The 71,909-nt window shown below is 43.8% G+C and overlaps 1 long non-coding RNA gene, 6 other non-coding genes and 3 pseudogenes across 7 annotated transcripts; 5 read left to right on the top strand and 5 right to left on the bottom strand.

Moving 5' to 3' along the window:
* The first annotated feature begins 191 nt into the window (after window positions 1–191).
* Window positions 192–264, top strand: trnak-uuu (transfer RNA lysine (anticodon UUU)). The gene has a single exon. It is a non-coding gene; the product is annotated as a tRNA-Lys (tRNA).
* A 3,975-nt stretch (window positions 265–4,239) lies between these two features.
* On the bottom strand, window positions 4,240–7,647 carry LOC148671498 (uncharacterized). The gene is made up of 6 exons (XR_015936656.1): window positions 7,603–7,647; window positions 7,355–7,481; window positions 7,140–7,260; window positions 6,549–6,607; window positions 6,327–6,441; window positions 4,240–5,761 (listed from the first exon to the last, which is right to left on the bottom strand). It is a non-coding gene; the product is annotated as an uncharacterized LOC148671498 (long non-coding RNA).
* A 26,665-nt stretch (window positions 7,648–34,312) lies between these two features.
* Window positions 34,313–34,421, bottom strand: LOC148671497 (5S ribosomal RNA; annotated as a pseudogene).
* A 3,439-nt stretch (window positions 34,422–37,860) lies between these two features.
* Window positions 37,861–38,025, top strand: LOC148671496 (U1 spliceosomal RNA). Its single transcript, XR_015937275.1, has one exon. It is a non-coding gene; the product is annotated as a U1 spliceosomal RNA (small nuclear RNA).
* Window positions 38,026–38,646: 621 nt separating this feature from the next.
* LOC148671495 (5S ribosomal RNA) lies at window positions 38,647–38,765 on the bottom strand (annotated as a pseudogene).
* Window positions 38,766–43,800: 5,035 nt separating this feature from the next.
* On the bottom strand, window positions 43,801–43,873 carry trnav-gac (transfer RNA valine (anticodon GAC)). Its single transcript has one exon. It is a non-coding gene; the product is annotated as a tRNA-Val (tRNA).
* A 2,415-nt stretch (window positions 43,874–46,288) lies between these two features.
* trnae-uuc (transfer RNA glutamic acid (anticodon UUC)) lies at window positions 46,289–46,360 on the bottom strand. The gene has a single exon. It is a non-coding gene; the product is annotated as a tRNA-Glu (tRNA).
* Window positions 46,361–46,561: 201 nt separating this feature from the next.
* trnar-gcg (transfer RNA arginine (anticodon GCG)) lies at window positions 46,562–46,633 on the top strand. Its single transcript has one exon. It is a non-coding gene; the product is annotated as a tRNA-Arg (tRNA).
* Window positions 46,634–48,714: 2,081 nt separating this feature from the next.
* Window positions 48,715–48,787, top strand: trnam-cau (transfer RNA methionine (anticodon CAU)). Its single transcript has one exon. It is a non-coding gene; the product is annotated as a tRNA-Met (tRNA).
* Window positions 48,788–71,039: 22,252 nt separating this feature from the next.
* On the top strand, window positions 71,040–71,158 carry LOC148671490 (5S ribosomal RNA; annotated as a pseudogene).
* Window positions 71,159–71,909: the final 751 nt, after the last annotated feature.

Here is a 71,909-nt window from a genome sequence, read left to right as displayed (position 1 = left end):
ATTCACATACTCTACCGTAAATAAACGTTAGTGTCTTCCGGTGTGTGAGCCACTTTCTTCAAAAAATATTTGTTAGTCTGTCGGGAGGCTGTGCAAGGTGTTAAGAAAAATAATTTCTAAAAGACAGGCTCCCTAAGCTTAATATCAAGGCAGAATCCCGAGGATCCCGACAGGGTCGACTTTGTTTTGGAGCCCGGATAGCTCAGTCGGTAGAGCATTAGACTTTTAATCTGAGGGCCCAGGGTTCAAGTCCCTGTTCGGGCGGTTGTGCTGTTCTTAAGTCTGTTATGAATGTCATTATAAATAGTCTTTTATCTTTCACTCTTCTAGCTGTACTGTGGTTATTTTAAATGTCCATTACTTGTATTTACAGTAGTGTATTTAGTGTTTCATTTCACAAACCGAAAATGTTCAAGTAGATCTTGTCACTCTACTCCACGTAATCATCTAAATTAAATCAAAGTAGAGTACAGAACACGCAGTGAGGAGCTCACACAGTGAGTACTCCTGAATACGACAAGAGGAAAGGCACACTGCACATCTGCAGAACATCACGTCCGAGTTTACAGTGACAGCAGAGGTTGGAAGTGAAGTAGTTTTTTATTACTCGCTCGCTGAACGATCTCTCAAGAAACCTCGGTTGAGATTTAACGGGTGTCTAATAATCACGTTCAAAAAGGTGACGATTAGTTTTTTTTAACTAGGTAGCCTTAATGGCAACACGGTGAGAGTAGATCTTAAAGCAGCTCCAGACAGAGTACCCGTAATGGCAACACAGTGCTTTCAGTTCGGCTTTTCTTATTTCTTCTGCAGAACCAGTGGTATCGGAATATACTGACCCGCATAAGAAGCGCTTTCGGTTTCTGATCATTTTTATTGAGCGCTGCTCTAAACTTTACATTTGCTCGGGCTAGTTTTCCCCATGAAAAAAAGACATATCCCTAATTACATAATTTCACTTTTTTTCTTATCAGCGAGTAGAAAGAAATAAAATATATACTTCATTATAAGTACCACAGGCAAGATGGCTGGTGGTCTAAGGCGTTGCGTTCAGGTCGCAGTTAACCCTGGAGATGTTTGTTAAAATCTCACTTCTAATAAAGAGGTCTTTCTCGTTAGAGTAGAAACGATAGAAGCCTTAAGCGGGAAAAAATTACAACATCTCGCATTTCACGTGTTTAATGTTAACTGTCTCAGTAGTTGCCTCAGTGATTGATGGCTCTTCTCCCTCGCAGGGTGACCGCAAACTTCTTCAGAGAGGGAGTCTCCCACGCACGGCTTTTCTTTATCAAGAGCTGAGACAACAGAAACAGACTTCAAACTGACATGAATTACTTGTTGAGCTTTTATGACCGTCTTTAAAAGCAGAGAGCAGGTGAAAAAGTCTTTGGAAATGAGGAAATGACTGCTGACGCTCAGCTGCAGACAAGCACTCCTCGTTAGTATAGTGCTGAGTACCCCCGCTTGTTGCGCGGGAGACTGGGGTACGTTTCTGTGACAGGGCGCTGGTTTAATTTTTTAACAACCTGATTTAACTTAAAAAAGTGTGTACTGTGTACTACGTTTCGGACTAGTTACTGCGGTAGAATATGGAGATCATCTCCAGCTTTGAGCTCAACTGCAACAAGAAGTCATGCTGAATGTAGTATAGTGAGTAGACATCGCGAGACAACAGAACGAGAGAGTAGAAGGCAGGAATATAAGGTGTAAGGGCATGATCTGTGTAGTTAATAAACTAGTTAAAATAATATAAAAACGTCTCTTTATTAAGATACACAACATTTATGGCGATAAATGATCAAGATGAGTGCTTGACTGACTCAAAGCGAGCAGAACACTGCAGATTTTAGTTCTCTTGCTGGTAGAAACGAACTTCTGAATTTTCGGACTTTTCGTTTAGCTTGCGCCATGAAGCTTTGCTTATGTCCAGCTTTTTCCACCGCTTCTACTGAACCTCGGAGCTCCAGATTTGTATACGGAATACAAGATATGGATGGAGTCGTACAGATTTTTTTAAATAGCCAGTGGGTCTACAGAAGCTCAGGATGCGGTGAGACACCGGGGTAAAGTTAGCTCGAAGTTCGAAAACGATTTTGGCACGCCTGTAGCGCTTTCACGAAACCTCTTAGAATTGCGAGAATGCTTGTTTTGTGTATAAAATACATTGTGGATGCTTTCTCAGCCTTTACTTTTTCGTTTTTATGACATTTTTTTGACCAAGCACGAATATTCTTTTGTCCATATCTTCGCAATGGAAGCACAGAACGCCGTCAAACCAAATGCATTTTAAAGACCACGACTTGTGGATATTTCCACACCCTTTATATCAAACTATCAGTGAGCTAATTATCTTTTTTTAAACCTCCGGTTTTTCATCGATGCGTAATTACGCACGAACTGGAACCCGGGGGACCGCTGTGTGCACACGTTCACAACGCGAGAAATACTGTTCAAATCGCTTCGTGCGAAAAACCCGTATATGACCATAGGAAGCAGAACAGCGCAGTCTCCCATTACCCAGACTGTAAGCACGGGAATAAAGCTTTGTTTGACTTCTGAAACCCTTCCTTTACGTCCTGTTTTCATTCAGGTAAGGGTCAACTATATTGAAAATACTACTGACAGCAGGAAGATTAAAATATTCTTTACTCAGCATCTTATTAAAAACAGCTCCCATGATGTTCAAACCGATTTTTTACACAGAACACTGACACAGCTTTGCATTCTGAATCTCTTTTTCTCTTGCTTTTATTTAATATGGCACAATGCACTGGGATAGGGGTATTCTGTTCACAAACCAATAGCATTTAAACCACAGCACCCACAATGCTGCAAGTGTTTTGCACACTAAGCGGGTCCTCTGACTTTTCCCAGCTTTATTTTGGGTTGTGGAACCTTTCTTTATATTTTTTAGGATTTTCTGAAGATAACACTACAGGTGGGATGGGTGGGTTGTCTTCATGGCTCAATAGCATTTCAAATACAGCACCCACACTGCTGAAACCAAGTGTTTTACACACCAGACAGGCCCCCGAACCTCATACAACCTTACTGTGGCTGTGGCCCCTGTCTTTATTTTGTAATGAGTTTCTGAAGATAACACTACAGGTAATACACTGGGACAGGTGGGTCGTCTTCATGGCTCAATAGCATTTCAAATACAGCACCCACTCTGCTGAAACCAAGTGTTTTACACACCAGACAGGCCCCCAAACCTCATACAACCTTACTGTAGCTGTGGCCCCTTTCTTTAATTTTTTATGATTTTCTGAAGATTACACTACAGGTAATACACTGGGACGGGTGGGTCGTCTTCATGGCTCAATAGCATTTCAAATACAGCACCCACTCTGCTGAAACCAAGTGTTTTACACACCAGACAGGCCCCCAAACCTCATACAACCTTACTGTAGCTGTGGCCCCTTTCTTTAATTTTTTATGATTTTCTGAAGATTACACTACAGGTAATACACTGGGACGGGTGGGTCGTCTTCATGGCTCAATAGCATTTCAAATACAGCACCCACTCTGCTGAAACCAAGTGTTTTACACACCAGACAGGCCCCCAAACCTCATACAACCTTACTGTAGCTGTGGCCCCTTTCTTTAATTTTTTATGATTTTCTGAAGATTACACTACAGGTAATACACTGGGACGGGTGGGTCGTCTTCATGGCTCAATAGCATTTCAAATACAGCACCCACTCTGCTGAAACCAAGTGTTTTACACACCAGACAGGCCCCCAAACCTCATACAACCTTACTGTAGCTGTGGTCCCTTTCTTTAATTTTTTATGATTTTCTGAAGATTACACTACAGGTAATACACTGGGACGGGTGGGTCGTCTTCATGGCTCAATAGCATTTCAAATACAGCACCCACTCTGCTGAAACCAAGTGTTTTACACACCAGACAGGCCCCCAAACCTCATACAACCTTACTGTAGCTGTGGCCCCTTTCTTTAATTTTTTATGATTTTCTGAAGATTACACTACAGGTAATACACTGGGACGGGTGGGTCGTCTTCATGGCTCAATAGCATTTCAAATACAGCACCCACTCTGCTGAAACCAAGTGTTTTACACACCAGACAGGCCCCCGAACCTCATACAACCTTACTGTGGCTGTGGCCCCTGTCTTTATTTTGTAATGAGTTTCTGAAGATAACACTACAGGTAATACACTGGGATAGGGGGGTGCTATTCATGAGTCAAAAGCTTCATCACAACATCTGAAAATTTTAGATTTTACATTCTTTTTATTTCCCATGTTTCGTTTAGTTTTTTCCTAATTTCACATTTTAAATAAGCTATATCTGTAATCACAATGAAGGTGTGGTATGCAGTCTTGATGATGTGACTGTGTAACCATCAGGCACGAAGGAGAGAAAAACAAAAAACCCCAAAGGAGAAAAAAAATCTCTGGGGGTCCAAGGCCTGATGGTTGACCTCCCCTCCAGGTCCTGGTTGTGTATGACAAATAGTTACTAGAAACAGTTCACATGCACAACCATGCAGATTGACACGGTGAATTCTATTTCATATATTATGTGAGACTAGATGTTAATGTTGAGTGTGTCCCATCCACTGGGTTGAGCAGTACAGGATCTTGAGTTTTGTAGGCTGGGTTCCTTGCTTCAGAAATCCAGGAGGATCCCTTGTCATGGGGGACGGAGCTCAATATCAACCAAAGGCACCGAAGAGAGAACAGTGGCAGGCATGGTGTGGAGAAAAAAAAAGGGTTAGACACAGAAAAAACAATTGCAACGTGGTTGTCTACTTACCCACTTGATATCTATGTTTCTGCACCTCCTAAAGAATTAGATCACTTGGGATAAAGAAGACTACAGAGACGATGTAGAAGACTACAGCATTGTTAAATATGCTTGTAGGTATGGGGCATCCTTAAAAAGGTCTGACATATATTTCCACAATTTAGGGGCTGTGTGCCTAAATGCTCTGCTACGTGCTTGCTATTGTTAACATAATCTGTTCATTGATCTAGACAGCATCCTACAACTACCTTAACCTTACTGTAAGAAAAGTATCACTTTGGTGTCTAGGCTGTTCTTTTTCATGAGTCTCCACTCCTGGAGATGTACATGGTACGATATTGAAAGCCAGTGGGGTTCGGACTTCGATGATGCAATTGTGTTTTATTGTTCCGGTTAGAATCCTTTTAGCACTGTGCCCTGTCTGAAGGTAGATAGAGTACTGTTTTGGAAACCTAATAAAAAGGAATCACCCTAGATACACTTCTATTTGATAGAAGCCATTTTTCTTTGATCTTTCTCACAACGGAGTGGAATTTCTTGATTAATCTATCTTACTAGGATGGATACAATTTTATCTGGAAATCTTTCACATAAATCATGTCATGGTGACATACTGTCGTTTTACATTTCTTTGCACTACTACAGTGATGTTAACAGTGTGTAGTGATCATATTTAAAAGGGACTGTGTTGTGTCATGATTAACTTTTTTACTGTTTTCATACAGACTTTGTTTGGTTTCTGGCAATAGATAACAAATGGTTTCTAGTGATTTTGTGTTCTAGTGTTTTTCATTATTGTTTGGCAAAGTGTACGAAAGTTTACTCTTACCCAAGATAAAATTTTTGGGGGGATATTGAAACTTGTACTTACGTGTCTTTTGGAGGTGAATTCTGCTGAGAACACGTTGACAGTCTTCTTGAGTTTCCAGCATGTCTTTTATGTAATGCTCGGGAGTAGGGGGTGGATGCTCACTCATCAACAGTGCCTGAAATATAAAACCGTAAGAAGGGTTACGAACTGCAAAGGATCCAAGGAGTATAAATGGGTCACAAATCAAGATCTAGGTATTTGCACAATTTGCCAGATCTCTCTTAATCAAACTCCTTTTTTCTTACTTTGTGTTTTTACAGCAAGACGTTATATTGTTTCTGTGCTAAATGGCAAGCTCTTTTAGGTGTTCATGGTTGTGTCTTTGTTTCTATACTATTGGAAAGAAACCTAGTAAGTGATTTGATGCATCCATGTCTAATCATTAATCTGACACAGTAATTCTATCTTTGAGATGCCTGTGTCATGTAATAAATTGCACAGATTATCAGTAATCTTTTATGTGTGCCTTCTTTGGTGTGTTTTTTGAAAAGTTATCTCTAATTTATAGAACCATTAATGCCAGAAGACAAGCCTGCAATCCAAACTTCTTAACAATAACAAACAATTATAACGTCCACTGAAATATGTCATCCTACTGTATGTTTCTGCTGAATCTAAAACTACATGTCCTGCTTAAAAAACCCTTTCATAGTGATAGTTTGCATGCAGAGCATACTCACCAAACTGGGGTTGGCAAAATGTACATATCCATGTTACTTCATTCTTTGCGCTTTCATACTCTTCTTTTGAGATGCACAATTCATGGAACCAGTTTTCACAACTGTCACACTGAATCTACACGGACAGTAAACCTTATATCAGTTCAGCTATCACCTTTCACTGGCATGTTTTGTTATTATGTGCTTACATTACACATACAGATAGAGATGATGTTCACTTACCCAGTTTGTCTGCCGCACTGGTGTTTCTCCACACATCAGGCACATGTCCTGGAGAGGAGCTATAATAAACATGCCAAATAGACTGATTTTTCCAATGTTATCTACAGATCATTGTTGCATAATTGAAGACAGTTTGATAGAGACCTTTTCATATGCACTTTCCTGATTAGGTGTTCTACTGCTTCTTAAACCGCACATTGTCATGTCTCAGAATACTCCTGTCAACACCTGTTACCCTTTTTTGCGTCAGCGTGTGTTGCTATGATTTTAAGGGGGCACATGATAACACAGCTATCATGTTTCAGTTTGCTTTGCTTCACTATGGGCAATTTAGACCCACACTTTTCCCAGACAATGGTTGTGTCAACCACGACGAAGGCCAAAGTGTCATTGAATTTTAACTGTGTGAAATGTGATTTAATTAACTTTTCATCACTGTGTTATATAGTACAAAAAGAATACCCAAATGAGTTCTGCATATAAATAAATTGAGAATCTTTTTCATCCAGACTTGTTACAGAGAGAGAACATGCTTCAGGAAAATAATATACACCAAGAAACGTAGGCAATGAGGATCAAATGGTACAAAACCTGAAGCCTCAAGAATTCTGATTGACAGGTCTTCCCGCAACTTTCTCATTTCTTTGGCACTGCTGTTTATTTCGATATATGTTGGAATATCCGGGAAATTGTTAATGATGTCTGCGCCCATCTAACAGACAAAAGTTTGTTTCAATTATTTCCCTAAAAATCTCTCATACAATAGTTTTAAGTCCAAAATTTCGGCGTGGAAAGGTTATGCTGACCTGCATCACAAAGACCCCACAGCTTGAGGCATCTGCTTGCCTGGTGTGACCAATCACGCTTGGGTGCCAGTTGATATTCAACCAGTCTTCTTTTCCTAGGACATTCCTTCGCATCTTAAAAAAGTCCCTGTGAATCAAAACAATAGGTTATTGATAAATGAGGAAATATTTGTCATGCTGAACTTGAACCTGAAATGTATGTGTGCCCCTGCAGAATTTCACCACGAAACTAATGCTTGATTTCTTACCTGAACCTTTTTGCCGCTGCAGTGGAGTCTCCCATCTCATCACTCAACAAAGGGCCCATCATCAGACATGAAGTTGCATTTAATGTGGGGCCAGACACACAGGCAGTTTCAGGAGTTTTATGTTGTTTAAACAAAGGTTTTTAATATTTGAATATTTTATATATATAATATTTATATTTATATATTATTTAACATTTAATATTTTGCAAACCTCGGCAAAGACAGTCAGGAAATGACCTAACAGTACTTTTTTTCCTACATGACACTTTGACTTGTTTGGTTGTCTGTTCATTACACAGCAGTATTCACAATAATAATTTAGGAAAAGTGCACTGTCACCATTGCCTTGGACACTCACTATCAATGTCCACCTTTTTTAACAGGAGAGGAACACATACATTGTGACTTTGTAATTTTTTTAGATGCAACAAGGATAATCACTTGAACTGTAATGGTTCCAGGTGTAATTATAAACCTACGCTGTTTTGGATTACCTGCACCACACTTACCAACAATTTCCAGTGGACACCAGTGTTAAAAAAGCTAATAATGGCTTCAGAGTTTTCAAAGTTGACCTGTAATGAAAAGAATGACAAGATTAGTACAACAGGCTGCCTCACAGGGATGGTGTGCTACCTTTGAATTTTCATTTCTGACTATAAAGGTAGTTTCTTTAGGCAGCACCATGGGCACAGTTGTGACCTGTTTTGATTGCTTGTAGCTCTCCTTGTTTCTCTATTGATAAAACAATCATCAGTTAGTGAAAAACCATGTTTGCCCCCTCACTAATGTAATCCATCAACATTTGTGTTTGATGTCCTTACCTTGGACAAACGTTGTCTAGCCATGCGCTCTCTATTCCCACTCATGATTACACCAGTTGTGTAGTGGTTCATTAGGAAAACCTTCTTCCCCAAGTCCATGGATTCTTTCGCTACTTGAAAGTAACACTCAATGGTCTTATGGAAAAAGCAAACACAATTGAAGAAGATGTGATTTCACGCACTCACACACATTTGATTACACAAAAGCTCAGAAACCTTAACAAATGCATGCAATCAAACACTTTCATCTTACCTCGCCTATGAGCCACTCATCTGGTTTCAGAGACACAAACTCCGAGTGTCTGAGAATATATGTGTCTGCACTGTGCATGGATGGCAAAACTGCAACCACTAATTCACTCGGATTGATGTTCCAAAGGGCGTGTACCTAAAAAAGATTTACCAAGCCAAAAGCATACACAAGAGATCACTGGACCTAACATAATGAAAATTGAGATTACACACCACAAGTATAACACAAGTATGTCAACAAGTATAACAAGTTAGAGAGAAACGACAAAGAACACCTACAGTAGTAGAAGATGACATTCATAAGCTCTGAAAAAGAAGTGAATGTCCACACAGAGAAATATTTGAAATACAAATCCTACCTTCTTTCTGAAATCTGTTTTCTCCCTTATAAGTTTTGAGATGGGGCGTGCATCACAGTGTGGTGTGATCACTTCAGCCATGCCCACGGCAGCTTGCTTGGGTGACACTTTCCTTTCTTCTTTGTGCTGCCATTCTTTATATTCTGTGGTTCCTGCTTTCCCCTGCTGTACTTGCAGGCCGTTGCTGTCATCTGGCGATTTTTCATTTGTTTCAATATTTCTATTGCTAACTTTTTTTTCCTGTGTTCTCATTTTTTTGGGGATTGGAATTTTCTGTGGTGCGCTGTAGAATTTATTTTTTGTTTCTTTGCCTACACCTGGTGCTCTCTTTGCCCATTGTTCCTGTGCATGTTCATGACGTGTCTTAGTGGTGATCAATGGAGCCGTCAAAACCTTTTTGGGGAGAGCATTTTGGATTATATGTTCTCTGTACCGGCCTTGGAGGGATTGTCTCATTATCGTAATAAACTCTGCTGGCCTCAGTTTCCTCCTGTGCTGAAGTATTGAATGCTTGACAATGCCAAACCAGGTCTCAACATGACAATTAGTGGCTCTTGTTTGTGCTACCTCTGACATTGATATGTCTTTTTTGCTGTCTGAAGCATATCTTGCCAGGTCACCCAACAAAATTCCACTCCACAGTGGAAATAGTGCCATGTATCTTTGCAACAGAAATCTTATTATGTCTTCACAGAAATAGGGGTTCACATTGTGTTGTGTCCCATAGTCATCATGTCCTTGAGCTGATATGCTGTCTTCATAAATACCTTTGAACTCCACAGCGAAAGGAGAGCGGCCCAGGCTGCCTCTCATTTTTGGGTACAGTACCTCATCTGTGTCTTTGACTTCTGCTTCCTTTTCCATCTGGTCTGGTGTGGTTGTTTGAGAAATGTAAGCGTTAAGGAGGCAGACACTAGATTGGACTTCATTTGTGAACCTCCTGCTTGAGAGTACAATACACATGTGTTTGAAAACATTTCTGGCGACACTCAAAGTTGTGCTGTTTTGCAGGATGGCAAAGGAAAATGTTGCAAAGTCTCGCAGTCCTTTGTCTGTTGTTTTTTTACTAATTGCTTGAGAGACAGCCTTTATGACATGGGCAGAGCAAAGGTGCAGAACAGTGAACATCTGAAGTTCTGTGTACTTAAGTTTGCCTTGGCAGACTTTCATTGCACGATTTAAGTATGCATGGATGGTGTCCCCATTGAAGGCAAAAAGAACACTGTGAATCAGGGCCCAGCTGTAGTCAGTTTCTACATGCTGCACTCTCTTGGTAGTACATGTTGAGATGTCAAACATGAATTTCCGTAGCCAACGTTCTATACTGACAATGGTGTGGTCAGTTGTCAACATTTCAGACACTGGTAATGGAGGCTTTCTTTTTCCACCTCCAGGTAACGTAAGACTGTAGTACAAAATTCTTTTGTTCTCCGATGGAATTTTTCTGACTACCCCTCCTGTTGCATCCAGGTAAAGGCTGACTTTCTCCTTCATCTTTAGATGGGCAATAAGAATTCGCATACTCTGTTCTGTGTAAAGATAGGCAGCAAATGTGTCTAACTGCAAAATCTGTATATATCCTGGGAAATGGACAATGTCGAAGTCGCATGCTTTCATATATTTTTGTGCCATATGTAATTCAAACACTGGATCATAGTGAATGCGTTTACTGTTCCTGAACTCTGATGAAATGACTTTCAGGACATTCTGTGTTAGTGGTTTAGATAAATTGCCTGCTGCAATTTCAGCAAGCGGTGTTCTGCTCAGGTTCCTGTAGTACACATTGCTGATTCCTTTTGTGAGGGCACGGGCAATCTTTCGACGATAAGGCTGACGTGCTTGTCGAAATTTTGTTTCCCTTTTACTGTGCTGTATTTGCCCTGCTCGTACAACATCAATTGTGATGTCATCATTGCCCATTGGTTTGTGTCTTGTTGTCATAATGTATTTTACATTGCAGGACCTGAAGGTACAGACTGCTTTTATCATCAGAAAGTTTTTTTTTTTTCTGCTGTTCTCTTTCCTGATGTATTGGTATTTGAAGGCTATTGGGCAACAAGGATTTATCTTCCTGAACTCGTTATATAAGATCTGGGTCCATGGTCGTCTTAGTTTAGATGTACCTTTTAGAGGTGCTATTTTTCTCCATTGTTCAGCCTTTAAACATACTTGGAAAGTTTTAGGCACAGACATAATCTTTCTTAATCCCCTTTTATCCTGAGGTGATGTCCCAGATGAGCTTGCCCCCTGGGAATATTCACTGTGCTCTTCAGGCTTTTTTTCTGATTCTACACAGATTTTTTCTCCCTCTAACATGTCACCACTGTCTGTGCTGCCGTGTGCTGCCCATGCATCTTCTGTATCTTCTGATGAACTTCTGAGCTCTGTGTTGCCTTCCAAACTATGTCCCTCACTTTGACTTGAAATATTGACTATAGATTGTGTACTGTCATCTGGTTTGGAATCCCTACCAATACTCTCCTCTTTCTGCGCCCTAAGCACTTTGGTTCTTAGTTGTTTTCTATCTTCATGCCAAATCACTGATAACCATTTCTTGTTGCTGGGGCATTCCTCTCCAAGGAGTCTGTTTGACAGTGTTGACCACATACTGTCATTCCACCTAATTTTTTTTTCGAGTTTAGAAAACTTCAGAAATTCGTTGATCACATTCCCTACTCCACCAGCCCTTGACCACAGGTCTGGCCTTCTACTCCTCTGTCCTCCTTTAACATGTGACATTGCCAGCAATCTGAAAAATAGAGAACATATCTGAATGGACTGGAAACATAATTGAAATTCAATGCCCAATGGATGTTAATAGTGTAGGAGCGCAACAGATGTACAAGTCCATTAAATGGTTTTAGTTCTGTGTTTAATTTTACGGGCCCTATATTTTGATATAGCATCAATCACAAAACAGCATTCTGTCACTGTCACAACCACCAGCTAGCGGAGAATAACTCACAAAAGAACTAACCACTACCAGCAGCGGGTTAATTATAACAAGCACCGCCGCACGTGTTAATCCATCAGCACACACTCTACTGTGCGGCAAGCAGCACAATTTTAACCATCCAAACCCTCGGTATTGAGTCTTCTCTTTGAGAGCTCTACCTCGCGTTTACTCTAAATCTCGCTTACTGGTTACTGATCTCCCTTTTGCCTCTCGACCTTGGGCCTTGCCTTCTGTTTCGGATTGTTTGCTTCTCTCTGTACTTCCTGGATTTTGATCTACCTTTCGCCGATCGACTATGATCTTGCCTGACGTTTCGGATTGTTCTCTTGTCTCAATAACTACTTGCTCCTGCGTCTGCACAGGATCTGCATACCTTTTCACTGAGGATTCCTGGCAGCCACCACATAAAAAAAAACTAGAAAAGAAGTATGTGTTTCTTTTAAAAAAATGTTTTTAAAGAAGTCAACATATCTGGGTTGTGTTTGCAAGATTTTTAAAAATTGCAAAGTTTTTGTGGGTATGATTGTAAAAAATCAAATCATAACTGAAGAAGGCTCCATGGTCAAAACATTGTGTTTTCTTTCTTCTCTTTTCAGCATGGAATAAATCTGATTACTGTATTGACCATATACATTTTCTTGCATTAGGACTTCATATTCTGCATACCTCAGCTTGCTCTCCATGAGACACACAGACAGGGAGAAAAGCTGGGAGTCAGAGCACAGGGTCTGCCATTGTACAGCACCCCTGGAGCAGCTGGGATTAAAGGCCTTACTCAGGGGCTCAACAGAGTAGGATTCCTCTGTCAACCATGGGATGTGAACCAGCAACCTTCCAGCCACCGGTGCAGATCCTGAGCCACAGAGCCACCACTCCGCCTATTGTGCCAATTCTTTAAAATTTGTCCAAAAAGATGCAATTTTGAAAAAAAAAAACTGTTGTAAATAACATCAGTGGCTATTGAAAAGTACATAGAAAAAAAGAGACAAGTTAATAAACTTGGAATGACTACTTACAGCTCTGGAAAGATCGAAGATAGTGTTTCAGGTTGTTGTCCTTTAATTGATCCTCAACCAAAACAGAAATCCTCAACAGTCGAACAAGTCCATGTGATGAAAACCCTTATGCTCTTTAAATGGTTTTTAATGGATTGTGCATCTGTACTTAATTTTTTTCCACTCATAAGCTTTTGGATGAGAGATTCTGACCACTGTATAAGATCAGAAGCAACAGAAAAAACAGGCCTCTTTTCTGCTTATTTAACACACTCCTAATGCAAACAACACATTATGAATACAATGGAAAGGTTGCACCCAATGGGATCAAGCAGCTTAAAACATATGTTCTGGGGACAGGAAAGTTGTTATAGAGATAAATGGTATTCATGAAACAAATTATGTAGCAAAAAACTTTGCCAAAAGTCACAACCCATTTAACATATGTCTGACAGGTTAAATGAGTTTGATATCTCTTAGGTTTGAAATGCACTCCAACGGCTGTATGATGCAAGCTCAAGAGTCAAAAGAACAGTAGTGAACTACAGTTCTTACAATTATAACAAGCAGCCGTGTGCTCTTGTGAATTATCTACATCATACACCCTTACAGACTTGGAAGTTTGCACAGTTTGTAGTCTTTCTAATTCAAAATTGGTTAAGTGTGAAATAGACGGAATGGTTTAAATAACCAGACAAAACAAATAGTAACAAACATTCCTTACCTTGGTCTTACTCTTACTCTCTTCGTCATTCCTTACCTTGGTCTTACATGGCACAGTTTGTTTATTTCAGGCTTTACTTTTTACTTTTAAATCCCTTCTAAACTAAACATGTCCCATAACTCCCTATGTACAGGGTGAGGCCTATTTATAATTTAACTTAATCTTTAAGTTGTTAATTCCTTACAGGAGCAAGCAGCTTGGAGCATGCGTTCTCAGCACTCCACGTGCCACATAGAGAAAGGAAAACTTTTTAATGGTGTTCATGTACATTACAGCTACATGAGTTAAGCTTTTGAAGGCTGATTTGTAGAGAGGTAAAAACAAATTAAACTGGTTCATGGCAGTTCAAGAGAAAATTTTTATATTAAACTCTCTCTCAGATATCAGAGTATGCCAGTTTGACTGCTGTAAAAGTATTAAAAAAATAACAATACCTCTTGGTTATATTATATTGCGAAACCCAAGTGTAACTAATATTTAACAAGTAATAGTTTAATTCCATGCTGAAAAGAGAAGAAAGAAAACAAAGTTTCGGCCATGGAGCCTTCTTCAACTGTAACCCTTGAAGAAGGCTCCACAGCCAAAATGTTGTGTTTTCTTTCTTCTCTTTTCAGCATGGAATTAAACTATTACTTGATCCTTTGCAGCCTACACCTGCTGACACAGCTAGCCATCTGAACTAATATTCAACAGGTTCCACTCACATAGAGATTCAAAAATGCTTTATTATCATGACTGTTAAATCACAGAGTTGCCAAGGCCAATACAACATCCAAAAACATCCACAAAGAAAATACAACATAAGCAGATATTCTGCTACAGATTATTGTCTATGTGGCATTCTAGTTTGTGTTATGTTTGTGTACTCCTGTGGTTTTATAAGTGATTTTTCTAGTTTTTTTCTGTGCTGTGGTAGATTTAGAAGTGTGTTATTTTTGTTGTGCTATACTTCCTCCTCTGTATGCAATTGCATTTGACCTCAAGTACAGGCAGCAAAGCTATTATCAAACTTTGGTTTTGATCTTAACATCATCAGAGGGGTTACTGATTTCTGAACAGACTTAGAGTGTGAAAGTCAACAATGTATTATCCAACAACAGGTATTGTTTTACTGGTTCCCCCAAGGATGCATATTGTCTCCGTTACTCTTTGTCCTGTAAGCAAACACCCTCAAGAGCTCTCACCACTCCAGACACTTAATAAAATTTGCAGACGACTCTGTCATTGTTTGTCTGCTGCAAGTAAATGAGTGTAGCTATGGACATGTCAGATGAGTATGATAGGAGGTGTGAAGAAAACTTCCTGAAGACAAATGTGTCCAACATCAAAGAAATGATAACAGGTTTCTGGAAAAAACCCATACCCCCACCCAAACCTAAAGGGGGAGAGAATTAGCTGAGGTGGTAGGAAAAAAAATTAGTAGTTGTGAAATGTTCTGAACCCTAAGTGAAATTTCAAAACAACTTAAAAAAACAGGTCCAATGTGGACATGATCCTCACAAAAGGACAAAATTGTCTTTATTATAAAGGCAACTTAAGCATTGTAATGTTAATGATTCATTGTTGATCTTCTCCTATCGGTCCTTCCTCAATTTGTTTTAATTTTCACTCTGATGTGTGGTTTGGAAATTTCAAGAACCAACTGGGTTGTCTTGTGAAATTATGTCCGTCTATTGTTCACTTGTTCTGCGTACAGCAAAATACATCTGTAACGAATCTTCACACCCCTTGTCTAACTAGTTCCAAGTTCCAACCAACTACAAAACCAATAGATTAAAATTCTGATTCATAGCTGCAGCCATTTCCTTACTTCATACTTGATTTCTGGGCTATTTTTTATATGCATGTTATTGGTAATTTATGTATGTTATTGTTATTGTAGACAGTAGTTAGTACATCACATTCAAACACTTTAAAAAACAACCTTAGGCCTTCAAGGCTTGAAAATATAGAGCTCTAAAATATTGGAATTATTTGAAGACAATATCAGGAGTGCAAGTGGCAGGAAAGAGATGAGCACAACATGTATTCTTATATTATTTAGTATGTTGTTTAAGAATAAAATAAACTGTGGGAAGACTGCAATAACAGCAATAGTACAATAAAAGATGAGAATAACAGTGGAAAAAAAATTACAGGATTACTAAAAAATAAGGAACTTAAAATGCAATCCAACATCAGACAATACTGATAACAGGGAAGAAAGTGCAAGAGACTCAACAGCTGAGGAGAAGGGGAAAATATCACATTGAGATAAATAAGGAAAAATGGGTCACAGGAAAAAATTAAATCAAAGAGCAAAAGGGAAAAACATGGAAAAGCCAGCAGAAATTCTAGCACCAGCACAAAAATAAGGGGACAAAACAGAAAGAATACAAAACAACTGAACAAAGGAACAAGACATGGAAGAAAAGAAAGCCCATGCATTCATGAACCTACACCAAAGAAAAGATAAAAATAGCTTATCTCCACAAAGAGTTAAAACCCATCGTAACCATAAATACTGTAGGGAAAAAAAGTCCCTAGAAAAGCTGTGTCCTGTTTTCTCTGGTTATCTCACCTTTTGGAAAGGGTGATTGTATGCAAAACATTAATGCTAAAACCTGTTTACATATACTGTATCTACCTTCCTGCCTGGGCAGATGGCAGATCCACCACATTCACTTCTGTCAGACCTACCCTTGTAATCCATTACCATGAAAAACTCAAATCAGCCCAGGTCTGGAAACAATGCAAAAGGAGACATACTGTATGGAGAGAGGACCCAGAATCCCCCCTGTAGTAGACTGCTACTGGGCAAGGGGTAAAAAAAATAGAAAACCAACCTATTCCTTTTTTAAAAAAACCCTAGAAGCAGGCACACAGGCGAGCTCAATTTCTAACAACACATAAGCAAAAGAGGCATCTATAAGGGCAGGTGACTGGAGATCTCAATAAGAGTCAACACAAACACAAATGATACAAAAACCAACACAGTCTTCCTAAAATAATTTATGTAAGTATTTTCAAACCGCTTATACTTTCTGAGTACGCTAAAAAAATCAGTTGTGGACTGTACCTCTTACCCCACATTGAAAGTTTGTATATTTGTTATTTGTTCAAAATAGAGCCTATTGCTTTTTAGAAATCAAAGACACAGGTCACTATTTTTCTGTTCATTTAAAGTGTGTGTTGAGTGCGTATGTGGTCAGATATGTGCCAGCTTCATATGAAGTCGATCTGACTTCTATTCAGGACACTGTATTTGGCAAGCTGCCAGTAATAGGGTATTGAAGATACTGGTGAATAGCTAGCCCAGGTTACTGTTCACACAAATGCTCCGGCAGTTGTTAGGGTCAGGTGATCAGTCCTGGATTCCAGGCCAAAGGAAAACATCCGTACTTCAGGATGGGGTTGAGTATTTTAAACTAGGCTCATCACTAGGCTCATGCAGTTATGTCACATGATGTGGCTGTTACCCTGTCTACGCCACAGGCCTTTTGTAGTTTGAGGCTATGGAGTTAGTATACTTGCTCCAGCTTTGTGTTTGGGAAATCCAAGGGATATTGGTTGTTTTTTATAGACAATTCAACAATGTTCTGTTTTTAAGACTTTGTACCATACACCGATCCGCCCCGGAGACCCAAGTGATTCTGGTTTAGGTAAGCCAAGGGACAATGATCTTCACGTTACCAGGGGGACAGTGGGTGGACAAGTCTCCCCTAAACAATGTATCTTGTCAGATTATGATGTCAGTCCGTTTAATAATGTTGTTGAACTCCCTTCAGCCAAAATACAGAGGAGCCCAGGCCCAGAATGTTACACATACTGACAGAAAGTGATCTCATTATGTGTGTCATGATGGTGCTGTCTGGCTGTCCTGCTGGTCTGGATGAGGGGTGCGTAGTGTGGTGCAGGTACTTGTCCCATCCTGCTCTTGGTCCAGGTTGGAGGGTTGCACCGATTCTGAGTCTTGTTAGCTGGTATGGATTGGTTTGGGGGTGTTGATACCAGAGTGGTCCAAGAGGGGGGTGCAGATGTCTCGGGGGCATTCTTGTTTTTCTATGACTTCACGTTGATTCTGTTGGTTCTGAGTGTCTTGGTTACATACGCTTGTGTGTATAGATGAAAAAGCTATTGAAGAGCACCTCATTCATCTCGGTGGAAGTTCCCATGTTCAAAAAATCCTAAAAAGAGAATTAAAGTTTCACACAACAAAGCATGACTGTGAAAGGTCAGGAGGCCTGACACTTGCACAAATGCACAACACTTGATTACAGTCAAAAAATCATGAAGCCATGAAGACGACCCACCTGTCCCAGTGTATTACCTGTAGTGTAATCTTCAGAAAATCATAAAAAATTAAAGAAAGGGGCCACAGCTACAGTAAGGTTGTATGAGGTTTGGGGGCCTGTCTGGTGTGTAAAACACTTGGTTTCAGCAGAGTGGGTGCTGTATTTGAAATGCTATTGAGCCATGAAGACGACCCACCCGTCCCAGTGTATTACCTGTAGTGTAATCTTCAGAAAATCATAAAAAATTAAAGAAAGGGGCCACAGCTACAGTAAGGTTGTATGAGGTTTGGGGGCCTGTCTGGTGTGTAAAACACTTGGTTTCAGCAGAGTGGGTGCTGTATTTGAAATGCTATTGAGCCATGAAGACGACCCACCTGTCCCAGTGTATTACCTGTAGTGTTATCTTCAGAAACTCATTACAAAATAAAGACAGGGGCCACAGCTACAGTAAGGTTGTATGAGGTTCGGGGGCCTGTCTGGTGTGTAAAACACTTGGTTTCAGCAGAGTGGGTGCTGTATTTGAAATGCTATTGAGCCATGAAGACAACCCACCCATCCCACCTGTAGTGTTATCTTCAGAAAATCATTACAAAATAAAGACAGGGGCCACAGCTACAGTAAGGTTGTATGAGGTTCGGGGGCCTGTCTGGTGTGTAAAACACTTGGTTTCAGCAGAGTGGGTGCTGTATTTGAAATGCTATTGAGCCATGAAGACGACCCACCTGTCCCAGTGTATTACCTGTAGTGTAATCTTCAGAAAATCATAAAATATTAAAGAAAGGGGCCACAGCTACAGTAAGGTTGTATGAGGTTTGGGGGCCTGTCTGGTGTGTAAAACACTTGGTTTCAGCAGAGTGGGTGCTGTATTTGAAATGCTATTGAGCCATGAAGACGACCCACCTGTCCCAGTGTATTACCTGTAGTGTAATCTTCAGAAAATCATAAAAAATTAAAGAAAGGGACCACAGCTACAGTAAGGTTGTATGAGGTTTGGGGGCCTGTCTGGTGTGTAAAACACTTGGTTTCAGCAGAGTGGGTGCTGTATTTGAAATGCTATTGAGCCATGAAGACAACCCACCCATCCCACCTGTAGTGTTATCTTCAGAAAATCATTACAAAATAAAGACAGGGGCCACAGCTACAGTAAGGTTGTATGAGGTTCGGGGGCCTGTCTGGTGTGTAAAACACTTGGTTTCAGCAGAGTGGGTGCTGTATTTGAAATGCTATTGAGCCATGAAGACGACCCACCTGTCCCAGTGTATTACCTGTAGTGTAATCTTCAGAAAATCATAAAAAATTAAAGAAAGGGGCCACAGCTACAGTAAGGTTGTATGAGGTTTGGGGGCCTGTCTGGTGTGTAAAACACTTGGTTTCAGCAGAGTGGGTGCTGTATTTGAAATGCTATTGAGCCATGAAGACGACCCACCCGTCCCAGTGTATTACCTGTAGTGTAATCTTCAGAAAATCATAAAAAATTAAAGAAAGGGGCCACAGCTACAGTAAGGTTGTATGAGGTTTGGGGGCCTGTCTGGTGTGTAAAACACTTGGTTTCAGCAGAGTGGGTGCTGTATTTGAAATGCTATTGAGCCATGAAGACGACCCACCTGTCCCAGTGTATTACCTGTAGTGTTATCTTCAGAAACTCATTACAAAATAAAGACAGGGGCCACAGCTACAGTAAGGTTGTATGAGGTTCGGGGGCCTGTCTGGTGTGTAAAACACTTGGTTTCAGCAGAGTGGGTGCTGTATTTGAAATGCTATTGAGCCATGAAGACGACCCACCTGTCCCAGTGTATTACCTGTAGTGTAATCTTCAGAAAATCATAAAAAATTAAAGAAAGGGGCCACAGCTACAGTAAGGTTGTATGAGGTTTGGGGGCCTGTCTGGTGTGTAAAACACTTGGTTTCAGCAGAGTGGGTGCTGTATTTGAAATGCTATTGAGCCATGAAGACGACCCACCCGTCCCAGTGTATTACCTGTAGTGTAATCTTCAGAAAATCATAAAAAATTAAAGAAAGGGGCCACAGCTACAGTAAGGTTGTATGAGGTTTGGGGGCCTGTCTGGTGTGTAAAACACTTGGTTTCAGCAGAGTGGGTGCTGTATTTGAAATGCTATTGAGCCATGAAGACGACCCACCTGTCCCAGTGTATTACCTGTAGTGTTATCTTCAGAAACTCATTACAAAATAAAGACAGGGGCCACAGCTACAGTAAGGTTGTATGAGGTTCGGGGGCCTGTCTGGTGTGTAAAACACTTGGTTTCAGCAGAGTGGGTGCTGTATTTGAAATGCTATTGAGCCATGAAGACGACCCACCTGTCCCAGTGTATTACCTGTAGTGTTATCTTCAGAAACTCATTACAAAATAAAGACAGGGGCCACAGCCACAGTAAGGTTGTATGAGGTTTGGGGGCCTGTCTGGTGTGTAAAACACTTGGTTTCAGCAGTGTGGGTGCTGTATTTGAAATGCTATTGAGCCATGAAGACGACCCACCTGTCCCAGTGTATTACCTGTAGTGTTATCTTCAGAAACTCATTACAAAATAAAGACAGGGGCCACAGCTACAGTAAGGTTGTATGAGGTTCGGGGGCCTGTCTGGTGTGTAAAACACTTGGTTTCAGCAGAGTGGGTGCTGTATTTGAAATGCTATTGAGCCATGAAGACAACCCACCCATCCCACCTGTAGTGTTATCTTCAGAAAATCATTACAAAATAAAGACAGGGGCCACAGCTACAGTAAGGTTGTATGAGGTTCGGGGGCCTGTCTGGTGTGTAAAACACTTGGTTTCAGCAGAGTGGGTGCTGTATTTGAAATGCTATTGAGCCATGAAGACGACCCACCTGTCCCAGTGTATTACCTGTAGTGTAATCTTCAGAAAATCATAAAAAATTAAAGAAAGGGGCCACAGCTACAGTAAGGTTGTATGAGGTTTGGGGGCCTGTCTGGTGTGTAAAACACTTGGTTTCAGCAGAGTGGGTGCTGTATTTGAAATGCTATTGAGCCATGAAGACGACCCACCTGTCCCAGTGTATTACCTGTAGTGTTATCTTCAGAAACTCATTACAAAATAAAGACAGGGGCCACAGCTACAGTAAGGTTGTATGAGGTTCGGGGGCCTGTCTGGTGTGTAAAACACTTGGTTTCAGCAGAGTGGGTGCTGTATTTGAAATGCTATTGAGCCATGAAGACGACCCACCTGTCCCAGTGTATTACCTGTAGTGTAATCTTCAGAAAATCATAAAAAATTAAAGAAAGGGGCCACAGCTACAGTAAGGTTGTATGAGGTTTGGGGGCCTGTCTGGTGTGTAAAACACTTGGTTTCAGCAGAGTGGGTGCTGTATTTGAAATGCTATTGAGCCATGAAGACGACCCACCCGTCCCAGTGTATTACCTGTAGTGTAATCTTCAGAAAATCATAAAAAATTAAAGAAAGGGGCCACAGCTACAGTAAGGTTGTATGAGGTTTGGGGGCCTGTCTGGTGTGTAAAACACTTGGTTTCAGCAGAGTGGGTGCTGTATTTGAAATGCTATTGAGCCATGAAGACGACCCACCTGTCCCAGTGTATTACCTGTAGTGTTATCTTCAGAAACTCATTACAAAATAAAGACAGGGGCCACAGCTACAGTAAGGTTGTATGAGGTTCGGGGGCCTGTCTGGTGTGTAAAACACTTGGTTTCAGCAGAGTGGGTGCTGTATTTGAAATGCTATTGAGCCATGAAGACGACCCACCTGTCCCAGTGTATTACCTGTAGTGTTATCTTCAGAAACTCATTACAAAATAAAGACAGGGGCCACAGCCACAGTAAGGTTGTATGAGGTTTGGGGGCCTGTCTGGTGTGTAAAACACTTGGTTTCAGCAGTGTGGGTGCTGTATTTGAAATGCTATTGAGCCATGAAGACGACCCACCTGTCCCAGTGTATTACCTGTAGTGTTATCTTCAGAAACTCATTACAAAATAAAGACAGGGGCCACAGCTACAGTAAGGTTGTATGAGGTTCGGGGGCCTGTCTGGTGTGTAAAACACTTGGTTTCAGCAGAGTGGGTGCTGTATTTGAAATGCTATTGAGCCATGAAGACAACCCACCCATCCCACCTGTAGTGTTATCTTCAGAAAATCATTACAAAATAAAGACAGGGGCCACAGCTACAGTAAGGTTGTATGAGGTTCGGGGGCCTGTCTGGTGTGTAAAACACTTGGTTTCAGCAGAGTGGGTGCTGTATTTGAAATGCTATTGAGCCATGAAGACGACCCACCTGTCCCAGTGTATTACCTGTAGTGTAATCTTCAGAAAATCATAAAAAATTAAAGAAAGGGGCCACAGCTACAGTAAGGTTGTATGAGGTTTGGGGGCCTGTCTGGTGTGTAAAACACTTGGTTTCAGCAGAGTGGGTGCTGTATTTGAAATGCTATTGAGCCATGAAGACGACCCACCTGTCCCAGTGTATTACCTGTAGTGTAATCTTCAGAAAATCATAAAAAATTAAAGAAAGGGACCACAGCTACAGTAAGGTTGTATGAGGTTTGGGGGCCTGTCTGGTGTGTAAAACACTTGGTTTCAGCAGAGTGGGTGCTGTATTTGAAATGCTATTGAGCCATGAAGACAACCCACCCATCCCACCTGTAGTGTTATCTTCAGAAAATCATTACAAAATAAAGACAGGGGCCACAGCTACAGTAAGGTTGTATGAGGTTCGGGGGCCTGTCTGGTGTGTAAAACACTTGGTTTCAGCAGAGTGGGTGCTGTATTTGAAATGCTATTGAGCCATGAAGACGACCCACCTGTCCCAGTGTATTACCTGTAGTGTAATCTTCAGAAAATCATAAAAAATTAGAAAGGGGCCACAGCTACAGTAAGGTTGTATGAGGTTTGGGGGCCTGTCTGGTGTGTAAAACACTTGGTTTCAGCAGAGTGGGTGCTGTATTTGAAATGCTATTGAGCCATGAAGACGACCCACCTGTCCCAGTGTATTACCTGTAGTGTAATCTTCAGAAAATCATAAAAAATTAAAGAAAGGGACCACAGCTACAGTAAGGTTGTATGAGGTTTGGGGGCCTGTCTGGTGTGTAAAACACTTGGTTTCAGCAGAGTGGGTGCTGTATTTGAAATGCTATTGAGCCATGAAGACAACCCACCCATCCCACCTGTAGTGTTATCTTCAGAAAATCATTACAAAATAAAGACAGGGGCCACAGCTACAGTAAGGTTGTATGAGGTTCGGGGGCCTGTCTGGTGTGTAAAACACTTGGTTTCAGCAGAGTGGGTGCTGTATTTGAAATGCTATTGAGCCATGAAGACGACCCACCTGTCCCAGTGTATTACCTGTAGTGTAATCTTCAGAAAATCATAAAAAATTAAAGAAAGGGACCACAGCTACAGTAAGGTTGTATGAGGTTTGGGGGCCTGTCTGGTGTGTAAAACACTTGGTTTCAGCAGAGTGGGTGCTGTATTTGAAATGCTATTGAGCCATGAAGACAACCCACCCATCCCACCTGTAGTGTTATCTTCAGAAAATCATTACAAAATAAAGACAGGGGCCACAGCTACAGTAAGGTTGTATGAGGTTCGGGGGCCTGTCTGGTGTGTAAAACACTTGGTTTCAGCAGAGTGGGTGCTGTATTTGAAATGCTATTGAGCCATGAAGACGACCCACCTGTCCCAGTGTATTACCTGTAGTGTAATCTTCAGAAAATCATAAAAAATTAGAAAGGGGCCACAGCTACAGTAAGGTTGTATGAGGTTTGGGGGCCTGTCTGGTGTGTAAAACACTTGGTTTCAGCAGAGTGGGTGCTGTATTTGAAATGCTATTGAGCCATGAAGACGACCCACCTGTCCCAGTGTATTACCTGTAGTGTAATCTTCAGAAAATCATAAAAAATTAAAGAAAGGGACCACAGCTACAGTAAGGTTGTATGAGGTTTGGGGGCCTGTCTGGTGTGTAAAACACTTGGTTTCAGCAGAGTGGGTGCTGTATTTGAAATGCTATTGAGCCATGAAGACAACCCACCCATCCCACCTGTAGTGTTATCTTCAGAAAATCATTACAAAATAAAGACAGGGGCCACAGCTACAGTAAGGTTGTATGAGGTTCGGGGGCCTGTCTGGTGTGTAAAACACTTGGTTTCAGCAGAGTGGGTGCTGTATTTGAAATGCTATTGAGCCATGAAGACGACCCACCTGTCCCAGTGTATTACCTGTAGTGTAATCTTCAGAAAATCATAAAAAATTAAAGAAAGGGACCACAGCTACAGTAAGGTTGTATGAGGTTTGGGGGCCTGTCTGGTGTGTAAAACACTTGGTTTCAGCAGAGTGGGTGCTGTATTTGAAATGCTATTGAGCCATGAAGACAACCCACCCATCCCACCTGTAGTGTTATCTTCAGAAAATCATTACAAAATAAAGACAGGGGCCACAGCTACAGTAAGGTTGTATGAGGTTCGGGGGCCTGTCTGGTGTGTAAAACACTTGGTTTCAGCAGAGTGGGTGCTGTATTTGAAATGCTATTGAGCCATGAAGACGACCCACCTGTCCCAGTGTATTACCTGTAGTGTAATCTTCAGAAAATCATAAAAAATTAGAAAGGGGCCACAGCTACAGTAAGGTTGTATGAGGTTTGGGGGCCTGTCTGGTGTGTAAAACACTTGGTTTCAGCAGAGTGGGTGCTGTATTTGAAATGCTATTGAGCCATGAAGACGACCCACCTGTCCCAGTGTATTACCTGTAGTGTAATCTTCAGAAAATCATAAAAAATTAAAGAAAGGGACCACAGCTACAGTAAGGTTGTATGAGGTTTGGGGGCCTGTCTGGTGTGTAAAACACTTGGTTTCAGCAGAGTGGGTGCTGTATTTGAAATGCTATTGAGCCATGAAGACAACCCACCCATCCCACCTGTAGTGTTATCTTCAGAAAATCATTACAAAATAAAGACAGGGGCCACAGCTACAGTAAGGTTGTATGAGGTTCGGGGGCCTGTCTGGTGTGTAAAACACTTGGTTTCAGCAGAGTGGGTGCTGTATTTGAAATGCTATTGAGCCATGAAGACGACCCACCTGTCCCAGTGTATTACCTGTAGTGTAATCTTCAGAAAATCATAAAAAATTAAAGAAAGGGGCCACAGCTACAGTAAGGTTGTATGAGGTTTGGGGGCCTGTCTGGTGTGTAAAACACTTGGTTTCAGCAGAGTGGGTGCTGTATTTGAAATGCTATTGAGCCATGAAGACGACCCACCTGTCCCAGTGTATTACCTGTAGTGTAATCTTCAGAAAATCATAAAAAATTAAAGAAAGGGACCACAGCTACAGTAAGGTTGTATGAGGTTTGGGGGCCTGTCTGGTGTGTAAAACACTTGGTTTCAGCAGAGTGGGTGCTGTATTTGAAATGCTATTGAGCCATGAAGACAACCCACCCATCCCACCTGTAGTGTTATCTTCAGAAAATCATAAAAAAATAAAGGTTCCATAACCCAAAACAAAGCTGGGAATAGTCAGATGACCTGCTTAGTGTGCAAAACACTTACCTGCAGCATTGTGGGTGCTGTGGTTTAAATGCTATTGGTTTGTGAACAGAATACCCCTATCCCAGTGCATTGTGCCACATTAAATAAAAGCAAGAGAAAAAGAGATTCAGAACACAAAGCTGTGTCAGTGTTCTGTGTAAAAAGTCGGTATGAACATCATGGGAGCTGTTTTTAATAAGCTGCTGAGTAAAGAATATTTTTATCTTCCTGCTGTCAGTAGTATTGTGAATATAGTTGACCCTTACCTGAATGAAAACAGGACGTAAAGGAAGGGTTTCAGAAATCAAACAAAGCTTTATTCCCGTGCTTACAGTCTGGGTAATTGGAGACTGCGCTGTTCTGCTTCCTATGGTCATATACCGGTTTTTCGCACGAAGCCGTATTGAACAGTATTTCTCGCGTTGTGAACGTGTGCACACAGCGGTCCCCCGGGTTCCAGTTCGTGCGTAATTACGCATCGATGAAAAACCGGAGGTTTTAAAAAAGATAATTAGCTCACTGATAGTTTGATATAAAGGGTGTGGAAATATCCACAAGTCGTGGTCTTTAAAATGCATTTGGTTTGACAGCATTCTGTGCTTCCATCGCGAAGATATGGACAAAAGAATATGCGTGCTTGGTCAAAAAAATGTCATAAAAACGACAAAGTAAAGGCTGAGAAAGCATCCACAATGTATTTTATACACAAAACAAGCATTCTCGCAACTCTAAGAGGTTTCGTGAAAGCGCTACAGGCGTGCCAAAATCGTTTTCGAACTTCGAGCTAACTTTACCCCGGTCCGTGAGACGTGCTACATTACTGCACTGTATCGGGGCTCCCGTGCAGCGGATTTTCGCTAACCTCCCTGGAGAAAAAGGTACATATGAACAGACCGTAGCTGCCTTAGACGCTTACTTTACACCGCGGAGAAATGTGGTTTTGGGACGGTATAAATTTAGGCAGAGAACAAAGTCTCAGGACGAATCTGTTGATGCTTTTGTGACTGCACTAAGAGATCTGGCTAAATCTTGTGACTTTGGAGTATTGGAAACTGACATGTTAAGAGATCAACTTGTGGAAAAATGTGCACATAAGAGACTATAAATTGCTGCACGAGGAAGGGCTGACTTTAGAAAGAGCTCTTACAGTCGCTAGAATTCATGAAGCAGCTCAGGCAGAATCAAGAATGCTTTCTGACCACAGTGACAAAGTGTCACTGAACGGGGCGCTCGCTCAAACTTCACAAACAAAAGCTGAGCAGCAGGATGCAGTCATGCTAGAGATATAGAAGAACAGGGGACGGCTGACATTACATGTTAAAGGTGTGGACTAACAACGCACAAAGCAGATGAATGCGGATCGTGAACAGCAAAATGTCTACACTGTAAGAAAACAGGACATTATGCACACGTCTGCAGAACATCACGTCCGAGTTTAAGGACAGCAACATCAAAGATTGGAAGGTAGGGAGTTTCAGGTCTGTGTTTTTATTATAGGTTCAAGAAAGTCTGAATACCTTTGCAAGAAGTATTTCAGAATCCCAGTCAAATCCAGTACGAATGCCGCATAGATCTGCATTGTACAATTAGTATACTATTTGTCCGTTGAATCAAACACGCCTTATGAAGCATTTCTAAAACAGGAGAGATCGTTAGGGAATGCGTCTTCCTGTAAAAAATAAAATGACTTCAAGGGCACTATAAGCAGAGGTGTGAAAGCCTGCTCTACAGAAGAACTAAAGCCAGAGATGCCAAAGAGGTCGAGATTTCACCACGTGAGAGAAAGCATCTGAGAAAACGAAGTTGCGGTCGTTTCCACGCGTTATAAAACCGCTGTTGAGAGTAACGCGGCCGAGCGCTCTAAGGAGCTGGCTTAAACCTCAAGTCTCTTAAGGAGCATCTGTTGGAGTCGCACTGCTACAGCGTATCTCCTTGTTTCCAATAAGAACGTTGAAAACTTTGAATATCATCTCTTTATATATTGTGCTGCTTTTTTCTCGGAGTAAAACTATTGAATTGAAGGAATGCTTACTGCAGGGTTAAAATGTATCGTTATTTGGAGAAATCAATGAACTCGTGATTTTATATGCTTTAAAAGACGGCCATACAAACAGGAAGAACGACAGTGCTGATTATTTTCCCGAGACAGAGCACTGATGACCTATCCGAGCCAATTGATAAAGCCCACCCAGTGGATACTCTAGCAGAACGTCAAAGAACGTTCAGATTTGTAACCAAGGCAACCAGAGGAACAACATCAAAACGCGCAATCAATTCCCCAGTTAAATCTTTCGTGTAAGGTGTGCTTTGTGAAAGCATAAAGTGAATCCCCTGATCACTTTTGAACATGGACAAAGTATTTTTGAATGAGCGCTATGCGCAAAGATTTAGCTTTACCCCTGCCGATGATTCGGCGTGAAGAAGTAAAAGTTTCACAGATAAAAGAGCTCGCAATCACAGCCAATATTAAATGTACTTGCCAGAACACTACCGTGTGCCCTGGCTCATAGTGATCTCGGTAGACGCTGTTCCCTATGTAAAACTGAAAGTGCCAAAAAGCATTTCTGTTGAGAAAACAAAACATATTTTCTGCCTTGATAGCTGACAGCCTCTCTTTTAGAAAGTCTATCTCTAAACTCCTTGCGCATCCTCTCGAGAGACTAACAAAAAACGCTTTTACTGATCATATTACAAATCAGAGGAAAAAACGTCTTAAAACCGGGATATACGGGAGTACTGGGATTTAAACCCAAGACTCCGGAGTGGAGCTTAAAAAAAATTCAGCTACTTACAATGCTCAGCCACACTACCGTTGACCTTAACACGCTTCTTCACATTTCTGCCTTGGACAATGCTGGGGGGGGGGTCAAACTGTCTTCAGTTTGAGTGGTATCATGACGCGTGGAAGTGCGTTGTAATTTTAAAATATTTCAACTGAGGGTGCAACGGGAGTAAAAATGTTTTCTCCCGCCAGCCATTCAAAGACCAAATTCAATGGATAAACATGATTTTCTCGGACATACCATTTATGTACAATAGCTAAAAACACAAAACCATCCTCTTCTGGTGAAAAGTAGCTGTTACAGGAGGCTTTTTATGACTTTTAGCTCATAAATTCATCTTACATTTCTACTCCATCAATATTACCAATGTTATCTTTACCTAGCACTATATGTAGCTCTAAATAAATGCAAATTGTAAAATACATTTAAAAATAAATGCTATTCCATGTATTGTAACTTTGTGGTATTTAGAATTTTTATCTTAGGATGCAGGGGAAAGTATTATACAACTGTGAAAGTTGTATAATACTTTACTTTAGGCTCGAATTTTAATACAATTTAGATCAAAAGAAAACCCAAATCCATATGATTTTACTGTCAATATCCCTCGATATTGATGTTCAGTTGAAAGATTTGAAGAAACTCTCAAAGAAGCAACTGCAGTAGTGGAGAGATTATTTTCTCAGTTATTTCAGTTATTCTTCTGTTTGTTGCGTGTTAGTATGGTGAAGAGTTCCAGTCCCTGTAGGATATGGCTAGTTAGGAGAGGGGAACAAAGCTCCTTCTCCCAGATTTTATCCGAGAGGGGACCATCTGGGACAAGGAGAGCACTCTCCTTCCAATGACTAAAACCCTCCCGGTTTTTCTGATGTTCAGGTCTTGTGTAAAGATAGTATTAAGTCTTTTGATCCACTCCCTTTCCTTTTTCTTTCTTTCTATCTCTGTCCAGTTGGGGTTGCTTTCCAGTCCCGTGGTTCCTGATGTACCTGTGTTATGTCAGCTGGGTTCGGATGGAGTTACCTGTTCCCCCCACATAGGTCACCCCGCACTTTTTGCACTGGATGCTGTAGATGGCGTTATTGATGTTTTCTGAGAGTGCCCTTTGCAACTGGAAGATTTCTTTAGTTTTGTTGTTTTGGATCGTTGTTTTCTGTTATGAAATGTTTGGCTCTTGGTGTATATGATCTGTTGTGTACAGGTTTTAGCTTGCTTTGGACTAATTAATGCTGAAGGTTTTTGTTTTTTTCTGTGTGCAGATATGATTTTGTGCTCCCTCAGTATGTTTGTGTTCTCTAATATCATGGTTTTTGGTTGGTTTTTATGGTGAGTTGAGAATATGATGTGTTGAGGGATATTTTCTGTCATCTGGAGTTTTTCTATTTAGAAATGTTTGTGCCATATTTTTGAGGAAACTTTGTGTGTATCTTCTCTGGCATAAAGCTTGGAAGAGTGTGTATTTGGCTTCCTCAAAGTCTTGTTGTTGTGTACAGATTTTGTGGAAGTGTAGGAGTTGTGATTTTACCAGTCCTTTTAAATTATGTTTTGGGTGGAAGCTATCCTTGTGCAGTAAGCCGTGTGAATGTGTCTTTGAAAAATACCTTGATGTCCAGTTTGTCTGTGTTGTTGAAGGAAGAAACCTTGTATGTGGTGGTGTTTAGGAGGTCTATCAGGCTACCATGCTTGGTGTATTTGAGTTTAATGGACCTGTGGTGTGTGTTGAGGGTGTAAATGATTTCTTGTAAGGCTTGATATGTGCTGCCTATATGTTTATTTTTTATATCTTTTCCCTGGGATGGACTGGTGTCCTTTCCAGGGTGTAGCCTGCCATGTGTCTATTTCTTGCCACGTTTTAAAGTGGAGTTACAATCTTACTATTTTTACAGTTTTAAGTTGACATTTACAAATGTATATTGAAGCAGCTACCCACCTGAACTAAACTATGTCAGCATGTGTAGTCTGCAAAGAAACAAGTAATAGGTTTATTCCATATTGAAAAGAGAAGAGAGAAAACTCAATGTTTTGGCTGTGAAGCCTTCTTCAAGTGTGAGAAAGACAGGGCAGATTACAAAGATTAAATAGCACAGAAGAACAAAAGCTGGGAGAGGGGAGGAGGCAGGAGCAGCAGAGAGGCCACTCAGGAAGTGCAAAATGGAGAGAGGTGAAGAAAGGTGTGAAGTCAAAACCTGCAAGAGAATAGAGAAGATTACATTAAAATAAGTCAGTCATTGAGAGATCCTGGCTATTTGAGGTGAAAAGAAAAACTATGGGCTTGGAGAAATCTTTAACCTTCCCAGCCCTAATATGTTCTCTGAAGCATTCTCCCTAGTCTCCTTTCGGTTTCCCAAATGTAGATAGCTGGGCATTTTTTGCAAGAGATACAGTAAATGAGATACAGGATGTTGTCAGGGTTATCCGGAATTGTCCTGTGATGCCCTGAATGTCGTTAGATATGTATTTGGAAGTGATGCAGCGAGTGCTATTGCAGGGGAAGGTGCTGAGTGCGAGGGAGCTGTGAACAAGAAGCTTATGTGGTGGTCAGCGATAAGAGATGATTGGGCGGTCGGAAAAAAGAGTACCAATGGAGGGATCGTCCTGTAAAATGTAGTCATTGTTAATGATGGTCCTGGGGATAGAAATTGGGTTAGGGTGGTAGGGAAGCACCGAGGGAGTAGAATTAAGCAACACCTTTCATCAAACTTTTTGACAGGTACCACGCCCCCTTTTTAAGCCAATGGGAGGCCGCCATGGGCAGATGTCCCGCCCCCTCCAGAGCCAATGGTGTGTCATAATGAGTGTTGTTGTCCCGCCTTCCACCCCGAGCAGCCCCAGGCCTCAGGGTCCAAATACCCACCACCGCATCCCCTTCGATTTATAAATAAGTGTGTGAAAGCGTGTATTAGCGACGAGGGATGGAAGGTGATCATGTCTGCTGCAGGATTGAATGCAATCTATTATAACCCTAGGGAATCGGCGGTGTGGGAAGTCTGGTGAGGGCCGCGAGTTTCTGGGATGTGAGCACACACACACACACACACACACACACACACACACACTGACTGACTAAAGTGTCACAGAAAGACACTTTAGGACAAATAGCATGTGAAATGTGAACCACTTTATTTCATCAGTAGGTTTTAAATTACAGAAACATCCCAGTATACACTTTTAAACTTTTCACACACATTACAGACTACTACTTGCAATCGCCAATTAAATGTTGGTGCAGAAAATTAGTTGTCGCTATCACCCCAACATTGTTCAGAAACTCAGCAGAATCTGAAAAAGCATTCATAACGCCCTTTCTCTCGCCATTTCTATAGCCGTGAACACCGAACTGGGCGACCCTAACAGAGCAAAAAAATTAGCCTGAGTGATCAGAGGGAAGGTGTTACCACAGGTTCTATGTAAAATCCGTTGTATTTTGGAATACACACCGCTGAATCCGCCAGGCTTCAGTTTCTGATCTGAAAACATCAGAATCGCAGCAATTTCACTCATGTTCTTTACATGCACATCTATCTCTTTAACAAATTCAAGGACATTAGCATTCAGTTAATTGATTTTCATTTCAAGCTTTGCAGAAAGAAGAGTGTAAAGCACTTTTTGTAAGAATTCTTACGTATACATTCGAAATTTTTCATTCTTCTCACGATGGCACACCTGTGTCTGTAAAACAGAGTGAAAGCTCTATTCACATTGCGAGTATTTCACAGCCCTGGTTTTATATAGATCTTTTTTCTTTTCTGTAAAAATAAATATAAATAAGTATAAAATAAGTTTTGCAACGCACCAAAAGTCACGTGTAGTATTTTTCCATCTACCTTTACAAGTAAGGAGCGTACATACTCATATGGCGAGCGGTCGTCAATTATTTTTCTCAGCAAGTGCTTTATACTCCGCTCAGTATCATCTGTAAAAGTATAGGCACCCAGGCCACTGGCGATGTACAGAACAGCCGATAAAATTCGGGCTAAACTGAGACACTTATAAATTTCTAATGCGGCAAACAACACATCTTTGTACTGTAACATGACCAGGGGAAGGGTCATTCATAACAGGTATTTTCGGAATGACCTACTTAAAATACTAGATATGGACCTTAGCAAAATGGCTGCCAAAAAGAATCAGCTGACCGGTAAATGGAAAGGGTCTACCCTGAGAAACAATGAGACACAGCTGAGCCGCATCAGGAACCGAAATATAAGTGCCCCAGAGGCAGTGAACAGGGCGGAAGCCGATAAGGTGAATGCGGTTTGGAGGAAAAGAGAGGAAAGAGGTGTATGTTAAAGATCGGGCTAAGGAATAACGGACTACTGAAAGGAGAAAAGGTTTATGGTTTTTGGATTATGGACACTGGATAAGGATACATCGCGGATTGGCTTTATTACGGACTTTTGGAACTCGGATCGGATCAGGATTAAGGGAACGGATTACGGACTGTATTTGGAAGATAGTTGGAGGAAGAAACGCCACGAAACTCAGGAAAGAAAAGTGTGGTGTGAGTACTACTTTCATTTACATAAACTTTCCCCCGGAGACACCACAGTACCCATCCGCGCACCCGACAACTAGGCATGTGTGACCCCGTTGACTTGGATGATTAATCAAACAGGCTGCGCATTCATCAACCACAACCCCCTTTAAACAATGGTTGAAGGTGCAACATACCACCGACTTTACAATCTGATCCATAGCATCAGGCTCATAGAGCCATCGTTAGCTAAACTAGGTTGAACATCATCATTAATCACATTTTGGCGAGCACACATGAACAGACACGAAACATTCAAGCTTGATGGTAGTTTGAAGATTGATGCGTCGACCTCTTCGTTATTCTATTAAAGGAAAAAAGAAAAGGAAGGTTTAACAAAATAAATAGGCATGCTTTTTACCTAAAATATTTACAATTGTAATGTCTCTTTTGTGTTAGAGTTTTTCGTTTGCTTCGAACTTGCTGTGGTTTAATATTTACCATTTGTAGCAACTCTTCATCAGTCGTTGACGGACCCCCAACACCTGAATCACTGTCAGAGTTCACATGACAGCCACTGTCACACACCACTGAGTGCTGGGTCAGCTTTTGCTAAAAAGAAGACAAAGTGTTGAAAACGAAATATGCTAAACGCAGATTGAAACAACAATTCCACTATCAGAAAAAATATTTTAGCAACCTACTTCTTCAGTTTGCATAGCAGAGGAATCCGATGATTCAGTACTCAAAGAAGCCATCTTCGCAGCAGTCAATATCGGGGCCTGACAGCTCAGGTGTCACACTTCAAAACCGGCAAGTCGGCTAATTTAAGCATAAACTCCAAATTTGTAACCATGCCTACATAGCTCAAGACAGTTTTCAAATGGTTGTGATGTTTTAGAACGCCCCACCATATCCCCCCGCCCCAAAATCACACGTGTTTTATCGAGAGTGAAAAGTAATAACGTTGAATTAAAATATGTCAGCTTATTTCAATGACAAATTCTCAACAACTTTTCAAAAGTTTGAAATGATTTTCCACGTAACGTGAACGTAAAGTCTTTAAACCTTAAAAATATTAACATGCAACCCAAGCCTCAAATGATGTGTGTTTCTCTAGAAAAGAAATTACATTGAATCAAAAAATGTAAAACTTATTTTATCTTTTGAGAAGAGCATTGTAGGGCGGGTCTTTATATTTTAGTGGATAGGTCATAAAAGTGTTAAAATAATTGAATAAGACACATTTAGCAGCGATAACTTATAAGCACGAGCAAAAATTGATATTTATAATGCTTATAGATTTTAACAATATAACAGACTTTACTAAAATGTTTACTTTAAAAATAAATATTACATCACAACATGTCCACACCCAGGCACCTGCCGTTAAAGGTTATGGGATGTGGAGATACAGTATATAAGGTTCATGATAAGAATAAAAAACGCTCATGCTAATACACAAGCACCTGTGTCTCACCAAAGCTGACAAATAAAAAGCCAAAAAGCCGCACTGCACGTGTGAACAGGGGAATGAGCGAGCGAGCGGGGATAGGGCGCCTCCTGCGCTTAAAAGCTTACAGCACCTCGTATTCCCAGGCGGTCTCCCATCCAAGTACTAACCAGGCCCGTCCCTGCTTAGCTTCCGAGATCAGGCGTGCTCAAGGGGGTGTGGCCGTAAGCAAAAGCAGGGCTCACTGGCACCCTTCTTATAGAGAGGACAGCTCCGTCACCTCTTTTACGACGCTGCTTTTTTTCCCTTGCGTTTTTCTCTTCTTCCCACGTTCTCTCTCTTCACTGCCTTCGTCACCGCTCTATTTCACTTCAGCCTTTCACTCTTGCTTCCTTCCAATGAGGACGGAGCTGCGGGAGAAAGGGCGCTATAGAGGATCGCTGTGGAGAGCTGCTGCTGTGCTTTGACATCTGAGCTCTGTGGAAAACGATCTCAATACAATTCTGAAAAACGCGACTCCCAGAACGCCAGCCGAACAAGTCTTGAAGTGGAAATCTAATAAGTAAATTGATTCTTAAAATGTAGAGAGCTTTGCAAAAAAATATATTGGGGGTTTTAGATAATATATTTCAAGGGATGTAATTGCTGTGCTACAGTACGTGCAGAATTTTAGAAAACAGTGCGTCAACAAAGTACACTGTTTAGGTTACTTTAGAAGACAATGTACCAAAACAATATATGCTGTCTGGGTCGTTAGAATTAGCTGAAAGTAACTGATAAGCTTTGAATAACATATCTAGTACTTCTTCTCTCGCTTTTTGATGTAATCTGTTTTCTCTTAGGGAAAGGGGAAGTTTTAGAAGGGACAAAGCGCTGAGCTTTTTTACAGCGCAACGTCTTATAAAAACCCTGTACTGCTTGTAACAAATTGAGTCTCTGGTTGCACTTTGCGAAGTGGCAGCAGGGCTCGCAATTTTGAAATAAAGACCTTACTCAAGTGAGAAATCTCTCTTGTGGCTTCCTTGATAGTTATATTTCCATGACACCGGTTTTAATGTCTGTAGATTGTATCTTATTTTTATTTTTTGTTTTGTTTCATGTTCATATTATGTGTTTTCACCCAGTTGACTCCAGTTAATAACAGTTCACCCAGTTAATAGCCACTTTTTATGCGCGAAAAACGGGTGATCTTTCTATCTCGTGATCAGCTTAGTATCTTTCTGTAAGTTTTTTTCTTCTTAATTAAACGTTTAAAATACATGAATTTCATAAAGACAACACACGTTTCGAACAGAAAAAAATCATATTCTGTTCTCTTCCTGGTATGTATAACAGATCAGCAGGTCTTATTTTCCCAATTGCTTTTTTCCACTGTATTTATCATATTGGCTAGCCAATGTCCGCTCTTAGCTAGGTAATGTTACTTGTGGATGTGCTTCTGCGTTGCGTAGAAGCACATGTATCCATAGAAAGTGTATTATACTACTATTTGAGCTACAGCACATAAAAATAATTATATCGTTATTAATTTCTTTAGGTACGTGATTCCATATTATATTCCCTATTAATCAAATTCTAAAAGTATGCTTTTGTTTACTCCGATAACGAGCACATTCACAGAAAATGTTAATATATTATGACTTTTCACAAAGTATATAAACTTAAGATGGTCAGAAGGAGCATGTAAAAACGTTTCTGAAACGTGGTAAAATCTTACCACATGTAAGACTTTGATGCTTAAAATGTTTAGGAAGAAAGTGGAATACTGGTGTGTATTTTTTGTTTAAACTACCAATACCAGCCATATACAGTTTACACTATATGTTTATGTTCCTAAATTAATATTGTTTATGGTGGTGTATCGTGGTTGTAGAGGTTTGATGGGTTTACTGAGACAATTATTAATTGTAGCAGTAATCACGAGGTTGTTCGTTTGGGCTTTTAGAAAATCAATCGTCAGAACAACTAACAACGCACACACACGGGTTCAATACACGAGATACATTTATTAATATAAATTGTGCACCAAACATATACTAGTCTGCCTGGATACGAGCGGCAGACCTTACTGTGAGGGTTATCAATATACAAGGTATATAATCTCGAAGAGATGCAAACACAAAGAGATACACAACAGAGAATATATGTCAATATATATCGTTCGGTTACCAAATCGCTAATCAGTGTTATTACCCACTGTTACTTTAAACTCGGAAGTAAATACATTACTCATGAATTAAATTGATAACAACTTGTGTTGAGGTACAATTGAATTCTCGAGACGCAATGTAGAACATGGGGTTTACTTATCCACTGTGTATGGATTTGGAATTTCCCGGCACGATCACCAAGCCAGCTGACAGGCTCTGTCGCAGCCTCTGTTCCAGCGGTTGTCCAATGGGCGTTGTCCCGGCGTCCTCTGGCTACTGGCCAACCAGTCAAGGTGCAGCTCGGAGTAGGACGGGCGGAGGAATCTGACTGCGGCGCGCAGGGCAGTCGTTGCTCCGAGGGGATCTACCAGCAGTCTGGCTGGCTAGTAGAAAGTCTCTATGCACAAAGTGTGACCGCGAGTCCTCACAAGTCACTCTTTTGCCTGGGAAAAAGCTGGTTCGTTCCCGGTCCAGCGCTGCTTCTGAATAAGCTATTCAGGTTGTCGACGAGGGTCCAACTGTAGGCTGCCGTTGATCAAGCGGAGCATTCACGTTGGTAGAATTCTGAGTACGTATGGGATCCTCGGCCTCACGCTTAGAACAAAGTCCAAGTCCCTTTGCAGACAACAGCAGTTGTCACGTGATTGTCTCTGAGAATGCGCGAAAATGGCCAAGGAGAGCCCCGATCTGAGCTTGCGCTCCCTTTTTGACCAAGACATAGATGTGTGCTGATTGGTTGAGAATTTGGTGGGCATTAGAGACCCACGTGGTATTACCATGCCCTGCCAGTCCCTGATTGGTTGGTCAAGGTGAGATATGAGTCACTTACTCTTGACACTTAGGAATGCAGTCCAGATGTCCATTCGGCACTCCCTAGACAGATAGACGCCAGTGGATGACCATTGATCATGATAGCCAGGCTTAGCTAAGTGCATCCCCATCTGGGAGCTGTCCATTATCAAAAGAAAACATCTTAAATCAACCTGCATGAATACTTTCTCTGTGGCTGCACCACAGAGATGGAGGGTGAGATGGGGCCTGATTTAGGACAGCATACCACCGCTTAATTCTGTCTTATTAACAAGCATTGCCGCTACAACGGCATCTCTCCTGTCAAACTTCCTCCTGACGTGTTTGACAGGATCTGGGCCGTGGTGAACAGTGGGAAAGACGCCCTGTGGAGAGTGAGGAACATGGGGCTGTTAAAAGGCATCGAGGTCCCAGTCAAGGCAGCAGGTAGCCTGGCCCTGTTCATCACCCGAGAGAACTATTACCTCAGAGATCTGTGGAGAGAAAGGAGGGAGGAAGCAGAAAATCTGTGGGAAATAGAGAGCATAGGTCAATATCTCAAGAAACTGTGAAAAACATTATCATGTTTAAGTAAAGAATGTGATTTGCACCAGAAAAAAATAAATTGTTGCTATGTAACTGGTACCGTGTCAAAATTTAATGAGATGTGATTATATATACTGTTTTAAGTATGTATATTAATGTAAAGCTTTCTAATTTGTGATGTCCTGTATTTTTTTGTGAAAAGAAAATAAAGTTCTTAAAAAATCGATTCACCCAGGGCGAGGCTCGGCCATTGCACTCCGGCTGTGCTGACCCCTGCGAATTCCCCAAATGTGGGAATCTCGACTGCATAATTTCTGGTAGTGGGGGACTGCGTTCGCGCTCTCCCCTGATGTGCTTGGTCCAATATCAGATACGGAAGCTCCGACACCACGAGCTGCGATAGGATCCCAGTTCGAAAGGAGTCGATGCCACTGCTGGTTCCCGGTTTCTTTTAGTTAGAGGTCCGGAGAAGCATTTCAAGCTGGTTACACTACTCCTTCCGGACATTCATTCCCTTTTCAAAGTCAGTCGTTTTGCTGTAGTCTGCATTATTTAGGCTGATTATCGAGGTTAGCCTTTATTTGGTCATGGGGGCCTCGGTACTGTATGCTAATTCTCAAGACAGTTTCACCCGTTTTCTGATTGCTAGGTTCTGTACCAGTGCAGACATGTCAAACAGTGAATGGCTGTACCTCTATTGTATCCGTGCTCAATGAATGAAATCAGTAATAAATGAATATATGTATAGTTATCCGAAAAACAAGTGGTTTATCGACTCATCTTCATTTGCAGATTTAGAGGCAGCTTCGATATTCGTTTTACAAACGGGTTTTTTTTTATATGGGTCACACACATGCCATAGCAACAAAACATCTCTAGAGATGAGGCTATAGATCACCTTTCCATCCTCCAGGTTTTCCTCCCAAAGCCTACAGTACCAACGGCGACCCCTGCTGGCCGAGAGAGCAAAAGCTTGCAGCACCTGGTATTCCCAGGCGGTCTCCCATCCAAGTACTAACCAGGCCCAACCCTGCTTAGCTTTTGAGTTTAGACGAGATCAGGCACATTCAGGTTGGTGTGGCCACAAGCGAAAGCCAAGGCGTTTGACTCGCTACTTGAAGCTGTGTGTGGCTGGGGCTCCGTGCCCCCCGAGCGGGACTGAAGGATCGTTCGTGTTCAACTCTTTGGAAAGGAGCTTCTTTCGAAATCGCATTGCGTACCTGGATGTTGGCGAATGTGCTCCCTTGTGTTGGCTTGTCCCGCACTGGAGGAGAACAAACAAACTGCTCGGAGGAGCATAAGGCAAGTCTTCACAAGACAAAAACCTCCAGTGCACAGCACTCAAAACATTTCTGGGCTGTCGCGTGTTTATTTCAGCACATAAAGCGCACCAGTCCAACACGTCGGCCGGGCGCACGGCGCCTCCGCCCTCTTGTGGCCTTGCGGCGTCAGAGCAAGAGGCTCCTTTCCGCTGCCTTTCCGCTGTGTTGCAGAGCCCCGAGAGGGAACCTGGAGCACGCACTTTGTGGGGGGCGGGGGACCGCGTTCGCGCTCTGCCCCCGGTCTCTTGCGCGAGTACTAAATCTCACGGCGCCAGCCAGCGGCCAGGAGACAAGTACAATATCGCGGGACAGGGGGGCCTCGTCATTGATTGTTACATATGAGACGGGGATTGGGAGGAGACCCCGACTGATTGGTAAAGGGGAACACTAACACCAGAGAGACTTTTTTTGAGAGACGCCCTGGGATTTCTTAATGGCCAAGGAGGGTCGGGACCTCGGTTTTACGCCTCCCCCGAAGGACGGCGCCCGTTTGTGCAGCAGAGTGTCGCCATCAGGATGCTGGGGCATAAGAAAGCCACACAGACCGCAGGGTGAACGCTCCCTACTGGTCCCAGTCACACCTCTTGCAGGAGCGGCAGCAACCTGAGCTTTTCCGGGGGGAATCTCCCGGCTCACACCTGCTGGGCTGCCGTGGGTGAGCCCAGTCGAGAGTCACAGGGTGAGATCTAGTCACCGGGGAGAAACGATACAAGCGAAGGATTACTCGGCTCCCAGCACTTGAAAAGACCGTCAAAGGACTCGTTCCCGCCGGAGCTGAATGTACCTGCATGTGTCGTGTCGTCTATTTCCCCCGCCCCGCTGTGTTTGCTGTATTGTCTTTGAAGCCGGCCCCCGAGACGAGACAGGCTGTTCCTGTGCCCCAATTAACACTTTACAGGTGCCATTCCCCGGCATTGTGGCCATTGTCGGTGGTCACACGCAATAAGATAAGGTGGAGGAGAGCGGGGCATGCCCAGCGCCAGACATTCAAGGAGGGGGCTGTGCGAGGTGAGGTGAGGTGCGACACGCCGGAGCCCCGACGCTGCTAATGCGGAGCACTTGTTGAACTGGCATTGAAAGGACGTTTGCGCACGGAGCGAGCCTTCCCTGCGGCGGAGCGTGGAAACTTTCTCCCCGCGCTGCAGGAGTTGTGTGCGCTGCAGCGGTGCCGAGAGAACAGCACAGAAGGCAGCAGGCTCTGGAGAGCGGGTAAGAGACGGAGCCTTGTGGGCAGGCGAGCAGGCCCGTTTTTTGGAAATTGCTGAAAAGGCTCCGGTGTTTGTTCGGTGCGTGGCAGGCGCACGACGTGAACTTGCATAGCGATCTGCCGGTCTGGTGTTATGCAAATGAGGCCGAATTGCGTCCCGGGACATGCTGCGAATGCGCATTGGCGACTGCAGATGTGTAGGAAACGGCGCGCTCGTTTTCTCGTTTTGCCCACCCTTTTGAGTGTTAGTGTGGCGTGTGAGTGTGCGAAAGAGTGGGCCCAGCAGGAGGCGGTGGTGTGCGGGGCGAAGAGCTGGCCTAGGCTGCGCGCTTTGTGCTGTGGGTGCAGGCCGCTTGCAGGGCCTTATACAACTTATACTTACCTGGCAGGGGTGATACCTTGATCATTCTGTAGGTGGAGTAGTTGGATTGTTTTCTTGTTTTGTGGAAGCAGTGTTTGTTTTGCAGTTTACGAAATGGCAACTTTTGGATCCCGCAAGAATGCTGTGCGTTTTGAGCTTTTGGATGACCTCTTCATGGATCGCATGCAGTTCAGCATGTGTTCAGCAGTTCTGTGGTGCTGTGGGACACCTGGCATCGTCCTGCACTGTGAAATGCTGCAAGACCTGTGGCAAACAGGGACATTTAGCCTTTGACTGTTCAATGCTGCCAAAGTGCAATTTATGTGGCTCGGAAGGACACGTTTTTAAGAACTGCCCTCACGCCTACGCCAATAAACTCAATATGAGAAAGGATGAGGCAGTGCTTGTTTCAGCCAAACTGGCCCGAAAAGCCAAAGCAAACAACAAGTCAAACAAAGAACCCTTGTTGGACAAAGACTCTCAGCCTCCAGCCAGGATCAGTCCTGCTGTGGCTCCGGGGCCGGTGGAAGAGAAATCCACTACGCCCCCACAACTGCGGACTGCACCAGACAAGCACGAGGGTTTGAAAACCCCCGAGAACAGCGAGGACCCCTCCCCCACTCCTGCTCCTCAGAACGAGGGCCAGTGTGAGGCCCCCCGGTGGAGCGGGTCCAGCGAGGATACCCAGGATTCAGCGGAGCTGCTTTTCTCAGACTCTGCAAGTGCTACAGATGTCCTCTTCTCCTCCATCCAGTCCATCACGGAGGATCTGCAGCAGCTGGTGGGTGAGGGGGAAGAGGAGACTGGTGCATCGGCTGCACCCCTTTCCCCTCAGTGCTCCCAGGAGCTGGACTTGAGGAAAAGGAAAAATGACTCTGTTTTCTCCCCGAGCGAGGAGGAAGGAGAGCATGGTGATGGGGACAGCTGGAACCCCTCCACCCCTCCCTCTACCCCCTTCCTTGAAATGGACTCCTTGAACGCTTTTACTGCTGCCACCCTGATGAAGGCTCATTCAGAGGATGGCTGGCAGGAAATTGGTAAGAAGAAAAAGAAAAAGAAGTCAATCAAGAGAGGTATAAAAGCTTTGAAGATAGGTGGGATAAAGGGCCTTCTGATTGGTCAGGGGACAATAACAACAGAATCTCTGGCGTGGCCATTCTTTTCAAAGGATGGGCATTCAAATTGAAAAGTATTCAGAGGGTCATAGATGGCAGGTTGCTGTGTGTGGATGTCGAATGGGGGACCGTTAACCTGCGTCTAATCAATGTGTATTGTCCTACTGACGTGGGAGGAAGGGTGGAGCTACTCAAAGCACTCTCTCCCCTATTGTTATGTAGCACAGACATGATAGTGGGAGGGGATTTTAATTGTATCTTAGAGCACACAGATAGGCAGTCTAGCTCTCCGATAAAATTGGATTCCAGCTCACTGGCCCTGCAAAACTTAGTTCAAGACTTTAAACTCTCAGACACATATAGATGTATATATCCCACAACAGCAGGATATACATGGTCAGGGAGGAATAGCAGCTCCAGAATTGACTATTGCTTTGTCTCAGAGAGAGTGAAAGTTGTTGGGGTCACTCTTCAGCCTGTCTTCTTCTCAGATCATCAGGCTTTAGGGTGTAGAGTGGAACTCCAGGGCGGGACTGTCTTTGGCCCAGGCCTCTGGAAACTCAACACAAAGCTGCTAGAGAACGAGGGGGTAGTATCCCGCTACAAGGAGAAACTATCACAGTGGCTGTCCTTGCAGTGTCTGTACAGGTCAGTAGGAGAGTGGTGGGAGGAGGTGAAGGTGAGGACAAAGGCCTTTTTCATTGCTGAGGGAAGGAAGGCTGCTGCCAGACGGAGAGGAGTGCTAGCCAGGAAACAGAGGCAGCTGCAGCGTCTCTACACGAGACAGTGGCTTCGATGTGCTCGAGGATATCAGCCTTTTAAAAAAGGATGTCCGGAGCATAGCGGAAGAAAGTAGTCGAGGAGTGCTGTTAAGAAGCAGAGTGCAGTTCTTGGAAGAAAATGAGAAGTGTACTCGCTTCTTTTTCAGGAAAGTGGTAGGCTCCAAGTCTGTCATGGAAAGTGTAGTTGATGAGGAGGGAAGAGAGAGTACAGAGCTGAGTGCTATCCTCTCCTGCATCGAGGCCTTCTTGTCACGGACGTCCAAGAGGACTAACCATGGGGAGCAGGAGGGCGGAAAAAGACCCATATGCGTAGCGGCGAGACGGGAAAAAGGCCCGGGCTCATTAGTGCAAAGAGTTCAGGAATGCCGTATAGAAACCTGTGCCCTCAGGGAGCGGACGTGGGGTGCCCTGGTGCTAGGCGGGTCTCAGGACATCCGAACGTCAGTGCTGAGCGAGGACAGAGTGCAAGACCCGGAAATATTTAGCCCAAGGGAAAGAGAGGGACAGGAAGGACAGCAGACCAGAAACTAGGGACAGGACAGAGAAGGACCGCCCTCTGGCTGCAGAGGGCGTGACACTTCTACTCAAGACTGAACAGCTCTACAGAGGTAAAGGATGAAGAAATTCATTTTTTTACCTCAAAGCTAGAAAACGTTTTGATTGAAGAAGATAGGGAAGTACTTGAAGGGGATTTGACAGTAGAAGAGCTGAGAGGCTATGGAGAGCTTACAGAAGGGGAAAACTCCGGGTGCTGACAGGCTCCCTAAAGGGGCGTCTGCTTTTACTACTTGCACGAATGAAGGCAAAAAACAGCCAATTGATGTGAACGAACGGCGCTTTACAGAGGAGTACTGCCTGACTGGATCGTTGATGAACGACAGAGGCCACTCCGACCTCTTCTCGGGTTTCTTCAATGACTTACTAAGGATCTTCTTCACATTCGCCCATGCAGGGGAAGCCAGTTACACCAAAGCAAACGCAGGAAAGTGCAATTCAAGCAGAGACCAGGAGGGACTTGTTTACACCGAGAGTGGTCAGAGAATGGAACAATGCGCCCAGCCCTGTTGCTGGAGCCGATTCTTGATGAGATCTTGGGCTCACTAAGAAGCCCCCACTGGATGCTAATCTTTCTGTTGTTCTTGCAGGTCCTGCGCTGCTTTTGAGCCGACAGAGCTCGTCCTGGTCTGTCGGCACAGCCCAATTGCAAATGATCGGCTCCGCGTACAGAAGGAACGTGCGTTTGGTACGAGAGTGCATGAAGGCACCAGAAATACATTGGGAACAAATGACCGGTCGCTCAATACCTCTGTGAAGTACAGGAGTGTGCACAACGAGGCTGTTTCCGCCCGGTCTCGAACCAGGGACTTTTCGCGTGTCAAGCGAACGTGATAGCCGCTACACTACGGAAACCTGCAGGGACCGCTGCTGGTGTCTCGCTTGCGTTTCGGGCTGAGAAAGGGAAGCGTCACTTTAGGCAGGGGGCGCTGGAGAGAGGAACAAAGGGCGCGATGAAACAAAATGCTGAAACCCGAACCAGGGACCTTTAGATCTTCAGTCTAACACTCTCCCAGGTGAGCTATTTCAGCAGTGCACAGAGCACACAGCCACCTGCTCCAGCCTTCCTGTGTTGCGGCATGAGCGCACCAAGAGGAGCGGGAGAGTGTTGCAGGAACGTCACTCAGAAGGAAAGCCACCCAGCTGCGCCCTCTGAGCTCTGTCCAGCGCATCTTCCTCGCATGGACTCCTGCCTGCGATGGGCAGGAAACAATTAGCAAGAACAGAACAACACCCCATGGGTGTCTCATGACCACACCTTAGGTTGTGACACGTGCAGGTGTGAGGGGTTGCCGGGCTACTTTGGAGCAGAGCTTGGGCGGAGGGGGGGCAGGAAAGCAGACAAAGAGGTGACACCTCAAGGTCTGCACGATCACAGCTCTCCGCCGCCCCAGGCTTCCGCTCGATAAGCTACTGGACACACCCGCCCCTCCTCACACAGACCGTGGAAAAGCCCCCGAGTGGGAGGGCTCTCTCTTCCTCCCAGGAGTTCTTGGACACGACGCACAGACAGAGCGCGGGGAGCCGCCGCCTGCAAGCACGGCTCCAGGCAGGACTCCGCTCCGCAGGAGCCGCAGAGCAGAGGAGATGGGGGCAGCTTAGCTCCTGTGCAGAGACCTGAGCTGTTGTTGCTGCGGATGCTGTCTTTTCTGTTCTCGGGGTAGGAGTGAATGTTGAGTTGCCCTTAGAAATGAAGCAGAGCACTTCAACGGCACGGGTGTGTGTGTGTGTGCGCCCTGGTGATTCTGGGAGACAGATCGAACCTGGGCTAAAAGAGAGGAGGCTTAGCCCTCTTCCATTTGCTACTTCAAAGTTGTACAACCCATTTGTATCTGCTAGGCGGCGCAGTCGTCATGCACAAAGAACGCTTTGAAAAGCGTCCGAAGCAAGTCATTCCGAGTTGGTCGTTTGTGTTTTCCGTTCAGACGCGAAATGCTGAAATGATCTCTCGGCTCCTCGGTTGTCATTTCTGCTCCGTAAAGGAATCACAGCACGCGTCGCCTTCCAGCACGCTGGGTCGGGACACGATGCCGGGGGTCGAAGAGTGTGATGTCTTCCTTGTTAGTATAGTGGCAAGTATCCCCGCCTGTCACGTGGGAGACCGGGGTTCGATTCCCCGATGGGGAGTAGCTTTTCTTTTACCTCCTTAGAGAAAGGACTGCCTTTCACTTCTCTGTTTTCTTTCACAGCGTCGTGCACCTTTTCATTGCTCTCGCTTTCAGAGCCTCCGCACGGCACACGACTCGACATCAGGAAGCACATTGAAGTGAAAGCAGGGAGCGCTGCGACATGCACTGTGCAGATCCCGCCACTCTAAGAGGTGAGTGGGTCTGTTCGATGCACAAAGAACGCTTTGATAAGCGTCAAAGGCAAGTCATTCCGAGTTGGTCGTTTGTGTTTTCCGTTCAGACGCGAAATGCTGAAATGATCTCTCGGCTCCTCGGTTGTCATTTCTGCTCCGTAAAGGAATCACAGCACGCGTCGGCTTCCAGCACGATGGGTCGGGACACGATGCCGGGGGTCGGAGAGAGCGATGTCTTCCTCGTTAGTATAGGACCTGTCACGCGGACCTGTCACCTGTCCCCACCTGTCATGCGGGAGACCGGGGTACATCAGGACGCGCATTGAAGTGAAAGCAGGATGCGCTGCGACATGCACTGTGCAGATCCCGCCACACTAAGAGGTGAGTGGGTCTGTTCGATCACAGCGCTAGGCGAATCCCCAATCCCCTTTTGTGCGTGGCGACAAAAGAAGTCTGTTTCCACCCGGGGACCTTTCGCGTGTGAGGCGAACGTGATAACCACTACACTACGGAAACGGTGGTAAGATGTGCTCAGCGGCCCAGTGCTGAGCTTCGCCAATGCGATTCAGCTGCTTCCAGTGCCTTTATTGGAGTGCGCTGATGGACCGTGCTCTCTCTCCAGAGACCAGCACGCCTGTCATGGACGGAGCAGGAAAGGCGGTGCCACATTCTACAGCCCTCTCCACGCAATCGACGAAATCAGGCTACTGAAGTGGAGAAAACCGCCTCTCCAGAAAGTGCAAATATAATCTTGGAGAGTATAAATCCTATTGCCGAAGGTCAGCCCTGTCTACCAGAGTAACCCTCCCACCTCCTGCAGCGATGATCAGCTCGTCTCACACGCGAGAAGTTTCGGCTGGAAACAAGCACCCCCTCTTCTCGCACGTCTTGCACGTTCGAGTAGTTTTAATGCGGCTCCTTCGTACACGGTGCTGATCTTTTGGAAAGCAGGAGGCAAAACTGACACATTCCCATACCGGGAGTCGAACCCGGGCCGCCTGGGTGAAAACCAGGAATCCTAACCACTAGACCATATGGGAGCGCACACCCCCGCTGTTCCGGGCATCATGCAAGCAAACTACATAAATATGAGAAAACACGCAAGAGAGTTGTCACTCAGAGTGTTGAAGGGTCGATGTATACTGGGACTCAGTTGAAATGCAACGTCAGGACTTTTCCGAATTATGTCACACGAAGAGAGCACAGTTTTTTCCGCCCTGCCACGTGTGTATCGGTAACTCGCCGTGATCGTATAGTGGTCAGTACTTTGCGTTGCGGCCGCAACAACCCTGGTTCGAATCCGGGTCATGGCAGAATAGGGGGTCTGCTTTTACTACTTGCACGAATGAAGGCAAAAAAAAGCCAATCGATGTGAACGAACGGCGCTTTACAGAGGAGTACTGCCTGACTGGATCGTTGATGAACGACAGAGGCCACTCCGACCTCTTCTCGGGTTTCTTCAATGACTTACTAAGGATCTTCTTCACATTCGCCCATGCAGGGGAAGCCAGTTACACCAAAGCAAACGCAGGAAAGTGCAATTCAAGCAGAGACCAGGAGGGACTTGTTTACACCGAGAGTGGTCGGAGAATGGAACAATGCGCCCAGCCCTGTTGCTGGAGCCGATTCTTGATGAGATCTTGGGCTCACTAAGAAGCCCCCGCTGGATGCTAATCTTTCTGTTGTTCTTGCAGGTCCTGTGCTGCTTTTGAGCCGACAGAGCTCGTCCTGGTCTGTCGGCACAGCCCGATTGCAAATGATCGGCTCCGCGTACAGAAGGAACGTGCGTTTGGTACAAGAGTGCATGAAGGCACCGGAAATACATTGGGAACAAATGACTAGTGGTTCAAGACCTCTATGAAGTCCAGGAGCGTGCAAGAAGAGGCTGTTTTCACCCGGTCTCGAAGCTGGGACCTTTCGCATGTTAGGCGCACGTGATAACCACTACACTACGGAAACCTGTAGGGTTTGTTGCTGGTGTATCGCTTGCATTTCGGGCTGAGAAAGGGACGCGTCATTTTAGGCAGGGGGTGCTGGAGAGAGGAACAAAGGGAGCGATGAAACAAAATGCCGAAACCCGGGATCGAGCCAGGGACCTTTAGAACATACTCTCACGAATCGTTAGAATACGTGCGTTTGATCATCAATTGCGTAACAACCACATTCATTCGACTTGAGCCATCAAGCTCATAGTTTTCAAATCTTGAAAGCTGTCAGTGAGCACATCATAGTCTGCAGTACGCCCCGTAACTTGCGTACTTCAACAGAAAGAAGAGCAGACAGCTCCATAAATATGCGAGGCGCAGAGAGTGCAAGGCGAGCCGCACACGTTTCGGTGGCTGAGAGAGGGCAGTTTTTGCTTCTGCATTTCCCAAGTAAGGACGCATGACAACAAGCGATCGCGGTGCTCATTTACGACATAGTGGTGATGAGTTTTCAGTACGTGTTCTTTTGAACGAGCAATGAGGTTGCTGCCTTGGACAGCTGACTGCACACTCTCATTGTGCCACGTGATGAGTATTCACCAGGCTCGTTCAGTCATTAGTCACATTCCATCGTTTGCCATAAGCAGATGCTGTAAGGTGATGTGGATATCAGTTCCCAGTCTTGTGGACGAGGACAAAAAGAGCACACAAGGGCTCATCCGGGAGTTGAACTCAGAACCTCCCGCACCCTAAGCGAGAATCATACCCCTAAACCAATGAGCCACGCCAGCACTTTCCATTTTATTCTGTCAGTGAGCTTGAGGATGGGGGAGAGGCGTCATTCGCTCGTCCAGTCAGACCTTCATCAATAAGTCAAGAAAGCCGCAATTATACGACTGCCTTGCAGACGAAGGGCAGTGAACTGCACCCGGTAAGAGGGGAACAAGCGGCACTAGACAACACCGAGGCATAACCCCTGCGAGGGGGTTTAGCTTGCATGGTACAGCGCTCGCTTTGCATGCGAGAGGTAGCTGGATCATTTCCCACGTCCTCCAGGTGTGTGCTTAGAGCTTGATGTGCCGAAAGGTGTCCTTTAGCCTGTGGTCACGCCTTGCGTGGAGAGCGTCATGCAGCTGTCAATCATTTCGCAGCCACGCCCCCTCTTCATCTTCTCTCTGCCTTAAGCGTCTCTGCCACTCTCTCTTGACATTTCATGTCAGCATGTCAGAAGTCCAAGTGACGTTTTTAATGGCTGAGTGAGGGCACGATGCTGAAGCAGAGAGGCCACTTCAGCCAGAGAGACTTGTGCTAGGTGAGATCTGAAAGACGGACTCGCAACAGAAACAGACCAAAAAAGTATCGGTGAGATCAAAAGGCAAATGCAACATCCAGCAGAGGGCGTCTAAAGATTAGGGAACGGGCGACTGAAATCCATATGAGGCAAACTTTCCGGCTGTGTACTGCAGCTGGCCTCGTTGGCGTAGTTGGTAGCGTGTCAGTCTCATCATCTGAAGGTCCTGAGTTTGATCCTCACATGGGGCAGGGCTGCTTCCTCTCTTGCTCTTTTCAAACACTTGCGGCAACTGTTCGCTCATAACCACGTCTGGAATGCGTGACCTTTACACGGGGGAGAAGCAACGCCGCATCCCTTTTCTAAAGAACATTCACATTCAGAAATAAGTCAAGAAATTTGCCATTACTTTCGCTCGCGCTGCTGTCAGCCTGCCCATGTTGCCAAAGAAAGATTCACTCGGCGTCAACATGACAGTAGAGTACCACACTCCGTAAGCAAGAACTTCAGTGTTTGCAGTCACCCGATATGCCGATAGTCAAAGGAGCACAAAACACGAAGCGTCAAAAGACAAGATGAGTTGATGGAAAGAACGTTGAATTGATGAGCACAAAAGTTCAGCTCGTACAATAGGCAACGAAGGTCCCGGCGTCATCATCGCACTTGCAAGGACTGCCTTGCAGACTAAGGGCAGTGGGAGGTTGCTGTTTTGAGATGGAGGCATTGGGATGGTGGGCCGAGATCTATTCTTCTTAAGGAATTCTTCATCGTGAAAGATCGGTCCACAGGTCATCCAAAGAACTTACAAATTTTTTGGACTCAGGGAATCACGTGCTTCCGGAAGGGAGTGAAGTGCTAAAACACATGACATGCCCCCTTGATCTCACATGCACAATTCTGCTGCAACATGCACAGCTACCGTCCACACCAGGCAGTGGGGCTTCAGCAGAATTTGCTACGCCACCTGCAATTACATATCCAGCTGCACACATATACATGGCCCCTCTGTCCTTTTCAGGATCTCAAAAAAAAGCATAGCGTGGTTTTCCTGCAACCTGATTGACCGCATCTCCCTCAGAATGTGCCCCGTTGCATTCATTGCTGAAGCAGGACGGAGGCTAACGGACATGCCAGAACAGTTAGGCTCAGCGATCTCTCCAAAATATTGTGGTTGTAGTGGAAGAAATATGGTTTAAATTGTACCTTGGTATTTCAAACTCTCTCTAGAATGTTATCCATTTCTATTTTATTTTGACAGGAACTGGCTAATGACACTAGATGAAAAGAGAAGAAAGAAAACACAACGTTTCGGCCGTGGAGCCTTCTTCAGGTGTGAGGGCTCCACGGCTGAAATGTTGTGTTTTCTTTCTTCTCTTTTAAGCATAGAATAGACCTATTACTTGTTCCTTTGCAGCCTACGCATGCTGACACAGCTCCCCACCTGAACTGCTAATGATGCCTGGTAGTTTGTGGTACTTGGTTATTGTCTTATGTTTGCTCAAACTGCATATGTGTGATTGCATATTTTTGGGTATTTTCATATGTCAATATTTAATTCACTGACATTCCTGTATGCTTGGAAGAAAGGTAGATTGGATTTGGCACAGGACGCCTGCCCATATTTGTTGATCATTGTTGGGCTGGAAAAACAATGATAAAAAGTGTATGAAAAAAGCTCTCTCCAATATTTCCCTTCTCTTCGCCATGGTTACACTGCCCGTTCTTTCCGTCTTTTGTCCTTCTACAAAGATTCCAGGGCTCTTTTTCCACCATAATATCAGAAGCCAAAAAATAACCATCTAATGTGTAAACAGCATTTGTAATGTTGGTAGCTGGAAGAGGTTAAGTATGTTTGCAAGACCTAGTTGATTACACCACAGACTTACTTTGTTGTTGTCAGTTTTTTTTTCTCTTTTAAAGGCTGTAGGTGGGGTGTGATGGACTGTACCACTATCATAGAAGATTTTTTCAGGACACATCGCAGTTCCATAGTAGAATTTATCAATAGTAGAATTCCATAGGACATTATTTACCAACATATTACCCAGTGTGAGACTCTGCCAGTAAACCTCAGAGCATTGAGTTCTCCACTGATAAAGATGGCTGTCTGAAGTCATGAAATCCACTGCTGGGATGCCTGAGAGACAGTAATTGAATCTTGGCTGGAATTAGGCTTTCTATTAGTGTTGATCTTTGGGAATTATGTGGTAAAAAGGGAAAACTCCTTTACTTTAGTCACTTTGAATGTTCAAATGTACAGAACCTGCAAAACTAAGCAATGAAAAAAATCCATCACCACTCTCATGATAGCATAACTCATAGTCTCTGCTGTTGTGTAACAATACATACTTTCAATTTTCTTATCGCCTGTCTCCAGAGAGAATGTTGTTAGTGCTGATGACCTTGAATTAGACCTTGTTGACTCTGTAAAACAATCTTCTTCTGCTTAGATTTTCACTCAGATTGATTTTGTTCTCAGATTATTCCTGGCAGCACTGAGTTTCTAGGAAATGAAAAGTGAAAGAAAAAGTACAGAAGATCAGCCCTTGAATATACAACATTGTGCAGTGAGATTGTTAAATGTATTAGCTGCTATCCTGTGCTAGAGCCTGTCGTGGTAAGCAGTGGATGACAGGATCTAGCACAGATACTAATGAAACACTGTTAATGAAAGATAAAACACTTGAGTCTTATTTTAGTTTTCCATTTCCCTTTCATTTGTGATGTACTGTACAACAGGCCACAGAACATGCACAAAAACAGATATGCACACATTCACACCAGGCAATGACAGTCTGCCCAGTCAGAATCTGAGCTGAGGTATCAGAATTCTGAATTCCCTGAATTCTGTCATGGATCATCCACAATAAGGGCAATGTTTGAACACGAGGATCCCCAGGAGAGAGCCTAGTAACATAAATCTTGGAGCAAAAGCAGATGATTAACTTCATAGTTTGTGTGGTTGAGCCAAAGTTGAGCATGAGGATATGTGAGTCACCATTCTTAGAAATGGATCCAACTTCAGACAGGCGTCAAAAGTAAGAGTATACAGTGCTGGGGCAACGACACTTCAATGATCAGAAGGATAACAAGAGTTTTAATGCATTGAAATTGATTTTCTGGTGATGCACACTGTCATGGAACTATTAATTTTTTAAGGATCACTTACTGACGTCAGACAGCTGCCAATTCTCCAGACTGGAAGGATGAACAGTTTATCCCCCTAGGTACCATATTTCGAAGCATTGAAATAATACATGTCATACAGCAACATAAAAACAGGAAGACAAGTATCACAGCCCCTATAATCGGTGTTAGTAACTTAAAAGAAAAACATTCCCCCTGGCCCAAACAGTGATTCTAACCAGGAGAGAAAAGCCGGTGTATCTTTTCTGCCTCTCTCTTTATTCACCTTGTCTTTTAGTTCTTTCAAATGCTGAATAGCGAGCGTAAGATTTCCATAATCATCGTCATTAGCTGGAATATATGTACAACAGGAGTCTCCTACTAAAGCATAGACTCCTCCAGATGCTGCATTTTGAAGGTCCAGCACGAACCTGTTCTGAAGTGCCATTAATCTAACTCCCCTTAATTCTTGTTTGATAGCGTCTAAGCCTTCTAACGTGATATTAATAAAAGAGTACATTTCATAAAAAGTCGCATGGGTGAGGCTGTAGAATGAGGCATTAAAGCACATATATAACAAGATGTATTAAATTTCTTTAACTTTACAGTATGATTTATAAATTTATACCACAAATTACTCATATCCCCCTCATTATCAGTTTCATTCAGCCAGTTTGTATACAAAGAGGCTTCGTGTTTAGATTCTTCCTCTTTTGGGGTGGTGACAGGCTTCTACATAAAAAGGAAAAAGGCTGTGCACATCAGTCCCAAGCAGGTTATCCCCATCTGTCCTTCTGGAGACATCACTCCTGCGCTTTGCTCAGTTCGTTTGTGACCTTTTTACAGTGGGAAGCATGAATCCAGGGCACCATTTCTGTGACCTTCACAGCAGTGGCAGTGGTCAGCAGCACCTGGTACAGCCCCCTCCACCTGAGTGAACACCATTTCTTTTTCCTGAAGTCTTTCACCAGAATCCAGTCTCCTTATTCACTCATTAGTTCTTACAGCACAGGTAAATCCCTGTGGGCTGGAGCCCAGCATAATCTTAGGCTTTTTTAGTCAACATTGGTCAACAGATTGGTCAACAACTGGGTAATAACTCTTAGAAAAATCTACACATTGTTCCCCTGCCTCAGCTGTGACGTTTTGCAGAACAATTCTAGCTGAAGCTGAAGTTGTAAAATTTCTCTTTGTTCCGTTCCTGCAAAACATCTTATTATGAACAAACAAACCACAATAATCATTTGCATCTAGGGGAATCACTCCCAAGGGTAACCCCCCTTAAAACTATATTGTTCTACCCATCAGGTTCTGCCACTAGATAGGAGAACCTTTTCCATGAAATCATTTTTTGACCTTCATGATCCCTTCAGGGCGTACAATTAGCACAGAAGCAGCAGCTTTAGTCCACATGTTTTTCAAACAGGATATTAACGATATGATCATAACGAATAATACCAGACCCACAAATATGTATTGAACCAGAGACCCTCTCCATGTTCCTAGCACAGACTGTAGCCATGCACCAATGCCCGAATCATCTGGATTATAATTATGATATATATTTTTCTTCATAATAGATGTGCTTTGCTAAGTCCTAGCAACCTACAATACTACAATAGAGAATTAGCAAATTCAACAATCCATTAGCTAAATTCGTCCCTCCAGGAAGTTTCATTGATTGGCCTGTGATGATATCAAACAGGCTCTGTTACACAGTTCTGTTTGATCCAGCCCGCATCCCATGGCGTTCCTTCAGTCTGATGTCTAGTCGATCTTTCAGAGATCTGTTCCTTCATTCCACTGTTCCAGCAGACTGAGGGTGATCTCAGTCCATCTCACCCCTAACAACGCAGCCACAGCCTGACACACCTTCCCTGTGAAGTGTGTTCCTTGATCATAATACAAGGGGCAGGGCAGTGCCCACCGAGGGCTTATCTCTGTTATCGCTTCTCGGCCTTTTGGCTAAGATCAAGTTCAAGTGGCATGCCCGCAGTTCTTGTCTTTCCAAAGGTCTAGAAGGCGATCGAAGATCCTGAAGAGTGCTTGAGCTGGTATCGCTCTAGGTTGAGCCTAGGGGGTTAAGGCCAAGCAGCAGCTGAGCTGGGTGGGATCCGGCAGCAACGTTCTCTCTCTCTGCTCTCTCCTCTCCTCTCCCCTCCCCCTTTCTCTTGCTCCGCCTCCTTGGCCTCTTGGCTGGGAGTAGGTATACGTGGCCTGCCCGCGGTGCCTGCTTTCTTCCTCGAGACTCGGAAGCGCTATCCGCTCCCTCTCTCTCTCGCTCTCTCTCTCTATCCCTCTCTCTCTGCCTCCTTGGCCTCTTGGCTGGGAGTAGGTACACGTGGCCTGCCCGCGGTGCTTGCTTCCCACCTCGAGACTCGGAAGCGCTATCCGCTCCCTCTCTCTCTCGCTCTCTCTGCCTCCTTGGCCTCTTGGCTGGGAGCAGGTACACGTGGCCTGCCCGCGGTGCTTGCTTTCCACCTCGAGACTCGGAAGCGCTATCAGCTCCCTCTCGCTCTCTCTCTCTCTCTCTGCCTCCTTGGCCTCTTGGCTGGGAGCAGGTACACGTGGCTTGCTTTCTTCCTTGAGACCCGGAAGCACTTTCCGCTCTCCTCTCTCTCTCTCCTCCTGCGCCTGCACCTAGCTGGGCTTTGCCCACAAGGACAAAGGCCAGGGCTCCCTCGCTGCTCCTTTTGCTCTCTCTCTTTCCCTCCTTTTTTTTCCCTTTTTCTCCCTCAGAGATGGCAGACAAGAGGACACTGATCCGGTTCCACTGGACAAAGAAGACGGAGCCGATGCCGACTGCAAAGTCATTCTTTATGACCTTCCTGCGAGGGATCTTGCAGTTGGTGGCAGGAGATCTATACTGCCTCCAGGACAACAAGGCAGAGAGATACATGGAGGCATACATGGCCACGGACGCCTCATACGAAAAGGCAACGAGACTGATCAGGGAGAAAGGTAAGCAACCTGGTTTCTCTGATTACAGGCCGGAGCCTATGAGGAAGACGAATCAGAGGACCATCACGGTTTGCACATACAATCCCTACGTACCAACGGAACGGGTAACAGCGTACCTAGGGAGGTATGTAACCGTGGTGGGAAAACCGACAGAGGTCAGGGACGAAGGCGTCTGGTACGGCAAACGCCAGTACCGAGTCCTCCTGAAGGAGGACCCAGAGGGCGTTGACGGTTTCCAGCACCCCCCGGCTCGCTTCAACATCGGAGCCGACAGGGGGTACCTCCACTACCCCAGGATGCCGGATTTTTGCAGCAAGTGCAGACGGTCCGGCCACAAGGCAAACACATGTGACATCGTCAGATGTCACAACTGCAACGAGGACGGGCACCTGGCAAAAACCTGCCGGGCAGCCAAAAAGTGCGACGGATGCGGCGCCGAGGGACACCTCCTTCGCCAATGCAAGGTAAGCAAACCTTCGTTTGCGCAGGTGGTGGAAGCCAGCAGGCAGAAACCGGTCTCCAGACAAAGGGAGAGGGGTGAGAACAAAGAACCTGCACCTCCCCCGCTGAGAACCGAAACTGCCGAGGCCACACCCCCAGCCACATCGGCGCCACAAGATGGCCGCCAGGAAGAGGGACAAGATGGCCGACCGGAGGAAGGGCCCTGGATAACTCCCAGCAAAAAGGGAAAACGAAAGCGGGAGAAGAGACCCAGGGCGGATCCACCTTCGGAAGGACAGAAAAAGAGAGTGGTAAGGGAAAACCGTTTCCTCGTCCTAGAGGAAATGGAACTTTCTTCCCTCGAGGCCCAGGAACAACCGGAGGAGGCGCTTCAGGAAATGGAAACCCCCTCCCCCGAGGCCCAGGAACAACAACAGGAAGAGGCAGCCCAGGAATTGGAGCCCCCCTCCCCCGAGACCCAGGAGAAACTGGAGGTTCCCGAAACTCCCGGAAAAAGGGAAGAAAGGAGTCTTCCCGAAGCGATGGCGGAGAGTATCCTCGAGGAAGACGAGGATTAATTCGAAGCCGCCCTGGAGCCCGGACTGATGGTAGGGCTGGACCTGTCCAGCATGTTTACATTTCAGTCCCCAGCGAGACCTGGAGGGAGCCCAGCATATTCCCCCCAGGACCCGAACGAGAGGAGTTACATCTAGGCTAAACAGTGCCCAGATGTAGACTCCCAAGTTTCAACTGTAAGTACAGAGAGGAGGTTTAACTTTCACTAGTTTAATCATGACTGTGAAACTAACCTTCCTAACAACTAACGTGAGAGGGCTGAGAGACCCAGTGAAAAGACGGGGAGTCTTTCATGATCTGGCCTCAAAGTCTTTCTCAGTTTGTTTCTTACAGGAGGTCCACCTGAAGGATGAAAGCGACAAGCTGACATTCACCAGGGAATGGACGAAGGGAGAATCATGCTGGAGCGTAGGAGGGGTCCACTCTTCCGGAGTGGGAATCCTCCTCGGAAACCCAGAGATGGCGCTGGTTTCCTCCTTCTCGGTGGTGCAGGGCCGGATCCTGGTCGCAGACATCGACTGGAGGGGGCAGAAGTTGAGAGCGATTAACGTCTATGCTCCGACGGAACCCTCTATCCGGAAGGAAGTGTTTTCTGACCTGGCCAGCTGCTGCACCACCAACAGACAGGTGGTGCTCGGCGGGGACTTCAACGTCGACCGGGAGAAGGGGAGCGATGCTAGCTCGGCAGAGCTGGAGTCGCTACTCAAGCAGTTCTCCCTGGTAGACGGCTTCAGACGGTGCCGCCCTAATGACGCCGGAACGACCTGGAAGAACTCCCGGGGAGTGTGCAGCCGCCTGGACTACATCTTCCTGCACACGACCTGCTCCCTGGAGTCGGCGACGGTGTCCCTGGCGTGCTATTCCGACCACGAGCGCTTGACGGTGGTGGCTAACACCAGCCTGCCGGCATTCGGTCGTGGGTACTGGAAGCTGAACCGGGAGATACTGGAGGAAGACGACTTCAGGGCACTGTTCCGGAAAGACTACGCGAGCTGGGTCGACCTGAGGGACGGCTACAGCTCCGTGGTGGAATGGTGGGAGTCAGTGAAGGACAGGACCCGAACCCTGGCGCAGACGTACTGCAGACGGAAGGCGGCCAGGGAGAGGAAGGAAGCTGCACGACTCCAGAGGCAACTCGAGGAGGAGTACAGCTCGGCTAATGGGGGAGGAGCCTTCAATTCAGCCCGGGCACGGGACCTGAAGGAGAGGCTCCGCAAACTGCACACCGAGAAAGCCAAGGCTTTCCTGGTCAAGGCACAAAGGGAGCATTATGAGAATAATGAAACCTGTTCCTCCTATTTCTTCAATCAGGTCCGAGGAGCCCAGAAAAAGAGGGTGATCCACAGCCTGAGACGGGGAGATGGAGAGGAAGTGCTGGACGAGAGCGACAAAGTAGAAGCGGCCACCGCTTTCTACAAGGAGCTCTTTTCAGAAAAGCAGACGGAGGTGGAGGCAGGCGATGCTTTTCTGGAGGGGCTGAAGGCATGAGTACCGGAGGAGGTGACGGAGGACTTGGAGGGTCCGATTACAGCCGAGGAGCTGATGGCGGCGCTCTTGTCCATGGAGAATGGCAAGGTGCCGGGGCCGGACGGACTCCCCAAGGAATTCTACACCTGCTTCTGGGACACCCTGGCGGCAGATCTGGTGGAAGTGGCGCAGGAGATCTTCCGCCGGGGGAAACTCGGAGACACCATGAGGGAGGGCGTCATCTCCCTGCTCTTCAAGGGAGGAGACGCCGCCGACCTCAAAAACTGGAGGCCGATCACGATGCTCTGCGTGGACGTAAAGATCCTGTCCAAGCTCCTGACCGGCAGACTGAGAACCGCCCTCCCCCACATCATCCACAGCGACCAGACGTGCGGGGTGGAGGGGGGATCCGTCAGCTGGAACCTCCAGCTGACCAGAGATGCCATCGCCTGGGAATCCAGAGTACAACAGGGCTGCCCCCTTTCACCCCTTCTCTATGTTCTCTTCACAGAGCCTTTAGCAGAGGCGGTGAGACGGGACCCTGTCATCGACGGCCTGGAGATACCGGGAGGCGCGGGGGAAACCCTGAAGATCTCCCAGTACGCCGACGACACGACGCTGTTCCTGAGGTCGGACAGGGGGTTGAGGAGGGCCCTGCAGGTCATGGAGCAATACTCCAGAGCCTCGGGGTCGAAGCTCAACCGCCGAAAGAGCAAACTGAAGTTCTTCGGGCCCTGGAAGCACAGGACGACGGCGCCGGAGGGTCTCGAGCTCTGCACGGAGCCCCTCAGAATACTGGGGGTTTCCTTCCAGAGCCAGGACAACGAGACCAACAACTGGACCGAGAGGATCGCCAAGGTGAACGCGAAGCTGGGTCTGTGGAAAACGCGGTCGCTGTCCTACACAGGGAAAGTGATGGTGTTGAAAGCAGACGTCCTGCCGGCTTTGGTTTACCTGGCGGTGGTGTACCCGCTGCCGGCCAGACTCAGACGAGCGCTGCAAGGGATGATCTTCGGCTTTGTCTGGGGCGGCAAGTACGAGTACATCACGAGAAACCGGATGTGTCAGCCGGTCGAGGAAGGGGGTCGAGATGTCCCACATTTCCCCCTGAAACTCGACTGCATCTTTTTCTGCAACCTCTGTCGGGCGCTGCGGGAGCCCATCAGCCACAAGTACCAGTACTTTGTCAGGCTGTGGCTCTCCGTCCCGATGAAGCACTTGGTCCAGTGGTCAAACACTGGGCCCAAGGCAGAGAGGCGACCGAAGTTCTACACCCACGCTGTCAATTGGAGCAGGAGGTACGAGGCCACGAGACAGCCAGAGCTCTGCACCAACCACAGAGCTCTGTACAAAGAGGTGAGGGGGCATCTGGTCGCCGACGAAAGGCTGCAAGTTCCCAGACAAGTCTGGGAAAGGACGCAGCCTAAAGAACTGGACAATCAACTACACAAGAGACTGGCAACCAGAGAGGTCCTCTACAGACACTCGCTCACCAGGAACCCGCATTGCCCCCGGGACACGTGTTTCGTCGAGGAGACTCAGGAGCACATGTTCTGGAGCTGCCCCTTCGCCAAGGCGGTGTGGGGCAGAATGGACAACACCATGCAACTCCTGGAGACGGGTGCGGTGCTCAGTTACCAGTACATTCTGCTGGGGCTGGCACCTACCGGATTGGACAAGGGGACGCAGTTCCTGATGTGGCTGCTGCTGTCCCTCACAAAGAAAGGCCTGTGGGACGCGAGGAACAATCTCATCCGGCACAACATCAAGTGGGGAGCGAGGGAGCTGGAGGAGAGGATCCTGGCGGACCTCAGGAGGAGGATGAAGCGCGACGTTGCCAAATGGGGTTTCCCTACGGCAAGGGAGCGATGGAAAGGACTATGGACCCTGTACAGGGATTAATGTTTGACAGCAAGCGGTAGGGTTTGGAGGGACTCTCATAATAGCGCAAATCCGCCCACCCTTGCAACGATTGATAACGGACAATCACCGCCGTTCCGCCATCATTTTTTGGAGAGTTAATGTGTGAGATGGTTACTTTTGCGATGTTTTTTTTCTGATTAAAGTATATTTTATAAGAAAAAAAAAATCTCTGTTATCAAGTGTTTGGTAGACACAGAGGCAGTGGCAGCAACCCACTGGGAAAACAGATTATAAGAGCCCAGGTTTCCCTTTACAATTTTCAATTTCCCAGGTTTGAAAGGTTCCTCAGGAGCAGGCCTTTTGAGCTGTTGCACCCGCACCTGAACTGTAGTTGAGTTCCTCTGATAAACATTACATCCAGATACCACATAAGTGGTTACTGCTTCAAACCCGGTTCTCACCCTGTTTTGGGTAACCGGCACACCATTTGACTCCCACCTGGGTGTCCAACAGAGTGCATTTGTCGGGCTATAAAGGGCATTAGGCTGTGAGGGCATGCAGGGCGTCTGGTGTGCTGTCAGCTCCACACCCCATCATCATGCAGCCCCACAATGTTTTCTAACCATGTTCATTTCTGTGCTTCACAGAGGTCTCAGACTACTGTTCTACAAGTATTGCTCACCTGACAGTTGCATCTGCAAAGTTGTTCCCTCGAGTTACTGGAAACATTTCTTTATGTGATTTACACATTACCACAGCTACTCCAGTCAGTAGCTGCAAAGCTTCTAACAGTTCAGAGATAAACCCAGCATTCTTAACTGGAGTCCCTGCCTTGTTGAGAAAATCCCTATGCCTCCACCACCATCCAAAATTGTGGCATGCACCAAATGTATATATAGAGTCTATATACATATGCAGCCATTCAAAACAAGCGGGGTATGCTGCAGTATAACACGGTGGGCGTGTTGCAGTATACCGCATCATACCGTATGCAAATTAGATTATGTTAATAGTATCTGGAATCACCTTGTAAAACTGCCAGGTGGAGCTAATAAAGGTTAACCTCTCCTGTACAGCATTTGAGCTGTCACCAGAAAACGTCGGTTTCAAATCCCGATCACTGCTGAGGGACAATCTTTATTCAATTAAGAATTTAAATTGTATACTCTTTAGACTTTTAAATTTAAACAGTGTATTACAGCATGTTAATCATTAAACATTAAAAAGGCGGTATATTTTATATAAGCAAGATTGTTCTGTTGGACAAAAGTACACAACCTACCACCTTTATCATAAATATTTTAATTATGCAGGAATATTTTATGCATCAAAGTCTTTACCGAAGATATTACTAATAGTATTAATAATGAATGACCTTGGACAAGTTGTAAGCTCAAAGTATTACCCTGGTCCACATTCTTTGTAACAGTCTTTGTAAACGAAAAGAGTTTATTTTTTCATTGACAAAAAGTAACACCACAGCATTTAGTTGATCCGATCACGCATTTGTTTCCAATCATACAAAGTAATTCTTGAGAATCTCCGATTCACCATGCCTTTCACATGCTCATAAACGATATTAATTTAGGAACATAAACATATTACTATATGTAAACTGTACTATATATTGCTGGTCTTGGTAGTTTAAAGAAAAAATACACACCAGTATTCCATTTCTCCCTAAACATTTTAAGCATCAAAGTCTTACATGTTGTTATTTGGGAAACGTTTTCACGTGCTCCTTCTGACCATATTAAGATTATATACTTTGTGAAAAGTGATAGTCTTTTAACCTTTTCTGTGAATTCGCTTGTTATCTAACAAATGCATACTTTTAGAATTTGATTAACAGGGAATATAATATGGAATTGCGTATCTAAACAAATGAATAACGATATAATTATATTCATGTACTGTCTGGCGGAATAAACTTAAGAGGTTAGTTAGTGCGACACGGAATTATTAAGAATTATCACCTCTTTTTACACTTGAGAACAAATGAGAACATTCCACTCAGTGGGCGGTGCATTGTTATCTCAATCACCTGCTAATTAGTTTTACACTACTGGACGACAGAAGAATGTGACTGTACTATATCTGTACAGAATGTGTGTTAAAATCAATACAGTAATTGATTAAAATCGCAATTGCATGTTTAATTAAATGCCTTTTTTGATTCACAATCTGAAAATGAAAACCGCGGTAAAGTCACCTTGAATTTAAAAAAACGATTTTGGCACGCCTGTAGCATTTTCATGAAACCTCCTAGAGTTGTGAGAACACTTGCTTTGTGTATAAAGTACATTGTGAATGTTTTCACAGCCTTCACTTTGTCGTTTTTATGCCATTTGTTTGACCACGCACGGATATTCCTATGTCCGTATCTTCGCAAGGGAATCAGTGCAAATTTTAATACTAATTAAATGACCGCGGGTACTTTCCACCCCCTCTACATTCTCAGAGTAGAACAGACTAACCTTCTAATGAAAGACGGTCCACCCCCCCCACCCCCCACGGACAGGAAAAGTGCCCACAGGCACTTAAACTTAAATGGTCAGTAACAGTTAACAGTAACATGGTCAGAAGGAGCACGTACAAACGTTTCCGAAATAACCACATGTAAGACTCTGATGCTTAAAATGTTTAGGGAGAAAGTGGAATACTGGTGTGTATTTTTTCTTTAAACTACCAATACCAGCCATATACAGTCTGTAACGTAGGGATTTCTATATGTCTTTATTTAGTGGTTACATTAGTGACAAAGGCTAAACTTTTAGCTTCAGTAACGCGTAAGCCGTATGGCATACATGTTTGTTTTGGGTTTTGCTTGTTCACATATCTTCCCTATTTATAAAACGACATGGTTGAAAACTGTTCCAGAGCCACTGTTGTTTCATCAGTGAAAAGTACATCATGAAATGCCTCTCCCTGTTCAATCCACCGGAAAAAAGAAAAGGAGCATAAAGTGTCTGATGGTCATAAACGATATTCACTTAGGAACAGCATCAGAGATATGTTTTTAACTGCACTGCATCGGAGAGAATATCATAGTGTGTTTTTTTTTACTCCCTGGTGGAAACTGGCTTCCATAAGAATCAGTATGGCTCAGAGATTAAATAAAACTTCACTCGCACCAAACAAATGTATATTTCTAAATATCACATAATGATTTAAGTCATTTTAATAACAATGAATAGTCACCTATGCGTTACAATATAAACATTTATATTGATTTAAATCGCATTTAAATCGCCTTGATTTAAAACCCATAAATAAAGCTGATACTGTTTAGACTTTTAATTATTTAAAACTGTATTACAGCAGCACAATGCACAATGCAACGTAAATCGCTATCTTTGTCTTCTGTGTAATAATGTTCACCTCTCTGTCCAGCAAATTAACAATAGTAATAATGAACTTTATTGTATATGGCGCCTTTAAAGATGGCTCCTCAAATCGCTTTACAGGTTAAAAACAATAACAACAATACTGTTAGGCTGGGCAAACGATTTTTTGTTAAGAAATACAAAATGAGATATAATGATGTGTTCCGGCTTAGACATTAACGAAGAGCATAACACGTGGGCGGCGTAGCGGTCGGCTCTGGCTTTCCCATCTACTGGGCTAGAATATGTTACTGTGTACCGATGCACTGCAAATACATCCTCCCTCTCTCCGGGAGTGCTGGCTGTGACGAATTAAACCGGTTTCACAGGTATTTTCAAAGTAGAAGGGGGCGAGATTTCCAGCGAAAGACACCTCCCCCCTTCAAAAACCCAGTAAGTACAGTACTTACAGATGCAGCCATTCAAAATGCGCGGTAAAAACCCGCGGTACAGTAACCTACCCACAAGCCACCGCAGGGCACCGGAGGGCACCGCAGTAAGTGATTGGCTGGCCAAAATGACCGACAGGGGCACTCGTGGTGCATTGGTTGGTAGTGAAAAGATTTAATCATTTAATGTCTTTACTGTGCACATTTTAATCCACTTAGTTTTGAATATTTATATGGAATTTTACCACTAAAGGGAAATTTTAGTAGCTGAGCATAAAAAGAAGAGGAGCATAACGCATCTGAAGGTCATTAACGATGTTAATTTAGGAACATAAACATTACTGTATGTACATAAACTGTACTGTGTATGGCTGGTCTTGATAGTTTAAAGAAAAAATACACACCAGTCTTCCATTTCTCCCTAAACATTTTAAGCATGAAAGTTTTATGAAACGGTACCCAAATATGCGATTGCTGTATAGAATGAATTTTAATTTTAAAAAATTATTTAACACAAAAATTAAGCTGTTTACATCTTCCACCTGAGAACAGTCACCCGTTGCTACCCAACGCAGAAACACAGCCACTAACTAGCAAAGAGAGGACATTAGCTAGCCAATATGATAAAGAAATAAATGATTATTTTGTTTATTTCTTTTGCACATTTATTTGAACATTTTCATCGATTGTACAAGCACTTGGAAACTGTCCAATCCCTAGTTCATCAGGCATTTTACCGGTCTGGCGCCGGTCTGTGTCTTCTAGGATATAATGCCAGCGAACTCTTGTTTTTATGTCCACTATAACAGACAATCTCCTTTGCTTTTAACCGAGCGTTTAATAATTTCCTAAAATGAAAATGATTTACTTTATTTCCCTCACGGGATCAATAAAAGTATCTATCATCTGTCTAAACTATGGGACAGAATTCTGGGGTCTCCCCATACCAGAGATTATGGTAGGGCTTCAGAATGGTGATTGGCTGACACCATCTGACACCCCTCTGATTGGAGAAAAAAGATGTGCTGGTTTGCTATACATACAGAACTGTACGAGGAAAAGGATTTTTTTCTATTCGAAACGTGTATTTTAAAAGTTTAATTAAGAAGTAAAAACCTTACAGTGTACACAGATTTCTAAACTGATCAGGATCGTTATCTTTGTCTTATGCATAATAATGTTCACCGCTCTGTCCAGCAAATTAATAATAAACTTTATTTTATATAGCGTTTTAAACAAATAAGTAATTAGATTGCTCATAAACCTAATCATTTGCTTTTTCTTTTTATTTAGGCTCAGATTTCAACTATAGATCGTATTATTAATAACCATAATAACAACCAACCAACAAAAACAACCATATAAACATAATACCAACCAAAAACATAGATAACAACCACAATACAAAATCAAATATATCAAACCATTATACTCTCGCAAATTCCTCCAATTATCATAATCCCGCCCCTTATGCAAAACCAAACCCACCTCCCATCCCAGTTTATCCTGTTTATCATAAACAAAATCCACCTCAATTTTCAACATAAAGCATTACACAAAATCAATACCTCAACACTCCATACTCAACAACGATAATTCACAAACAGCCAGAACATGTAACTCCACATTCCCAAACAGACCTCATTTCCATAGCCCCGCCCCTTATGCAAAACCAACATCCCTCCCCTGTTCTCTCTCTCTCCCCTGGCGTTTGTAATCGTTTTTATTTTCAAATAAATTTTAGCAAAGTCATGTATTTTAAAAATCTTAAGATTTTTATATTTATGTCTTTATTTAGTGGTTTCATTAGTGACAAAGGCTAAACTTTCTTGGAAAAATGTCTTTTATGTAAACCATGTTTGCTATTAATTCATTCAGGGCTAAAATATGTTCATTGTCTTCTAATGAAAGAAGAGTTCCTTTCGCCGTAGTTGGGTTGAAATTAGAAGCTTGCCACGCCCGGACTGTTACACCAACGCATTAGCATGTTAAAGCGATTTCATTGAGGAGCCTAGCCTTTAACTAGTAAGTACTGTACTTACTGGGTTTTTGAGGGGGGGAGGTGTCTTTCGCTGGAAATCTCGCCTCCTTCTACGTTGAAAATACCTGTGAAACCGGTTTAATTCGTCACAGCCAGCACTCCTGCAGAGAGGGGGTTGTACTTGCAGTGTATACAGTAGATGGGAAAGCCAGAGCCGACCTCTATGCCGCCCACGTGTTATGCTCTTCGTTAATGTCTAAGCCGGAACACATCATTATATCTCATTTTGTATTTCTTAAAAAAAAAATCGTTTGCCCAGCCTAACAGTATTGTTGTTATTGTTTTTAACCTGTAAAGCGCTTTGAGGAGCCACCTTTAAAGGCGCCATATACAATAAAGTTCATTATTATTACTATTGTTAATTTGCTGGACAGAGAGGTGAACGTTATTAGACAGAAGACAAAGATAGCGATTTACGTTGCATTGTGCATTGTGCTGCTGTAATACAGTTTTAAATAATTAAAAGTCTAAACAGTATCAGCTTTATTTATGGGTTTTAAATAAAGGCGATTTAAATGCGATTTAAATCAATATAAATGTTAATATTGTAGCGCCTAGGTGACTATTCATTGTTATTAAAATGACTTAAATTCGATCATGTTGTGATATTTAGAAATATAAATTTGTTTGATGCGAGTGAGGTTTTAATTAATCTCTGACTAAGGAAACGTTAAATTTTCAAATAAATGTTTGTTAAAAAAAAATCTAGTGAGATTTGATCACAGACCATGTGCCATGGGAGTCAGGAACCTAACCCACAGTGCCACCGGCAAAGTCATGTGCAGAGTGCTTAAAAAGCACTACAGAAATATTATCAACAGACAATGTACAGCGTGTACTATTCTTGTGTTGTGGTACATGAATATAATTATATCATTATTAATTTCTTTAGATACGCGATTCCATATTATTTTCCCTTTTAATCAAATTCTAAAAGTATGCTTGTTGACTCCGGTATCACGTTAGTTAAAGACTTCGATGCTTAATGTTTAGGGAGAAATGGAATACTGGTGTGTATGTTTTCTTTAAAGTACCGAGACCAGCCATATACTGTATGTTTATGTTCCAAAATTAATATCGTTTATGGCCTTCACACGCGTTGCAGTATGCTCCTATTCTTTTTATGCTCAGCTACTAAGATTTCCCTTCAGTGGTAAAATTAGATATGAATATTCAATACTTAAACGGGCACAGTTAAGACATTAAATATACATATACATACTGTATAAAGTACAGTTTGAATACGGTAATATGTTTATGTTCCTAAATCAATCTCTTTTATGAGCATGTGAAAGGCATGGTGAATCAATTCTCAAAAATTACTGTACTTTGCATGATTGGAAACAAATACGTGATTGCGAAATGCTGTGGTGTTTTTTTTACAAAGACGGTCAATGAAAAAAAGAACGTGGACAAAGGCAATACTTTGTTTACAGCTTGTCCAAGGTCATTCATTATCAATACTATTAGTAATATCTTCGTTAAAGACTTTGATGGCGACAGCTCAAACATGAGAGGTTGAGCTTTACTAGCTCCACCTTGCGGAAATTCCGGATACTATTATTTTGCTTGTGGTATTATAGGAGAATTTACGGTAACTCGCGGTAGACCGCGTAAAGCGCACTGCAAAATAATGCGGTATCGCCCGCGCATTTTGAATGGCTGCATCTGTACTAGTTAAGAAAGCTAGGCTCCTCAATTAAATCGCTTTAACATGCTTATGCGTTGGTGTAACAGTCCGGGCGTGGCAAGCTTCTAATGTCAACTCGACTATGGCGAAAAGGAACCCTTCTTTCATTGGAAGACAATGAACATATTCTAGCCCTAAATGAATTAATAGCAAACGTGGTTTACATAAAAGACATTTTTCCAAGAAAGTTTAGCCTTTGTCACTAATGAAACCACTAAATAAAGACAAAAATATAGAAATCTTAAGATTTTTAAAATACATGACTTTGCTAAAATTTATTTAAAAATAAAAACTATTACAAACGCCAGCGGAGAGAGATAACAGTGGAGGGATGTTGGTTTTGCTTAAGGGGCGGGGCTATGGAAATGAGGTCTATTTGTAAATGTGGAGTTACATGTTCTGGCTGTTTGTGAATTATCATTATTGAGTATGGAGTGTTGAGGTATTGATTTTGTGTAATGCTTTATGTTGAAAACTGAGGTGGATTTTGTTTATAATAAAGAGGATAAACTGGGATGGGAGGAGGGTTTGGTTTTGCAAAAGGGGCGGGATTATGATAAGAGTTTAATGGTTTGATATATTTGATTTTGTATTGTGGTTGTTATCTATGTTTTTGGTTGGTATTATGTTTATATGGTTGTTTTTTTATATGGTTGGTTGGTCGTTATTATGGTTATTAATAATACGATCTATAGTTGAAATCTGAGCCTAAATAAAAAGAAAAAGCATTTTCAGAGAGCAATTACGCTGTGTTTATGTAGAATAAGTGATTAGGTTTATGAGCAATCTAATTACTTATTCGTTTAAAACGCTATATAAAATAAAGTTTATTATTAATTTGCTGGACAGAGCGGTGAACATTATTATGCATAAGACAAAGATAACGATCCTGATCAGTTTAGAAATCTGTGTACGCTGTAAGGTTTTTACTTCTTAATTAAACTTTTAAAATACAAGTTTCGAATAGAAAGAAATCCTCTTCCTGGTACAGTATGTATAGTAAACCAGCACGTCTTTTTTCTCCAATCAGAGGGGTGTCAGATGGTGTCAGCCAATCACCATTCTGAAGCCCTACCATACTCTCTGGTATGGGGAGACCCCAGAATTCTGTCCCATAGTTTATGTAGATAGATGATCCCGTGAGAGAAATAAAGTAAATAATTTTCATTTTAGGACATTATTAAACACTCGGTTAAAAGCAAAGGAGATTGTCTGTTATAGTGGACATAAAAACAAGAGTTCGCTGGCATTATATCCTAGAAGACACAGACCGGCGCCAGACCGGGAGAATGCCCGCAGAGTAAAAGAAAATGCCTGATGAACTAGGGATTGGACAGTTTCCAAGTGCTTGTACAATCGATGGAAATGTTCAAATAAATGTGCAAAAGAAATAAACAAAATAATCATTTATTTCTTTATCATATTGGCTAGCTAATGTCCTCTCTTTGCTAGTTAGTGGCTGTGTTTCTGCGTTGGGTAGCAACAGGTGACTGTTCTCAGGCGGAAGATGTAAACAGCTTAATTTTTGTGTTAAATAATTTTTTTACATTAAAATTCATTCTATACAGCAATCGCATATTTGGGTACCGTTTCATAAAACTTTCATGCTTAACAGTTTAGGGAGAAATGGAAGACTGGTGTGTATTTTGTCTTTAAACTACCAAGACCAGCCATACACAGTACAGTTTACGTAGATACAGTAATGTTTATGTTCCTAAATTAATATCGTTTATGACCTTCAGATGCGTTATGCTCCTCTTCTTTTTATGCTCAGCTGCTAAAATTTCCCTTTAGTGGTAAAATTCCACATAAATATTCAAAACTAAGCGGATTAAAATGTGCACAGTAAAGAGATTAAATTATTAAATCTTTTCACTACCAACCAATGCACCACAAGTGCCCCTGTCGGTCATTTTGGCCAGCCAATCACTTACCGCGGTGCCCTGCGTTGGCTTGTGGGTAGTTTACCGTACCACGGGTTTGTACCGTGCATTTTGAATGGCTGCATCTGTAAATCGCTACAATTTTCCATTTAGCATATTTACAAGTTTCAATTGAATCTTTTCATTCGGTCTGCTAGTTCTACACCAGATTATTCACAGTTTATACAGCCAGTCAGGTAGCCTGCACAACACATAAACAAGGTCCCTTGGCCACAGCATCGAGGGGTCCTGAATAATAATAACCCACCAGACGATGCCTATCTCCATGCTCCTGCACCAGCACAACAGCTCACAACCCATTTCTTTCACTTACAGACAGATTACATACAGATGATCCGTCTGAGGGAATCCAGTCCAGGGCAAGTGCCTGCAAGAAGGCTTGTTTCAAAACATTAAAAATGGTTTCTGCTGCTGGGGTCAAGGCAATTTTGTCTTTGGACTGCACTACCCTCCTTAAGCTAATACGTCACCAGACAAGCTCGTTCTGAGAAGGAATTCCCATCCTCGAATTCACCCTGGCTTTATCATGTAGTTGGTTTTATACCCCTTTTTTCCCGTCTGAAGATCTAATACTTGGAGTAGCCCAGCCTTATGGATTCCCTCATTAGGTAAAACAATCACAATATCACATAACTCTATTGAGATAGTTCACATAAATGCTATTTCATACAGTTATTCCTTATAAATGCTGCAGGGTATCCCAGCCCAATAGGTCTGGGGTGTCCCCCACCCACATCAGTAGTTGAAACTGTACATCTTTTCCCAAGCATACTGTGACAGCTTTTATTTGTTTTAAACACAACCCTTGCCCCCCTTCTCCTGTAGCCTACTGTTACCTATTAGAAAACTTTATATCACATCTTTATGCCGTTTTAGTCTAAAAACAGGACAGCTGTGCTCCTGTGTCCCCCAGTTACTGCACACTGTAAGATTATTTCACTTTTATTTTAATCCTGAGATAAATTTATGAAGGCTACAAAGGGGCTTACTAGATTAAATCTATTAGTTCTAGCACGGCTCTCGTTTCAGCTTCTGACATGTTCTTAAATTGTGAAATCAAGCCTCTTTCTTACAATTTCTCCAAAAAACACCCTTTTTTTTAGTAACTGCACACCAGTGTAGTGGTTTGATGGGTTTACTGAGACAATTATTAATTGTAGCAGTAATCACGAGGTTGTTCGTTTGGGCTTTTAGAAAATCAATCGTCAGAACAACTAACAACGCACACACACGGGTTCAATACACGAGATACATTTATTAATATAAACTGTGCACCAAACATATACTAGTCTGCCTGGATACGAGCGGCAGACCTTACTGTGAGGGTTATCAATATACAAGGTATATAATCTCGAAGAGATGCAAACACAAAGAGATACACAACAGAGAATATATGTCAATATATATCGTTCAGTTACCAAATCGCTAATCAGTGTTATTACCCACTGTTACTCTAAACTCGGAAGTAAATACATTACTCATGAATTAAATTGATAACAACTTGTGTTGAGGTACAATTGAATTCTCGAGACGCAATGTAGAACATGGGGTTTACTTATCCACTGTGTATGGATTTGTAATTTCCCGGCACGAACACCAAACCAGCTGACAGGCTCTGTTGCAGCGGTTGTCCAATGGTTGTTGTGTCGGCGTCCTCTGGCTACCGGCCAACCAGTCGAGGTGCAGCTCGGAGTAGGACGGGCGGAAGAATCTGACTGCGGCGCGCAGGGCAGTCGTTGCTCCGAGGGGATCTACCAGCAGTCCGGCTGGCTAGTAGAAAGTCTCTATGCACAGAGTGTGACCGCGAGTCCTCACAAGTCACTCTTTTGCCTGGGAAGAAGCTGGTTCGTTCCCGGTCCAGCGCTGCTTCTGAATAAGCTATTCAGGTTGTCGACGAGGGTCCAACTGTAGGCTGCCGTTGATCAAGCGGAGCATTCACGTTGGTAGAATTCTGAGTACGTACGGGATCCTCGGCCTCACGCTTCGAACAAAGTCCAAGTCCTTTTGCAGACAACTGCAGTTGTCACGTGATTGTCTCTGAGGATGCGTGAAAATGGCCAAGGAGAGCCCCGATCTGATCAAGACCCAGATGTGTGCTGATTGGTTGAGAGTTTGGCGGGCATTGGAGACCCACGTGGTATTACCATGCCCTGCCAGTCCCTGATTAGTTGGTCAAGGTGAGATATAAGTCACTTAATCTTGACACTTAGGAATGCAGTCCAGATGTCCATTCGGCACTCCCTAGACTGATAGGCGCCAATGGATGACCATTGATCATGATAGCCAGGCTTAGCTAATTGCATCCCCGTTTGGGAGCTTTCCCTTAACAAAAGAAAACATCTTTAAATCAGCCTGCATGAATAGTTTCTCTGTGGCTGCACCACAGAGATGAACAGAGAGATGGGGCCTCATTTGGAAAAGCACAGCAACACTTAATTCTGTCTTATTAACAAGCATTGCCGCTACAAGTGAAAGACTGAAGTGAAATAGAGCGGGGACGAAGGCAGTGAAGAGAGAGAACGTTGGAAGAAGAGAAAAACGCAAGGGAAAAAAAGCAGTGCGTAAAAGAGGTGACGGAGCTGTCCTCTCTATAAGAAAGGGGCCATTGAACCTTGCTCTCGCTTATGGCCACACCCTGTTGAGCACGCCTGATCTCGTCTGATCTCTGAAGCTAATCAGGGATGGGCCTGGTTAGTACCTGGATGGGAGACTGCCTGGGAATACCAGGTGCTGTAAGCTTTTAAGCTCAAGAGGCGCCCTATCCCTGCTCGCTCGCTCATTCCCCTGTTCACACGTGCAGTGCGGCTTTTCCGTCTGTTTATTTGTCAGCTTTGGCGAGACACAGGTGCTTGTGTATTAGCGTGAGCGTTTTTTATTCTGATCATGAACAGTTTTACAAGTCCGCAAAGGATCGAGGAAAGGTTTATCGCCAGCTGAAAAGAGACACAGCGCTTCGGCTGTGGAGACTTGTTTGGCTGGCGTTCTGGGAGTCGCGTTTTTCAGAATTGTATTGAGATCGTTTTCCACAGAGCTCAGATGTCAAAGCACAGCAGCAGCTCTCCACAGCGATCCTCTATAGCGCCCTTTCTCCCACAGCTCCATCCTCATTGGAAGGAAGCAAGAGTGAAAGGCTGAAGTGAAATAGAGCGGGGACGAAGGCAGTGAAGAGAGAGAACGTGGGAAGAAGAGAAAAAAAAAAGCAGCGTCGTAAAAGAGGTGACGGAGCTGTCCTCTCTATAATAAGGGTGCCAGTGACCCCTCCTCTCGCTTACGGCCACACCCCCTTGAGCAGGCCCTCTGATGTCACAGGGGGCGTGGTCAGCGTGAGAGCAGGAAGAAGGAGAGGAATAGAGGATTTGTTTGTCTCAAGTAAGACTTTGTTTTTTGTGAATTTTTGTGGTTTTTTGGTGTTTTTGGTTGATTTTCGAAGCCCTCCCCTTCAGCCTAGCGCTGTTTGGGGAGGGGAGAGACTTTTGGTTTTTTGTTGTTG

This window comes from Lepisosteus platostomus, chromosome 5, assembly GCF_059453375.1.
Source record: "Lepisosteus platostomus isolate fLepPlt1 chromosome 5, fLepPlt1.hap1, whole genome shotgun sequence".
Lineage (NCBI taxonomy): Eukaryota > Metazoa > Chordata > Actinopteri > Semionotiformes > Lepisosteidae > Lepisosteus > Lepisosteus platostomus.
The sequence above is the reverse complement of the archived record's forward strand: the minus strand, read 5'-3'. Positions and strand labels throughout refer to the sequence as shown.